Source organism: Somniosus microcephalus, chromosome 9, assembly GCF_052327205.1.
Source record: "Somniosus microcephalus isolate GS21.2 chromosome 9, FLI_Smic_1.0, whole genome shotgun sequence".
NCBI classification, from domain to species: domain Eukaryota; kingdom Metazoa; phylum Chordata; class Chondrichthyes; order Squaliformes; family Somniosidae; genus Somniosus; species Somniosus microcephalus.
The window spans coordinates 93,168,221-93,240,309 of NC_140995.1; the positions used below are offsets into that span (position 1 = coordinate 93,168,221).

The following is a 72,089-nucleotide window of genomic DNA, read 5'->3' on the forward strand; positions in this document are numbered from 1 at the left end:
CTACCCACCGCCCAGGGAGGCTACATATATTGCCTAGTCCTGGTGGATGTGTTCTCAAAGTGGGTAGAAGCTTTTCCCTGCCGTACAGCTACCGCGTTGGGTACAGCCAAGACCCTGGTCAAGGAAGTGTTGTCATGATGGGGACTCCCACAGTATGTGGAGTCTGACCAAGGGAGTCACTTCACCGGACAGGTCATGCAGGAGACCCTCATGGTACTCGGCATTAAAGGAAAATGGCACGTCGCCTACAACCCGCAGTCATCGGGTCCTGTAGAGCGTTTAAACCGTACCATCAAGGAAAAGCCGAGGAAGGAAATGGGAGACTCACCCAAGAAGTGGGTGTAGGTCTTACCGTCAGTCTTGATGGGGATCCGAGCCAGCCAGTCAAAGAGCGCGGGGTATTCCCCACACGAGTTGATGACTGGCAGGGTTATGCGGACCCCCACCCATGTGCTAGCACCGGTGCTGACAGAAGAGGTGAACTGGGACAGTTTTGTCAGAAATCTGTTTCAACACCTCAAACAGATTCACTGGCAGGCTGCTAGTAACATGGGAAGGCAGCATCGGAGTAACCGATTGCCGCCGGAACCCAACAGGCACCACGAGTGGGAGATAGGGGATCAGGTCATGGTAAGGAACTTTGCCCGGTTGGGAAGTTTCGAACCATTGTATATGGGTCCATACAGCATTGTGGACAAGGCAAGTCCCATGGTGTATGCCATTAAGATGCCCCGCCGCACAAAGTGGTTCCATATTAATCAGTGCAAGCTGTTTAAGGTGGAGAGTGGAGAACGGTCAGCAAGGGTTAACCGCACTAAGGCTAGAGAGCAGCCAGCTGCAGCTGATTCACAGACCGCAAAGGTGGGGGCAGTGAGTTGTGTGACTGGAGAGGCCTTCCCACCAAACAAGTGGGATTCAGGTACACTCCCAGTAGTCGGAGCCTTAAGAAGGTCTCCTCGCTCACCACAGCCTAAGCTACCTTGGTCACCTGAGTGTCATTTTAGAGTACGGTCCAGCCCCAGGAGAACGCTTAGCAGGAAGGGAAAACCAAAGGTTAAGGACAAGCCTAGGGATACGGATCCCCAGCCTACAGCCTCCAAAGGTGAGGGACTCACAGGAGAGGTAGTGTTGGGGATAGAGAGAGAGAAGGGTCCCCAGCCTGCGGCATCAGGCTGCGGGGAACCCACAGGAGAGGATAGGGACTCGGCAGCCACACTGAAGGCGGTAGTGTGTTGCAGCTCAGGAGGACACACTCCCCTGGTTAACTGGGAGTCAGGAAAGCTCCCAGTTGTTTTAAGAAGCACTCTCCGAGTCCGGTAGCACAGGTCACCTTACGCCCAGGCGTACAAGCTGCCCAGATTCCACAAAAGGTACAGGCCTATCAGGAATTAGCCTGGCCATCCGGAGACGGGCGGCGGATGTATATAGCTCTCTGAAGTATTTTAAGTGTATTTTTACAATTTGGAAGTTTGGGATTTTAGTGGTTTAATTTTAGTGGTGTTAAGTTGAAGTTTGAATTTCGATAACTGTGTCAGGCCAGAGAACCTTCTCGGGACATGGCTATTTTGTTTGTGTGTCCCTACAGAGAGGAAGTCGGGATGAGGAAGGTTCTGCTCCTGCTCGCCCTGGTAGGGGTGAGCATCAGTGATCGAGGAGATGTGGAGAACTCCCATATCTATGGGTGTTCAGGAGAGAGAGCACCGATCGTTACCACAGGGGGTGGCGAACAGGGTGTGGAGGAGCTCGCCATTTACTTCGACGAGGGAAGGTGGCCAGGGTGGTTGGGTTCCAACTCGACCCAGTACTCCAGCCAGACTGGGTTCATGTACGGCGAGGCCTCCATTCCATGCCCCAGGGTACAGGTCTTTGCTACAAGGGTCAGTGTCACCGTGGGAAAACGTGTATGTTTGACATGCAAGGGACAGATTCCTTTGGATAGGTGGTGGTGCCTCAGAAAGCTGAGCAAGGATATAGGAGACCCCGCAGTCGATTGGGAACGATTGGGGAACAATAGCCATTGGATGATTACAGGGACCCAAGGGGGATTGAGTGTGTGCTGGGACAAGTGGTGGGAACTGGATATGGGGATTTATGTCTGTATGTGGGGGTCAGAGAAGGTCTGCCCCACAGGCGTATCCATCATTTTCCACTGGCAATGGCAAGATGCCGGGGAGGGGATGGAGTGGGATTCTAGCCTGCATGCGTGCGCGGTCCCACACTCCCCGATCCCAGTGAATGCCACTGAACTTGTAACCCGCACCTGAAAGCCCCTGCCCACAACCACAACATCACGGACTACAGTCCAGTGGTGTCCTACCACCACCAAGGGACCAGGGAATGGTTTAGTCCTAGTACCAACAGATAAGCTGCTGTACCAGGGGTTACACTATGCAGTGGCCTCAGTGATCCTGAACCTGACCGAGGTGCACTTACCTGAGTGGTGCCCTGAAGAGACAGAACAGTTGTACCAAGCCCTGTTGAAGGAAATGTTTAGAAAGTTTTATGAGTTTGACTTTGCCAATATGGACAAAGCGAAGCTGTACAGTTTACATCCTGAACATAATATGGGCGCAGGAAGACAAAGAAGGGGGACCTGGAATGATATTTTTACAGCTTATAGTACAGGGTCCCCAGTGATAAACAGCCGAGATTGTAATGATCAGTAACCTGTCATTCTGGAATGGTACACTAGGTGGTGCTGTATGTATATAAGAGTGGACTACCCACGATGCACTAGGCTACCCACAAGGCAGCAGTCAAGATGGAGGCCTCTACAGGTACAGTACCTAGTCCACATGTGCTCAATAAAGTGTCTAGCAAAAGCTAGCTGTTCTTAATAAAAATGACTAGTTATTAATGAACATAACATGGTACCAGGATTGGTAAGATCTGCTGAATATTGTGCAACGCGACATGGAGAATTTGAAGCCACCAGAGCGTTTGAACCTCACAGGAAATGTCAACTACAATTGGCAGACTTTTAAACAACAATTCGAACTCTACGTTGCTGCCATCGGGTACGGTACAAAGCCAGACGCAAGGAAAATAGTGTTGCTGCTCACGGTTGCAGGCCCACAGGCGATTGAGGTATTTAATACATTTGTATTTAATCCAGAGGAGAACAGAGAAAAATTAGACGATGTGATAAAGAAGTTTGATACACATTGTTCTCCCAAAAAGAATGAAACCTATGAGAGGTACATCTTCCGTTCTCAGACACAGCAGCAAAATGAGACTTTTGATAGCTTTTTGACTGATCTGAAACTGAAAGCACAGACATGTAATTTCTCTGAGCTGAAAGCATCCATGATTCGTGACCAGATTGTGTTTGGTATTCATGATAAAAAAAGTCAGGGAACGTCTGTTGAGAGAAACCGAACTAACATTGGAAATTGCTGTGAAAATATGCCAAGCCAGCGAGCTAGCTCGAAAGCACGCGAAGACTTTCAGTGAAATCAATAACGATGCGATTGTAATGAGTGATAATGCTGCTGTCGGTGCTGTGTCCTACAAGGGGAAGAAACGTGGGCAGAACAGAAATGAAAAGCAATCGGAGGATGACATTTTTAATTGTAAACGCTGTGGTTACAAACACCAGTTAAGACAATGCCCAGCATTTGGAAAAATGTGCACAAAGTGTAATGGAAAGAATCACTTTGCCAAACAATGCTTTTCAAAAGTAAAAACAAAGAAAGGGCAACGAGTTAATGTGATTGAGGACACTGATTTAAGTGAGACATTTTTTGTAGGAATGGTGTCATGTGACAAAATCAAAAAGGATACAGAAAATGTGCAGCCCTCAGGAATTAACAATGCTGAACATAAAGTTAATGCAGTAAAAGAGGACAAATGGATGATCCCACTGCAGGTAAATGGAGCATTAGTTACATTGAAACTAGACACTGGGGCAAAAGCAAACTTAATCAGTATGAGTGACATTAACAATATGAAAGAAAAGCCCAAAATACAGAAAAAGTCAGTACTACTGAAGGACTATAATGGACAGAAAATAGATAGCTTAGGTGTATGCAGACTTAAAGTGACAGTCAAAGACAAAGTGCATCATCTCATGTTTTCTGTTGTGGCTGAAGGACTTGATTCACTACTGGGTGACAAATCTTGTGAGGACTTAGAACTGGTCAAGAGAGTCTACCGTATAAACTGTGCCATAAGCAGACCAGATGACTCAGTGGATTCTGTAGTGAATAATTTCCAGGATGTGTTCAAAGGATTTGGAGTTCTACCATTCACTTACAAGATCCAGCTAAAGGAGATGCTCAGCCAGTGGTACATGCTCCACGAAGAGTTCCAGCACCCCTGCGTGACCGGCTCAAGAATGAACTGGACAGAATGACCACTCTAGGAGTTATCAGGAAAGCCGAAGAGCCAACAGACTGGGTTAACTCCATGGTATGTGTAAAGAAACAGAACAATGATCTAAGAATATGCATGGATCCAAAGGACTTAAATGCAAACATAAAACGTGAACACTACCAGATTCCCAAGCGAGAAGAAATCACCAGTGAAATGTCAGGTGCCAGATACTTTACAAAGCTCGATGCCTCACAAGGATTTTGGCAACTAAAACTGGATGAAGAGAGCACCAAATACTGTACCTTCAACACACCATTTGGCAGGTATTGTTTCCTCAGAATGCCTTTCGGGCTAATATCTGCATCTGAAATCTTTCATAGAGCGATGGAACACATAATTGAAGGTCTGGAAGGAGTTCGGGTCTATGTTGATGACATCATCATCTGGGGCGCCACACTGAAAGAACACAATGAGAGACTGACTAAAGTGCTACAGAGTATACGCCGGAATGGACTGAATCTCAACAAAGCCAAGTGTCAGTTTGGCGTCCAGGAAGTCACTTTCCTAGGAGATAATCTATCTGGTAAAGGAATAGAGCCAGATACGGAAAAAGTAAACGCCATACTCAAAATGCCCCGACCCACTGACAAAAAAGGAGTGCTACGCATCATGGGGATGATAACCTTCATTGGAAAGTTCATTCCTAACTTGTCAGCCAAGAGAGCCTGTCTGCGAGACCTGCTATGTAAAACAAATGAGTTCGCATGGACAGAAAGACATGAACAAGAGTGGATAAACCTCAAAACAGTGCTGACAACCACACCTGTACTCACCTTCTTTGACCCAACAAAAAGAATCAAAGTGTCAACGGATGCATCAAAAGATGGCCTAGGTGAGGTCTTGCTACAAGCAGAGGGTGAAAATTGGAAGCCTGTTGCCTATGCCTCCAGGTCTATGACTGATACTGAGTGTCGATACGCCCAGATTGAAAAGGAATGTTTAGGCTTGGTAGTTCGACTAGAAAAGTTTCATGGCTACATATATGGACTTCCCACCTTCACAGTTGAGACAGACCACAGCCCACTGGTTGCCATCATAAAAAAGAACCTGAATGAGATGTCTCCAAGGATTCAATGACTCATGATGAAGCTGCAAAGATATGACTTTGAACTGATCTACACACCAGGCAAATACATAGTGTTAGCAGATGCACTATCCCGAGCACCCACAATGAGTCATGTGAGCTCTACTGAAGAAGACGTGGATGTTCATGTGAGTATGGTCACTGCTGCGCTGCCCGTGTCAGACACAAAATCAAAGCAAATAGCAGAAGAAACAGTAAAAGATACAGTATTACAAACAGTAATAGAGAACATTCATCATGGTTGGCCAAAAGGTTCCTGTCCAAAATATTTTCACATAAGGTCAGAATTGAGTGTCGCAAGTGGACTATTACTAAAACAGAACAGAATAGTCATTCCACAGGCTGTACGTCAAGACATGCTCAAAAGGATTCATGAGGGATGCCTCGGAATTGAAAAATGCAAAAGGAGAGCAAGAGACACTGTTTATTGGCCTGGCATAAATAAGGACATTGAGAACATGATAGGCAAATGTGAGACATGTCAGAAACACCAAAACAAAGAAGCAAAGGAACCAATGATAGTAGCTGACATACCAACAGCACCATGGCAAAAGGTTGGTATGGACCTTTTTCATTTAACTGGTAAAGACTATCTAATAGTGATTGACTACTATTCTAACTATCCTGAGATGGCGCTGCTCTCAAGCACCACAGCAAGCAGTGTCATAATGCATGTGAAATCCATCTTCGCCAGACATGGAATTCCCAGGATTGCCGTTAGCGACAATGGTCCGTGCTTCAACTGTAAGGAGTGGCAACAGTTTGCAGCACATTGTGACTTTCAACACATCACATCCAGTCCTTTGTATGTTCAGTCGAATGGTAAGGCAGAGAAAGGTGTTCAAGTTCTCAAGCAGCTACTGAAGAAAGCGACAGAAAGCAAGTCTGATCCTTATCTCGCCCTGCTGAGCTACCGAGCCTCACCTTTAGACTCTGGTTCTTCACCTACTGAACTCCTAATGGGTCGCAAGTTGCGTACCACGCTACCCTGCTGTGCAAAAGAAAAGCAGAGTAAGGAACTGAGACAGAGACTTCAACTGTTAAAGCTGAAACAGAAATCATACTATGACAAGTCATCCAAAACTCTGAAACCATTGACAAGGGATGATGTCAGGATTGAGGATCCAGATGCATGGAACAGGAAAGCTACAGTTCTTGAGGAAGTAGGACCAAGGTCATACACTGTTAGAACTGAGGAAGGACAGATTCTCAGGAGGAACCACCGTTCCCTCCTAAAAACACAAGAGACTATCGAAGAGCAAATCGATGACAATGCCGCAACTGAATCTTGTCACTCACCACCAGAACAATCTAACACAAATACACATACAGGCTCTCATGAAAACACATCACACTTACCTGTGCTGAGAAGATCCACACGTGAAGTAAAAAAGCCTGATAGACTTAATCTTTCAGTACAAAGAAAACTACATTGAAAATGTATTGACTGTTGAAGATGTTTATGTTGTTATTGATTGATTGATATTGATTGATACTGATTTTGTTTAACCTCAAAGAAAGGGGGATGTAATGATCAGTAACCTGTCATTCTGGAATGGTACACTAGGTGGTGCTGTATGTATATAAGAGTGGGCTACCCACGATGCACCAGGCTACCCACAAGGCAGCAGTCAAAATGGATGCCTCTACAGATACTGTACCTAGTCCACATGTGCTCAATAAAGTGTCTAGCAAAAGCTAGCTGTTCTTAATAAAAACGACTAGTTATTAATGAACATAACACTATGTTGCTGCTTCTTTTGGCTGAGACTGTTAGTATCTCTGTAAAGATCAGTGTTAGCTTCTGTAACGTAGGACTGATCCTGCCAGTCCTTTGAGGAGAATGCACAGTCTACCACCTAGTGGCTAGACAGAAGTCTGTTATCATTCATTCAGTTAGGGCAGGTACAGTTTGAATGTCAATGAGTCCTGAGATGTGTACTGTAGTTGGGAGTTCACTATCATTAAAGCCATCATGCTATATCCTCAGTAACTTTTTTCAGATATTTATTTGGTTGAAAAATATTTTGATTGAGATGAAAAAGTCGTTTGTTTGATAGGAATTATTTTGCATTTTCACTGCAATAAAAAAACAAAATTTAAGTCACTGTCACTGCTTTATAATATTATTGGTATAATTTGTATTTGCAACAACTTTCTGCTGTATCTGACTAACTTCATTTATAGATAACACCTCCAAGTTCCTCTCCAGGTCACACACATAGAAACATAGAATATAGGAGCAGGAGTAGGCCATTCGGCCCATCGAGCCCGCTCCGCCATTTAATGAGGTCATGGCTGATCATCCAAATTCAGTACTCTGTCCCTGCTTTCTCCCCATATACATTGATCCCTTTAGCCTCAAGAAATATATCCAATTCCTTCTTGAATATATTTAATGAATTGTCCTCAACTGCCCTATGTGGCAGAGAATTCCACAGGTTCACCACTCTCTGGGTGAAGAAATTCCTCCTCATCTCAGTCCTAAATGACTTGGCCTGATCCTTAGACTGTGACCCCTGGTTCTGGACTCCCCCACCATCGGGAACATCCTTCCTGCATCTAGTCTGTCTAGTCCTGTTAGAATTTTATAAGTTTCAATGAGATCCCCTCTTATTCTTCTAAACTCTAGCGAATATAAGCCTAATCGACCTAATCTCTCCTCATACATCATTCCTGCCATCTCAGGTATCAGTCTGGTGAATCTTCGCTGCCCTCTCTCCATGGCAAGAACATCCTTCCTCAGATAAGGTGGCCAAAACTGCACACAATACTCAAGATGTGGTCTCACCAAGGCCCTGTACAACTAACTGCAGCAAGACTTCCTTGCTCCTGTACTCAAATCCTCTCGCTATTTGCCTTCTTAACCGCCTGCTGCACCTGCATGCTTACCTTCAGCGACTGGTGCACAAGGACACCCAGGTCTCGTTGCACTTCCCCTTTTCCCAACCTATTGCCATTCAGATAATAACCTGTCTTCCTGTTTTTGCCACCGAAGTGGATAACCTCGCATTTATCCACATTATACTGCATCTGCCATGCATCTGCCCAATCACCCAACCTGTCCAAATCGTACTGGAGTTTCTCTGCATCCTCCTCACAGCACACACGCCCACCCAGCTTTGTGTCATCTGCAAACTTGGAGATATTACATTTAGTTCCCTCGTCTAGATCATTAATATATATTGTGAATAGCTGGGGTCCTAGCACCAATCCCTGCAGTACCCCACTAGTCACTGCCTGCCACTCGGAAAAAGACCCGTTTATTCCAACTCTTTGCTTCCTGTCTGCCAACCAGTTCTCTATCCAAGTCAGTACCTTGCCCCCAATCCCACGTGCTTTAACTTTACACGCTAATCTCTTATGCGAGACCTTATCGAAAGCCTTCTGAAAGTCCTTGCTTGGTCATATATTGTTCTTTCATTGCTACTGGAACAATATCCTGGAATTCCCTACCTCACACGATTGTGGGAATACCACCACCATAAGGTCTGCAGCAGTTCAAGGAGAAGGCCCAATGCCAGCTTCTCAGGACAACTAGGCATAGGCTATAAATGTTGCCTTGCTGTGTCACTCACATCCCGAGAACAAATTCAAAAGAAAATTAGAGATAATTTCTCACATCACATTATTATTTTGTTATTTGTGACTGAACGCTGTAAGGGATTTTTAATCAATTGTCCTTTTTAAACACAAGGGCCTAGAAATTCGGTTGTTTGCGCCAGCGGTTAGCGCCTAAAGAGACCGAGAATTGGGGCGTTACCTAATGTTGGGGCGGGCGCAATGAAGATAGCGACAACTCCCATATTGACTATACATTTAACGCCTGCGCTAAGTGTTTGCGCGCGCCCGCGAGCGCAAGCAGATCATGACATTCCATTGTGCAACGCCTTTTAGGGGCGCCTGAGCGGATATTGGGTGGCGCCCGGAGCCTTTACGCCTAGCGCTATTAGTGACAGTTCGAAGGAGCGTTAGCAGGCCCTTCTCGGAGTCGGGGGGCGCTATTTAAAGGGGACAGCTCTAGTATAGAAGCTTCAGCCACTTGGCCTGTTCATTGCGATCGTTGGTGGAGAGAGTTGGTGAGCTACTGTGGAGCAGAGTTTTTGGAATTTAGCATTAGAGCACTTGGGACCCTCAAACCTGTCCGGAGCAGTTGGAGCACTAGACCTAACAGCCTTTTGACCAACTGGCATCGGAATGGGAGATGCTTTGTAGGGCGACGGCCTCATGGCCGAACACTATGAAGGGGCAGAGAGACGGCGGGAGAGAGGGCCGGGATTGGCCAGAAGGAGGAGGGGCAATGGAGGTCGGCCAATCCGAGGGTATGCTGCGAGGGTCTTTAGGCAGCAGGTGTCATACCTTGACATGTCGGAGGAGCAGTGTGTGCGAAGGCTCCGAATCGGGAGGGACGTTGTTACTGAGCTGTGCCACCTGCTTGCTGAGGATCTGCAGCCGCGTCTACGGTGCATGACCTCTCTGTCGGTGGCCGCTAAACTGACTGTTGCCCTCAATTTTTATGGCAACGGATCCTTTCAGTGAGCTATTGGGGACATTGCGAATATCTCTCAGGTTGCAGTCCACTGCTGCATCCGGCAAGTTACAGCTGCCCTATATAGGTGAAGGCGTCAATTCATCACCTTCCCTCTGACCCTGGAGAAGCAGGCGGAGGAGGAGGAGCATGCGGACGAGGAGGAGGAGGAGGAAGATGGAAGGGCTCCTGAAAGTGGAAGGGGCATCCGTCACAGGCTCATGAGGACTCTTATCGAGGCCCCTCTGGTGGAATGATGAGTGTCTTAACTGCTGCGCACTTTGGATGTTTGAAAGCCTCTGAAGGCCAGCATCACTGTAATTAGTCACGTACACCATAGCACATTTAAACTTCTCTTTATTGTCACAAAAGTCTTTCATTACAGGAAAACAACGTCATGTCAACAGAAACCATAACTAACAAAATAACAGTTAACTCTTCGGCAAAGCCGCAAAACTAAACAAACTATTTCCAACAATTCCAACAGGTGAGGGTCTGCTTGATTTTGGCCAAAGAAATGTCTCAGCACCTCCCTCTACTGCGGGCCCCTTGATGGAGAACGACTTCTCTTTCGCGGTCGGCCCCTTCCCTCCCTGCTGCTCCGACGTAATTGAACCCCAGTGGCGGGGTGAAGGCTGGGGGACGCCTGCTGACTGTGTGGAAGCGCAGAAGCCCCTGAGGGATGGCCTGGCCGACCTCTGGGCTTGGAGGGTACGGACGCAGGATGCTTGAGCTGAGCATGGCTGGAAGCAGTGTGCCCTGCAGGTGGTGGCAGCTGCACTGCAGACGTGCCAGCGCTGGCATGTGGAATGATCACCTGCCGAGAGAGGACACCTGCACCATTGTCGGACGACACACTGGCTCTCTGAGGGCACCGGCTCGGCTCATCTGCCACAATCGCATGCTCCACTGATTCCTGGCCTTGTATGGGACTGGAAGGGCCCGGGGTGATCCTAGCTGATTCAGAGAGGGTGGCTGCAGTGAGAGTTCGCGTTGCCTCAATCTGGGTGTGGACGAGGCCGGCAAGTGACTGCGTGGAAGCAGTGAGGACCTGTGAGCCAGGTGCCAGTGCTTTGGAGAAGCCCTGGACAGTTCTTTCCATTGCTTCGTACAAGGCCGGTGCCGACCGCTCCACTGCCTCGGACAAGCCCTGGACAGACCTTTCCAGGGATTGTCCGAAGCCCTGAACAGTCCTTTCCATAGTGGCCTCGAAGCCCTGGACAGTCCTCTCCATTGTTGGCCCAAAGCCCTCGACAGACCTCTCCATTGTTGCCCCGAAGCCCTGGAGAGTCCTGTCCATTGTTGCCCCGAAGCCCTGGAGAGTCCTGTCCATTGTTGCCCCGAAGTCCAACACACTCTTTGCCAGTGTATCTATTGACTGAGGCATCCTCCCCACTGCAGCCATCAGCTCAGTGTGCCTGAGCTGGGCCTGGGTGCTCATTTCAGCCAGGCGACGCACCTCCTCTGCACTCTGTGCAGCAGTCATCACTACCTGCCTTGCCCTCCGGGGAGACGGTGGCCGAACTTGCCTACCCCCCTTGCGTTGCTGCATGCCGCTTGTTCCGGCAACTGCCTGATCCTCAGAGCACCCCCCCCTCCCCTCCAGGGAACTACTATCCCCAGTCTGTAGATGTGTATGCTCCCCTGAGATTGGAACGGATGGTCCGGCTTCCTCCTGATCCTCGCCTCCGGAGGCACTGGCACTGGCAGCTTCAGGGCGGTGAGCCCCAGTTGGTGATGCATCATCTGAAAGCAGGGAGGTGGAAGAGTGGCTTTAGCAAAAGGACAGGTTGGCGGAAAGGCATGCCAGATTGCGGCACACTGAGGAAGCATGCTGGCGGGGGGACCAAGTGGAAGGAGACAGCTGCAAAAGGTGAGAGCCTTACCCTCGCTGTCGAGAATGGGGCCGGCAGCTGCAGTGGTAACAGGACCAGACAGACGTCCTCCAAGAATCTGGTGCACTATCTCCTCGAGATCCGTGAGAGTGACCACTTGTGGAGGTCCGCCACCGGTTCGACGCTGCTCCTTTCGCATCGTCGCCTGCTTGGACTGCAGGGGAAAGAAGGGGAAGTTCTGTAACATGATGCTTTGAGAGATCATCTCATGCCCCCCATGGTGCAAGAGCCCTTACATGAGGCCTTGAGAGATCATCTCATGCCCCTCATGGTGCAAGAGCCCTTACATGAGGCCTTGAGAGATCATCTCATGCCCCCCATGGTGCAAGGGCCCTTACATGTGGCCTTGAGTGAAATGTCCATGTGTGTGCCCAGAAAGGGCCATGGGTGTTTGCTGACAGATGGCCATTGGGGCATCATGGCAACAGGGTCCTCGAAGTTAGGTGCAGATGGAGGGAATCAGAAGTTTGCATAACCAACACTCACCCTAACGACCCGAGTGAGGTCGTTGAATTTCTTCCTGCACTTAACAGGGGTCCTGGTCGCCATGCTGTTGGAGTTGACCCTCTGAGAAACCTCCCTCCAAGATCGCCGGTAAGCCTTTTGATTCGGCCTCTTGCCATTGTCAGGATACAGAACATCTCGACGGCGCTCAACTGCAGACACCAACTGGTCCAGAGCCTCAGTGCTGAAGCACTCTGCTCTCTGTCTCACCTTCTCCATCCTCACCAAGTTTCTTGCGCCAGAGAAAGGCAAGCGCCGATTCTGAGGCCTACAGGGCGTTGAGTGTTGCAGCTCAGGCTGACTGACCCACCCCTTTAAGAGCCGGCCGGCGCCTGGAAGTCTCGTGGTTTCCGGTAATTGAGATCACCTGCGCTGCGCCCGTCCGCACCGATATTGGGTAGCGCCTGAACTTTTGCGCCTTGGGAGTCCCGTGCAACGTCTGAGTTTGCGCCTCAATCCCCTTTGGGGGCGATGCAACCCAATATCTCGCCAGGCAGCGATAAGTTTCGTCTGGCTATAAACTTTGCGCAGCGCCAGTTCTAACGCCTCAAGCGGGGCTATACCCAATTTCTAGGCCTTGGTGTTTTCACATTTTCTTGTGAAAAATGGCCGCTTTGAGGTCCACAGTAGTTTATCAGTTCTGAAAAAACAGCACATTACTACATAATAGAAAAAACAAAATTACTTGCAATTTTTTCCTTTACAGGATTTTTTGACCAGGCTTTGGAAGACTTCAAGAAAGCATTGGCCTTGAATCCAGATTTTAAAGATGCCAGATTGAGTCTTGAACGGACACTAATAGATAAAAAGGAGAAAGAGAGGATACTAGAGATGCGGCAGCTGGACTACAAACATTGGTTTAGTGTGTGTGTGTACGATTTTTGAAGTAAGCAATGTCAAAAATGTACATTAGTGTAAGTTTAATGTTAGTGAAGGCATGGCTCAGAGATTGCACAGATTTATATCTGTGTTATGAAATCTTATATTGTAAACTTTTACTAAATGTGGCCTACAACTGGTCATTTTTATTTTTTATTTTATGCTGCTGCTTGTGGATTGATGCAAAACAGTTTCTACTTCAAATCAGGGAAAAAGGTGAAGTATAACTTTGGAGTCAGATCAGCATCCCACCTCTGCATCCAGGCTGGAATATGAATTCAACCTACTTAACAAGGGTGAAGACCAGGACACCAGATAGTCATGCTGCAAAATGACATTATGCTGTCAGGTGCACCCTGACTGTTGTCACGTTGGGCGTGCTCAAAGCAGTGGTCGGCACATGACAGTTGTTTTCTCACACATAAGCCAGGGCAGAGTTTTTCGCTTTTCTCTTTCACTGCATAACATATTGGTAAATGTATTTCTTTATATACTTATAACTTTATTTTCCACCTTGATCAATTTATTTTTAATAAAAGTAATGTTTGTAAAGTTTGCTAGAAATTTGAATGTGCATTGTGTACTTACTTCCTTAAGTTTATACTTTAACTTTGTAAACCAGGTGCTAGTGTGCTATGCGCTGGCACGCATGACCGTTCGGGTGTTTGTGTCATCACACCAACATCCCTGGCCTGCACCCTGCACATGTCTGTTAAGTGAACCACTGCTTTCAGAGCTCAAAGGTCATCACCATGGAGGGACAGTATGCTTGCTATCCAGCTGCTGCACTCTAGCCCTTAATTGGACCTAACATTCTGGCAAAAAAGTATGTTTGAGTAAAAAATGGTGCAATGTCAGCAGGAAGTGCTAGAAAACTAATCACCCATGTTTAACATTGGTTTGAGGATTGCTACATCCAAAAAAGGAATAAAGTAGGCCAGCAAGAAGGGAGAAGAAAGCCGATCTTTGCTAGTTTGATCATTAATTATGAGCCCATACAGCATTTTGCAGTTTTTTTTTACTTAATTTTAAATAAGACTCATACCCATTTCTCTTTAGCTTGCCATCCTCTTGTTTTCCATTAAGCCTCAAATCCCTGTAACTTTAATACATTATGGTCTAAAACCAACCCCAAAGATTGTTTTTTTTAGTTCAGTCTGTTAGTTTAGACAGAACTCTAGTTTGTCCTGGCTATGTCATTGGAGTAAACTATATCAGGTTGACGTTCAGCTGCCAGAATTGGTCCGTGGATCTGACAGGATAACTCATCATTGGGGCAGGCAGATGAGACTTGCATTGTTGTCAGCATTCAAGGAGTTTTCCCTTTCCCTTTGTTATTTTTGTACCCAAAGAGAGAGTCTGAGTTAAAAATTCAGTAAAAACATTACTGGCTGCTGTATTATCTGCTTACCTGCTATTTTTAATAAACCCGTTAATAGTTTGCAAGCTAAACCATGGCCTGATGCTGTTCATTCTTTGAGTGTCTGATGTCTAAGATCACGAGGGCTTGCATCATATCCAGTAAACTAAATACAATAACAAGTGTTTCTGCTTTACCCCTAAGCAATGCTAATTAGCAGGTATTGGGCTTGTTCGTTACACTTCCCCATAGACTTTCTATGGAATTTTGCACTGGAAGTTCCCGTCAGACAACTATTGAAACAGCGCAGCTACAGAGCATTTGGGACTTGTGTGAACAGGGCAAACAACTGTGTATCTCCTTAACCCCTCAGATTGAAGAATCGTTAATGAGCAGCACAGAGTCTGAACCAGGAAATGTCAGTCAGGTACAGAAAGCGAAAGAAAGAGGAAAGAATGACTGGATTAAGAGAGAGATAAAAGGGACAAAGGGGGAAAAATTGGGTTGCTTTGCGCCTCCTGTTAGCGCCTGCCAGCACCTGTCCCCTTTCGCTTCTTCATGCAGGGTGCCCGGCACTCCACTTGAGTGCCGGGTTGTTATCCCGGCACCCCGCTCCCCGGTGGTCCAGCAAGGCCCCGGTGCACGCAGCGCTAAGCCCCTCCCCTTTAATCAGCGGATGTAGGCCTGTAATACCGCGGCACTACGTGCCAACGCACGTTGTGCTGTTGCCCGTAGCACCACGATATTGAATGGTAGCACCCCAGGAAGGAGGGGGAGCACTTCCAGTAGTGCCCTGCCTCCTGCTTGGGGCACTACCATGCAATTAGTGCCCCAGTGAAGTTAGCGCCCCAAAGGGGATGCCACCGAATTTTTCCCCCCAAAGAAAAGGTTTTTAAAAATTTAATTAAATCTCCAACAATAATTAAAATCTGAAGGAATGAGACTCAACACTTGTAAAAGTTCATTTTCAGTGCCAGAGATATTGTTTGGCAGTAATTAAGACTTAACACGCCGTTAAAAAGGGTACTTACACTGGAATGGACAAGCCCTAACATTTTTTGGCAAGTTTAGTTCTTATCTATGAGATAAGTACAGCAATTTCACGCCATTCAAAAGAAAGACTTGCATTTATATAGCGCTTTTCACGACCACCGAATGTTCCAAAGCGCTTTACAGGCAATGAAGTACTTTTGAAGTGTAGTCACTGTTGTAATGTGGGAAATATTATTTAAAAGTGCGAATCGTGGTGTTACTGTAAATTGAATTAATCGATCTGAATTGTTTTTGTATTGGTATTTGAGCTCCTAATTAGTAATGATACTAGTCAACCTTTAAAGGCTGACGGGCAGTTATTGGTGTAATGATCAATAACATGTCATTCTATAGTGGACACTAGGTGGAGCTGTAGAGCTGTGTAGAGCTGTATATAGCTGTATGTATAAGACTACACTACCCAGCTGTATGTATATTAAGACTACAATACCCATGAGACACTAGGCTACCCACGAGGCAGCAGTCAAGATGGAAGCCTCTACAGATACTGTACCTAGTCCACATGTGCTCAATAAAAGTGTCTAGCAAAAGCTAGCTGTGTTCATAATAAGAATGTCTATTTATTAATGAACATAAGATGGTACCAGGAGGGTGAAGATCTGCTGAAAATTGTGAAAAGCGACATGGAGAATTTGAAGCCACCAGAGCGTTTGAAACTCACAGGAAAAATCGACTACAATTGGCAGACTTTTAAACAACAATTTGAACTCTACATTGCAGCCATCAGATTTGGTATGAAGCCAGATGCAAGGAAGATAGCATTGCTGCTTACGGTTGCAGGCTCACAGGCGATAGAGGTATTTAATACATTTGTATTTAATCCAGAGGAGAACAGAGAAAAATTAGAAGATGTGCTTAAAAAATTTGATGCACATTGTTCTCCCAAAAAGAATGAGACCTATGAAAGATACATGTTCTGTTCTCAGACACAGCAGCAAAATGAGACTTTTGATAGCTTTATAACTGATCTGAAACTGAAAGCACAGACATGTAATTTCTCTGAGCTCAAATTATCCATGATTCGTGACCAGATTGTGTTTGGTATTCATGATAAAAAAGTCAGGGAACGTCTGTTGAGAGAAACCGAACTAAATTTGGAAAATGCGGTGAAAATATGCCAAGCCAGCGAGCTAGCTCGAAAGCACGCGAAGACTTTCAGTGAAATCAATAATGATGCGATTGTAATGAGTGATAATGCTGCTGTCGGTGGTGTGTCCTACAAGGTGAAGAAACGTGGGCAGAACAGAAATGAAAAGCAATCGGAGGATGACATTTTTAATTGTAAACGCTGTGGTTACAAACACCAGTTAAGACAATGCCCGGCGTTTGGAAAAATGTGCACAAAGTGTAATGGAAAGAATCACTTTGCCAAACAATGCTTTTCAAAAGTACAAACTAAGAAAGGGCAACGAGTTAATGTCATTGAGGACACGGATTTAAGTGAGACATTTTTTGTAGGAATGGTGTCATGTGACGATATCAAAAAAGATACAGAAAATGTGCAGCCCTCAGAAATGGACAATGCTGAACATAAAGTCAATGCAGTAAAAGTGGACAAATGGATGATCCCACTGCAGGTAAATGGAGCATTAGTTACATTGAAACTGGACACTGGGGCAAAAGCAAACTTAATCAGTATGAGTGACATAAAAAATATGAAAGAAAAGCCCAAAATACAGAAAAAGTCAGTACTACTGAAGAGCTATAATGGACAGAAAATAGATAGCTTAGGTGTATGCAGACTTAAAGTGACAGTCAAAGACAAAGTGCATCATCTCATGTTTTCTGTTGTGGCTGAAAGACTTGATTCGATACTAGGTGACAAAGCTTTTGAAGACTTAGAACTGGTCAAGAGAGTCTACCGTATAAACTGTGCCATAAGCAGACCAGATGACTCAGGTGATGAAGCAGAGAGCCCATCAAGGATGAAAAGGCCAAAGGGTATCCATGTCTTCAAAAAGCCTAGTTTCTCCAAGAAGAAAGAATAAGACTTTAAGGTCAAAGAGAAGCCAAAGGAAGAAAAGCACAAAGAGGAAAAACACAAGGAGAAAAGTCCAAAGATATAACCGCAGCAGATGTTGTTAAGCAGTGGAAAGAGAAAAAGAAAAAGAAGAAGCCTGCACCAGAGCAGGAAGCAGTTCCGGTGGATACTCCTTCTTCCCTCAGGCCAATCTTTGGTGTTCCATTAGCCGAGGCTGCTGAGAGGACTATGCTATATGATGGGATCCAGCTGCCAGCAGTTTTTCGAGAGTGCATTGACTACATTGAGAGTTATGGCATGAAGAGTGAAGGAAACACTGAAACCCTCTCCAAGCAAAGATCGCAAGGAGACCTCGATCTATACAAGAGCAGATTGATGACAATGCCGCAACTGCATCTTGTCATTCACCGCCAGAACAATCTCATGAAGACACATCAGACTTACTCGTGTTGAAAAGATCCACACGTGAAGTAAAAAAGCCTGATAGACTTAATCTTTGAGTACAATGCAAAGCTTTGAAAATGTGTTGACTGTTTTGAAAATGATTATGTTTATAGAGCACTAACAAAAGTGTTACTGATATTATCTTTATTGTTTTCTTGAAAGTTGATTGATATTGATTTTGTTAAACCTCAAAGAAAGGAGGATGTAATGATCAATAACATGTCATTCTATAGTGGACACTAGGTGGAGCCGTAGAGCTGTGTAGAGCTGTATATAGCTGTATGTATTAGACTACACTACCCAGCTGTATGCATATTAAGACTACATTACCCATGAGGCACTAGGCTACCCACGAGGCAGCAGTCAAGATGGACACCTCTACAGACACTGTACCTAGTCCACATGTGCTCAATAAAAGTGTCTAGCAAAAGCTAGCTGTGTTCATAATAAGAACGTCTATTTATTAATGAACATAAGAATTGGGACAGAGCATTAAGAAGGCTGTGGAAAACGAGCAGTGAAAATGTGTGGATCTACTCATCCGTATATGAAAAATGATATAAATCGGTGCTTTTTTAAAACCAACACATCCACAGTCTGCATCCTACTAAAGTTTTGCTAATGAAATAATTTGCACGGATCCCCTTACCGGGGCTGCTAACGAGTAAATCTCATCATATACAGTACTGCATTGTCAGAGTGGACTGAACTGATTAACCACACAATCAGGTCAAACTTGAAAGATATTTTCCGAATTGGCTGAAAAAGCGGTCCATGCAGTTTTATTGCAACCAGAAGTTACTGCGAGACACACCACTGAATTGCCTCAATACTTGAAGTTCTGGTTTGAGGAAACATGCATTGGTTTTTAAATAGTTTAGCACGAAGTTAGACACCTATGGCTTTCTTAACCATCTCCGTGCGTTACTAGTGTAAACTTAGGTGATTTTTAAGCTTCATGGTGTGTTAGCGGAAATCTTAAAAATAAAAGAATGCTTGGGGCAGGGCGGTGATCGGCAATAAAATAACTACAGTTCAAAGGTCATGAACGTTATAACTTTCATCTGTAGTTCTTACTGCTATCGAAAAGTCAGCATTCTCAATATACAGGTAAGAGGACAAACCTGTTGCTTAGTGAAAGTTGCTGTTGGATTTATTTTTATTTCAATGGAAAATATAAAGTGGGAGTATTCTGTGTGTTGATTGGTGTGATGGACGGATCAGAGAGCATGGTGATGGTGTGTTGTTGGAAACGAGTTCAGGTGGAGAGTTGGTGCCGACAGCAGCCTGGGAGAGGGAGCAGGAATAGACCGTGAGATCATCAGTTTCACTTGGAGCTGCGATCTGTACTTTGTTATCCTGGCTGGGAACTGTTTTCAGTTCTTGTTTTCGAGATCCTGGTTTATTGTCGGAATTATACTACCTTCCGCTTGTTCTTGATTTGAAGACACTACCTTAGATATTATTTGAGAGCCAACAGGTCATCCTTCTTGCTGTAACGTATTTTAAAGGGAATAACCAATCTGTATATTTCATTTACATACAGTTTCAGTTCATTTTGGATAGATAATTTTATATATAATCGGCGTATCTCTAAATAAGTGTTGAGAAGGTGCAGTATGTCGCTACGTTTAATGTATTAAGTTGTTCAGAAAGAGTAATCAGTGTTTTAGGAATTATTAAGGGGGGGAGAGAGTATGATATGCATGGTAATGTATAAGCACCTCGAAATAATAGCCGAAAATTTTATACAAATCGATCCAATCAAATATATTAGAAAGAAAGGCTTGCATTTATATAGCACCTTTCACGATCTCAGGATGTCCCAAAGCGCTTTACAGCCAATGGAGCACTTTTGAAGTGTAGTCACTGTTGTAATGTGGGAAATATTATTTAAAAGTGCGAATTGTGGTGTTACTGTAAATTGAATTAATCGATCTGATTTGTTTTTGTATTGGTATTTGAACTCCTAATTAGTAATGATGCTAGTCAACCTTCCTTGGCATTGTGCGTCAGAGAATATGGTCTCACTCTTATCGCTCTTGTGTTTCTGTTGCTGTTTCTCTGGTCGCTTTGATTTTTGCCTCTTTCCCTTTACCGCTTCTCTTTCCCTAACTCCTTTTTTTGCTTTTCTCTATCGCCTCCAACATCTCCCACCCAAAATGGGAAAAAAGAGGTGTGTAATATGGTTTGCTGTGATGTTGTGCAGAAAGGAGCCACCAATGGCTGTAGGCCACATTTGGAAGGGGGTTCTGGAGAAAATGTGACCCTCAGTGGTTCTCTTTCCATTCCCTCTTCCAACTATCAAGTTTCTTCCAGCCCCGCCTCCCATCACATCCCACACTCTTTCAACTCCCTACTATCCCCTCCTCTTCTCCTTTTGAACTACAACCCTGTATGCTCCCTCCCCTTCCTCTACTGTTATTCACCTCATCATTAGTTCTTCATCCAGTCCCCTTCCCATTTTCATTCACTTTCTCAAAAGGGTGGGTAGTGAGAGCCTAGAGGCCCCTCACCCTCAACTTGTTTCCTCCTATACTTCCTCTCCTTCCAATCTGTTTGGCTCAAATATGCTATGCTGCTTTCAAAATTCAACTTTAGTAAAAAAAAAATCAAATTAGAATGAAAAATCAAATTAGAATGAGGAAAGATACCATCAATCTGCTTTTCTCTATCTTTTGCCTGTCTCTCTCTTGGGTGTTAGTAATTGCTATCTCTGTTTCACAGGAGTAAGGAGTTATCTTTTCTGCTAACAAAACACAGGTGGGTAATTGGCGTCAAAATTCATTTTTGGGGGGGGGAAATTGAACATGAACATAGAAGTCTCTCTATTTCTCTCTCAGCTTAATATACTTAAAGGTTTATAAAACACAAAGCAAAAACTACAAAAGGTGTCACGCTGTGCGACACAGAATAGCCACAATATTGTAGTGAAATGATATCATCCTGCGATTGCAGAGTCTGGCCAATGAGTTTCCACAAATCACTCAAAATTCAAAATGCTTCCTTAAAAGAAACACAATTTTTTACTCAGTGAGTGAAATCTCTAATGTCCAAAATAAAGGTTTAAATAAAATTTAAACATTTAAACATACTGGCCCAGAAATTAGTGTCCCAACACGCGAGTAAGCACCGTGTACTCACGCGTGGGACCGATGGAATTGCCGGTTTTCTGCATGCACAGCGCATGCACGGGAAACCGGCATTTCCGATCCTCTGAACCAAGGGGTTCAGAGGTCGAACGCGTGCGCGCAGGAGTCTGCGCCTGCGCGTTGAACTTCCTTTTTTTTTTCCAGGTTTGCCCGTGCATGAAGGCCTCCACTTTTTACACTTTAAAAAAGCAGATGTAAGGACTTGATTTTAAAAGGTAAGTGGTCTATTAATTAAAATTAGAATTTTTTTTCCACAGGTTTATTATTTTTAAAGACTTTACAGTAAGGCAAGTGTATTTTTAGCCCCGATTTTTTATAAAATTATTTTTTCAAAAATTTAAATTATTGTTTAAAATAGTTATTTAAATTATTTATAGTTCATTTAAATAGTGTGACTTTAAAATTTTTTTATTTCAAGATTAAGTACCGGTTTGGGCGCCCGGAGTTTTCATGTGTTTGACAGTTCTTATTGTCAAACTCATGAATGAACTTTTGCATCCTCCGATTGGTTGCCCAGTGCTCACATGATCCCAGCCAACACATCGCACTAACTACGCCGCTGGATCACGCAAGCACAGCGCGCCGGGAGCTGAGCCGGGCCACAGACAGGAAATCCACGCAGGCCCAGGCTTCAACTGCCGGCGCGCTAGGTAAGTGTAGGTCGGGGGCTTGCACCCGCGGGAAGCCCCCGACACGAGTATCTGGGCCTATATATTTCACCACCACAATACTGAATTATTCTCTGAGCCACAGCTGACATGAGACATATAACCTGAGCACTTGTCTGATGGCGAGGTTGTGTAATCACATGGTGAGAATAGCCACTATATCAGAGTAAACATTTGTGTGTCACACAGTGAGATACTTTAAACATCGTGCTACCCAACAACAACAACAACAACGTGTACTTATATAGCACCTTTAGTAAAACATCCCAAGGCACTTCACAGGAGTATTATAAGACAAAAAAAATTGACACTGAGCCACATAAGGAGAAATTAGGGCAAGTGTCCAAAAGCTTGGTCAAAGAGGTAGGTTTTAAGGAGGAAAGTGAGGTGGAGAGCCGGAGAGGTTCATAAAACATGCACCCCATGTCCCAAAATAAACATTGTATATAATTGATAAAACTATTGTACACATACGCAAAGGAATTACAATAGCCCGTAATTTGCGGTCAGCAATGAAGCAAAGACGCTCACTGCTGGCCTTGAAGAAAGCTGCCCACAGTGATCTCGTGCTCTCTGTGGTGAGAAATTTACCTTTCTCGACGTGCAATTGATTGTAGCGCAGTGTAATGGGAAACTCCAGCAAAGAGCTGCAGTGACGCCAACAGGCTATCTAAGCAGCCAATCACTTTGAAGAATTCTCACAGACAGCAAACCAGGAAATGGAAAGCTGCATTTTATCATCACTTTTTAAAATTTTAGACAGCAAAATAAAGATTGGGACTTCCATATGGGGATAAGGTAGAAGCTAAAATATCATGACCAAATTTAAAAAAATGTAAGTTTAGAATTTTTTTTAATTGTTATCATAATGGAGAAATTTGATACTCCACAAATATAAAAATGAGTCTATCAGGGCCAGAACATTTGTTTAGCAGTCAATACGCAGTTAACACCCCACTTACACCTATTCCAACAGGGAGTAACATTTAATGGAGTATTTAACAGTGATATTAGCGCAGAAAAGTTTTCGTCAGTTCCACTGATTTCATGGATTGCCAGCTATTTGGGGCGGGGTGGTCCACAGCACAGCCAGTGTGGGAGCATTGAATGACTGATCGCAACTTCAGGATTTCTGCGATTAGATGCGCATGCATTAAATCCTGAAGTTACGGTCAGTTTCTGAGGGGTAATGACAGCGGACGCTGACAGGTCGCCGTAATTACCCATCGCAAAATCTGGGCCAATATTTCAGAACCTGAACTGGCTCCTTCTGGACTTTATAATCCCCTTGTACCTCTAACTTTTGCCTTATTAGTCATAAGTTTACTCAGCTTTGTTTCAGCTAGCAGTCCAGTGCCACTTTGTGCTAGCTCTGATCATGGGATCAGAGTGCCTTTTGCTGAATTTACTGGTCTGGTGAAGTTCTTATGATTTTGTTGCTCTTATCCTTCTTGAGGGTAGAGGTCGCACAGCTAGGAGGTGTAGTTGAATAAGTTTTCTGAGTTGCTGATATGAGAGAGAGAGAGAGAGAGAACTTGTATTTATATAGTGTCTGGAAAAAAGTTCCTCTTTCAGCGTAAAATAGTTGTACAGTAATTATTAAGCTAAATGCTGTTTGTGCTAACTCTCACAGGCTTGTGAGCAGCATGGAAGATTGGTGCAGATGTCATTATCTGAATGAAGACACAATTAATCTGTTAAAGCGCCATGGTCTTTCCACACTTGAAAGCATAAAGGGCATGACGAAAAATGACATTGACAACCTTAACATAGCTATGGGTCAGAAAATAGTACTGCGACATGTACTGCGCTCAGAAAATGCTCAGACATGGATACAGCAAATCAAGTAGGTTCTGTGTTATTAGTGCTTATGTTGGGGTGAAAATAGTTTCACCTCTAATCCCCTTAAGAATTGGGATTTTCTATTTTCAGCTTTGACTTTGAGAATAAAAAAAACAGGAGAAAGTTTTGCCATTCAATTTACAGTGATAAGACTAGAAAAAATGAAATAAATCTATGTCTAGCTGGCTGAAACAAAATAGTCAAGCACACAGTAGGGATCAAACCTGAGGCATTTGTGGTTGCATTACAGTAAGTTTGATCCTTATTGAGTCACCAGGAAAAAGCTGTTGTTTTCATTTGGATTGATTTCCTTGGCATGAAAGCAGTGAGGTAATAAGAACATAAGAAGTAGGAGCAGGAGTAGGCCATACGGCCCCTCGGGCCTGCTCCGCCATTCAATAGGATCATGGCTGATCCGAACCTAGACTCACGTCCACTTCTCTGCCCGCTCCCCGTAACCCCTAATTCCCTTATCAGCTAGGAAACTGTCTATCTCCGTTTTAAATTTATTTAATGTCGCAGCTTCCACAGCTCTCTGAGGTAGCAAATTCCATAGATTTACTACCCTCTGAGTGAAATAATTCTAGGAAATAAAATAAACTCAGAAAAATTTAGAAGTGAAATTACACAAATGTAAGTAGCCAAGGCCAGGCGGAGATAGATTTTCTCTGGCTGAACCTCAAAGCAAGAAATGAAATAAACCTTTCTGCAAAATTAAGAGCCTGATTAAATCAATTACAGAAATAATGTAGGAGTTCTCAAAGACTTTGGGCTAGAAATCGGGCACCTTTGCGCCTCCCGTTAGCGTCTCTGGGGGACGCTATTTAAAGGCGTCCACACCCGGTTTCGTTTTCGTCGGCCAACAATGCTGCTTTGTTAGTTTCGCATCGGCAAAGAAGCCTTTTGACCGATTTGAGCGTTTTGCATTTTAACGAGTGTTCTGGCACAAAGATTCTTCAGTTTCATTGAGGGAAGATTTGAAAGTGCAATATTTGGATCCTTTCATGGGGGCAGTACTGGCACTGGACCTTGCCCTCCAGCGTCAACGTCGGATGCAACTGAAGCACAGAGAAAGAGTGCAAAATGGGGCCAGAGGTGGGAGGGCCAACAGGGCTCTCAACAGAAGGCCTTATCCGGCAGCAGTTCTCCTACATTAATTTCACTAAGGAGCAGTGTCTTAGAAGGCTCCGCTTCAGCAAGGATGTGGTCACAGAGCTCTGCCACCTCCTGCAGCCAGACCTCGAGCCTCAGGTCAGGACCACCACCGCTCTCTCAGTGGCAGTCAAGGTTGCTGTTGCCCTCAATTTCTATGCCAGTGGATCATTCCAGTGTGCGACAGGCGACATCTCCAACATCTCCCAGTTTGCCGTCCATTGCTCCATCCGCCAGGTCACAGATGCTCTGTACAGAAGAAGGGACTACATTTCCTTCCCCATGACCAGAGAAGCAGTGTGAGCCTGCATGTGGCTTTACCAGGATAGCGGGCTTCCCCATGGTGCAGGGGGCCACTGACTACACCCATATTGCTTTACGGGCACCTCATAACAATCTTGAGGTATTCCATAACCACAAAGGCTACCACTCATTTAAAGTGCATTTGGTGTGCGACCACACATGGCGAATCCTGACCATCAATGCCAGCTATCCTGGCAGCAGCCACGATGCCTTCATCCTGCACCAGACCAGTGTGCCAACTCTATTCCAGCCACCACATCAAGCTTGCGGCTGGCTGCTGGGAGACAAGGGCTATCTGCTCTCCACCTGGCTCATGACTGCCCTCTGCAACCCCAACACTCCTGGCCAGCACTCATATAATGAGAGCCATGCTGCCACCAGGAACATCATTGAGCAGACCATCGGGGTGCTCAAGCAACGGTTCCACTGCCTTGACCACTCGGGAGGAGCCCTCCTGTACTCAGCTGAGCGGGTGTCACTTTTTGTCATCGTCTGCTGCATGCTGCACAACTTGGCCATTATGAGGGTGCAGCCATTGCCACCAGGCATAGTCGCACCACCTCAGTAGGACAAAGACGAGGACAAGGAGGAAGAGGAGCAGGAGGACGAACAGAAGTGACGGAGGAGGCAGCCACTCAATCGGCGTTCTGCAAGGTCAGTCAGTAACCACCTCATCAGACGTCGTTTCCAGTAATTTCGAGTCCTCTTTCTGGTTGCTGAGCACGTCGCCATCATTCCATCACTTTGTGATTCCATACCACACCTCAGAACTGAAGTGTGGCACAGCACCAAATCTGCAACATTCCAGTAATAAATTTATCAAAAACCATTAACCACATATCTACAACAATATTGACTAATCACCCTTGTGTAAACCCTTGCCTCCCCTCTTTACAGTCCCCTTTCCTAATCTAGTGCTCCTACGTAGTGTCTTCCGAGTGGCTGCAGCAGGGCTGGTGGAAGGCTGCGGAGTGTCGGTGTCAGAGATTTTAGATGGCCTTGCAGGATATCCTCGACCAGCTCTGGGCCTGGAAGGCCCGGCTGTAGACTGCACCACCTCAGCATGGGCAGCAGCAGCCTGGGCTGACTGGATGACAGGCAGCGACATGTGCAATAGCGGAGTGGCAGTGGTAGGAGCAGGAATGCTGTCATCCTGAGAGTGGACTGCAGGTTCCTGCTCCACTGACCCACTCCCACTCCCCTGGGGCAGCACCTGAGTATCCCTACCAATCTGCTGGAGCACCAATTGCTGGCCTGCTGTGACACCGTGAGATCCCCGGTGGACTGTGGCAGACTCAGCGATGATGGCAGCATTCAGAGCTTTTGTGGCATCAAGCTGAGACTGCAGGAGAACAGTCTGAGACTTGATGGCAGCAACCATTGACTGCATTACAGCACTAAGACGTTGCGTCGCTTCCGCCTGCGCTGCAATGGAAGCTGCCACATCACCCATCACACGCGGCATGAGGTCTGGAATCGCATGGTCTCTCTGGGAGTCCACCATCCTCTGCATAGTGGAAGTAATGGGCTCCATGGTGTGCGCAGAGCTCTGTGCAATGTTGGAGGTGGACTCCTCCATGCTCCCTACCATTGTTGAGAGGCTCTCGAGCACCCTTGCCATTGCACCTATCATCTTGGTGTGCATGGCCATCAGCCTTCTAGTGAACGCCTTCCCATTGAGGTCCTCATCTGAGTCCTGTGCAGCAGAACTCACGCGCAAAGTCGCCCTCCGGGGAGCTGACTCCTGAACTACCCTTTCCCCCTGTCCTTGCTGTAGCCCGCTCGTCCCCGGTGCATCACCAGTGCAGGCCCCTCTATTAAACTTGCCTCTAAATATCGCAAAGTGCCAGTATCTAAGGTGGTGCCTGCGGGTGAGAGATGCAGTGACGCGATGCTTTGCTCCTCCTGCTCTTCACCTCCCTCACTCTGTGGGGATAAGCTCACGCTCAGGGATAGGCTGGTCATCTGGTTGCTGATTATCTGAAAGCAAAAAGGTACAACTCTCACGTTAAGGTGAAGGCAGGGGGGCAGGAATGGAGCAAGGAATGCAGACATTCTCAGGAGGTGTAAAGTGAGAAAGGTTTGCGGTATGAGGGGGAAATGGGATGAGAGGAGAGGGGATGAACGTATCATTGTTGCCCCCAAGGGGGTCGAAGTTGCCTATGGCCACGGCGTCCACCACCTGCTGCCAAATGAGTCGCAGCACTCGCTCCTCCAGGTCTGAAAGCTGCTGGAGCTGCGCATCACCCCCGCCTGTTCTCTGCTGCGCCCTCCTATTGTGGGCCATCTTGGCCTGCAAGAGAAACAAATGTGTTTGAGTCAGAGTCCAGCTGTGTGTCTGGGAGATATGTCTGCCGTCGTTGAATAGCTGTGATTGTAGGTAAGGAGTGAGATGTGGATGTAAGTTTGAGTAGGTGAGTGGTTGTTTGTGCAGTGTGCACATACTGAGGTGCAGATGCTGGTATGTAGGAGCTGTTGAAGCATGTACTCACCTTGAAGTTGTTGAATTTCTTGCAGCACTGTGTCAGGCTATGTTCCACCACACTACTGGCTGAGATCTCCTGGGCCACTTCCCTCCCCATTGCCCTGAACACCAGGGACAATGGCCTCCTTCCAGTGGCCGGGAACAGCATTGCCCTCCTTCGCTCCACTCCAGCCACCAATGCCACGTCTGTGAACCGACAAGCTCTCTCCCTGGGAGTGGGAACAGCCACAGTCATCAGGGGATTCACTTGCTCGCAGGTCGCCTCAAAGCCAGCAATGCTGAAAATGAGAATCTGCACAATGCTGCAATCTCCCCTTTAAGAGCTGGAAGGAACCACTGTGAAGGATCATTGCTGAGTGCATTGCACCTGAAATTCATTAGCGCTCTGCTGGTAACGGCCCTGTACCACCCCACTGAGGTCATGAGCGCTTGATTTAGCACCCTACTTCCTTCCTGAGGCGCTAACTCCCAATTTAGTAGAAGTTCAGAATCCTTAGTGCCTGGTGCTAAATTTTCAAAATTTCAAAAGATAGCACCCTTTTAATTCTTAAGTCTTAACAATAGAAAAATGAAAATTCACCAGAAATGAAGAAAAATTCCAAAAAACTTTTGAATTAAGAACTCAAACAAATTTTGTTATACCTAATTCACAAATCTCTGATTAATTTTATTTGTGAGAATCAAAATGAAAAAGATGTCCCAGAGCTCGAAAGTATATTTTTTAAAAGTGCTAAACAAAGATAAATAGGAAAAGCCAAGTACACACAGGAATACAGAATTTTTAAAATATTTACATGAAAATATATTTGTATTGAATTGTACTTGGATTTACCATGCTTAGGTGAAAGCTGCTAAAAGTCAAGAGAATTAAGAAACCCATAATCAGTCCTAGAATGCAAAGGTAAAATATAAAAAACTGCAGAAAATTCAGCCTCTGCCGCAGTAAGTTCAATTTCAGGCAACGAGAGACACGGGCCCGGATTTAGCTCTCAACGGCGAATGAATGGCCTTTGCTGTTTACCTTAGTGACAACTGCCCATTTTGCGGGTTTGTCAGCGGAGATTTTCACTAGCCCTCTACAGGGGATCTGTGGCGTCTGTGCAACAGTGAGGCTCTTCAACCAATCAGATTGAAGTATCCTTACTGTGCCACGCAGAGTCCAAAGCTGGAAGTATGAAGCAGGAAATATAAATTATATTTAAATTATGTAGAGAAAGCAAAATAAAGATTGGGAAATAGAGATAGGAATTAGGGAGAGATAAAAGAGACAAACAGAAAAAGTAAAAAAAAAAATTTTTAAATCTGCAACATTAATTTTCTTCTGAGGGAATGAGACTCCACACTTATAACATTAACTTTTATGGGCCAGAGAGGTTGTTCAGCAGTAATTATCACTTACTATGCCGTTAAAAACTTCCATACTCCTAAATGTACTAGCCCTAACTTTTTCAGCCGTCTTTAGTGCAGAACTAGTGGGTAAATACCCAAGTTCACGCCTTTACAGTGATTCAATGCCGAGTCTAATCGGTGAGGACTGCAACAGCGCATCCTGTGGAGGAGCAGGGTATCTCTGACAGCAACTTCTGGATTTCCGCATTTAACTATGCATAATAATAATAATAAATCAACTTTATTGTCATTGTTAGTGCACAAGTGCAGTACAACGAAATGTAGGCTTGCGGCTCCCGAGAGTGCACATTTAGATTAAGACATTTAAACATTCAACATTCATTTGACTTGTAATACATTAACATAAACATAATAAAGTGCATTGGCAGATGTGCAGGCTTTAGAGTTTATTTGTGGAGTTCAGTAGGATGACAGCCCTGGGAAAGAAGCTGTTCCTAAATCTGGTCGTTCGGGTGCGAATGCATCTGTAGCGTCTCCCAGATGGCAGGAGGGCGAACAGACTGTGGCTGGGGTGGGTAGGGTCTTTGATGCTGGTCCGTGACCTCCGTAAACAGCGTTTCTGGTATATGTGCTCTATGGTCGGTAGCCGGGTGCCGGTAATGCGTTGGGCAGTTTTGACTACCCGCTGCAGGGCTTTCCGGTCATAGTAGCTACAGCTGCCATACCATACTGTGATACAGTTCGTCAGGATACTCTCTATTGTGCAGCGGTAAAAGTTAGAGAGGATCAGGGGTGACAGGTTACATCCCTTCAGCCTCCTTAGGAAATATAGGCACTACTGGGCCTTCTTTGCCAGAGAGGAGGTATTGAGGGACCAGGAGAGGTCTTCCGTGATGTGGACTCCAAGGAACTTAAAGCTGTCCACCCTTTCCACCACAGCCCCATGGATGTGGATGGGGGTGTGACTTCTGCCTTTAGACTTCCTGAGGTCCACAATGATGTCTTTGGTTTTCTTGATGTTGAGGGCCAGGTTGTTATCGGCGCACCACTTCACGAGATGCTGGACCTCCTCCCTGTAAGCTGACTCATCGTTGTTGGTGATCTGGCCTACCACCGTGGTATCATCCGCAAACTTGATGGCGTTGGAACCATGAACAGCCACACAGTCGTGCGAACGGCAGAAGTTGCTGTCAGATTTACCCTGTAATAATAGCCTCACCATTATTATAGCAAAATCCAGGCTATGGTGTCTGCCTCTCAGTTTTTCTTTTATGAGGCAAAAGATAGGTTTTGTTGGTAATCGTAAAGTATCCATGGATTTCAATACAGATCTTGAAATAGTAAACATTTTCTAGTAATTGCTTATTGGGGAACCAAATCTGTTCATGGTGCTTTTATAAGATTAAATATTGCTATTTCAAAGTAAAAAAAATGAAACCTTTGGAACATCAAAAGGTAAAACATGCTGGGACCATTCTAGTGTTGGACTGAATTGTGTTGTATTTTTTTTTAAAATATTCCCAGTTTAAACATCACAAATAAAATTGAAAAAAGTATGTTTTAGGGAACTTATGCTGACTATCTGTAAATATGTGAAAAAGATTTGCTTTGATTCCTCCTCTAACTATAGTATCTTGTTTAAATTTGTAACTATTGAGCAAGAAGCCCTATTGTACTAAAAATGTTTTATTCAAATTGGAATATTGCACCTCACACTTACCATTTTTTAAATATTTCAGGATTCCACAAACAGATGATATTGATTTTGGATGGATACACTACATTACAGAACTCTTTATTTTGTAAGTGTCGTTAGTGATAGTTTATTATTTTTCTAGATTATCCACAATCTTTCAAGCTGAAATGTAATACTCAAATATGGGATCATTAATGCAGGTTGATTTGCAATTATCTTTATTACCATTCATAGAAGGACAAATAGATACAGTTAAGGCTAAAGGGATCAAGGGATATGGGGAGAAGGCAGGGACAGGGTACTGAATTTGGATGATCAGCCATGATCTCATTGAATGGCAGAGCAGGCTCGAGGGGCCGAATGGCCTACTCCTTTCTTCTATGTTTCTATGTGTATGTTACAAGTTTAAGGTCTTCCTTAGGTATTGTCTTGAGTATAGTGAGACTCATCACTCCCGCAAGTGGTCTCAGCACCCATACTGCCCAATACGTGACTAGTTGGACCCCTTGTGAGCTGAACTGGATATCGTTTTTGGAAGTGGTGGAAGCAGGATCAAGAATAGATTTAAAAAAGGAACTGGATAAATATTTGAAAAAGTATGTTTTTAAAGCTGCTGGTAGTCATAGTGGAATGTGGAACTGATGTCTTGTGTCTCTGTAGATGAGTAGGTCGGCCTACTTTTAATAAGCTACCTAATCGGAACAGAACATTGTAGGGGAGATGTTTGCCAACGTACAATGGTAAAGGACTGGCATCTTTATTATTCCATGAATGGGCTTGCAAAGGACGAGCCTAGGTCACTAGCTTAATGGGTTTGTTTTGTCTAGTAGCAGTAACAGTTTGGGCATGCAAAGCTGCCTCTGGCTTTAGGAGCTTATATCCAGACTCTCATCCTCCAACTCTCTCTTCGACATGATCAAACATTTCTTACTGTAGACAAGTAAAGCTTTTGCACAGGCTAGCACCAAATGCTCGTTAAGAAATGAAGAAGTTTTTGCCCTTTACACTGGTAGCAACATTCTTGTTACTTAGAATAATTTCATCCAGTCAGTTCAGTTGGCCATAAGGATACTTTGGCTTAAGAGGCACAGGGCACTTAGTAAAATAACTTGTTGATAATTGTTCAAGAGGGGTAAAAAAAGCAAAATTAAAGTATAATTAGTACACAATTACTGGCTGTAATTTCTTATAACAGCAAAGCCTTATTATATTGTATTAATAGTGAGCCATGTTAAATAATTTATAGAAACAGCACTAGTTACCACATGTAAAATCTAACAGTACTTTCTCTTCTGTGATCAAAAAAGGTGTGATGGTTGCGGAAGAGACCCAATTGTGGGCACCAGATTTGTTTGTACTCAGTGTGATAATTTTGACTACTGTACCACGTGCTTCCACACAAGAAGTCATAAAGACCACTTATTTAGCAGAATTGACTGTCCAGGTATGGCCGCTAGCATTCTGGGTATGTGCCCAATATTTATATATATATTAAGCTTTGATGCTGTACTGTCCTCAAACTTCAAGCACTTGGAAGAGGAACACTGGCATGGAAGGTATTTCAAATCATGAAAACATTCAAAATATTGAACCGATAAAGAATAGGATATTTACTTTCAGACTTAGTGGGGAGAAGAAACAATTGATCCAAGGTGAAATATGCAATACATCCTCTAAAATCAAAAAATCGATCAAATGGTAGGGCGATCATCATTGAACAATCCAAGCCCACTTTCAACCCCCAAAAGCTTGACTTTTATTTAACCTTCCCTTCTGAAAAAGAATTATTGATTTTCGTTTCTTTCCTTTTACATTGGTCTAGTGGATTGCATATACAATTAGAAGACCATAAACTACAGAATAAAAGGAAAGTGTGTGAAATTACATACTAAAGTTTACATTGTTGTCATGGAATGATGTTAAAATACATCTAGGCCTGGATTCTCCTCTGACTTACTATCCATTTTAGGGGCAGTAAAATGCATTCTTAAAGGCCAATACCTTAAATCTGCCACAAGATAAAAAAAAATACATTTTCACTGCTGCCACAAAAAACTGCCAGGTTCCTTTAAGGTCCACCACAAGCCTGCTCTGCCACCTTTAAATGGGGCCTATGGGGCAAAGTTAAACCCTCTACCTCATTTCTGCCCAAATGATTATTGCTACTATATCAACAGCAACTTGCATTTAATGTAGTAAAGCATCCCAAGATCCTTTACAGGAGCAATTATCAGACTAAAAGAGACCCCCCCCCCCCACTTTGGATCTTTCACAAGTCTTGAAGCTACAATAATATCCCAGGCTGTTAGACTCCAGGGTGTTCTATGAGAACCCTCCTGCAATGTGTTGCAGATGCAGGTCGTGGACTTCTTCCATTCATTTCAACTTTTTATATTATTCGTTCATGGGAATGTGGACGTCGCTGGCTAGGGCAGCATTTATTACCCATCCCTAATTGCCCTCGAGAAGGTGGTGGCGAGCCGCCTTCTTGAACCGTTGCAGTCCGTGAGGTGAAGGTACTCCCACAGTGCTGTTAGGGAGGGAGTTCCAGGATTTTGACCCAGCGACAATGAGGGAACAGCGATATACTTCTAAGTCAGGATGGTATAAATTATCCACATTGTCGGATAGATGCCAATGTTGTAGCTGTAATGGAACAGCTTGACTAGAGGCGTGGCTAGTTCTGGAGCACAAGGCTTCAGCATGACAGCCGGGATATTGTCGGGACCCATAACCTTTGCTGTATCCAGTGCGCTCAGCCATTTCTTGATATCATGTGGAGTGAATCAAATTGACTGAAGACTAGCTTCTGTGATGGTGGGGACCTCAGGAGGAGGCCGATATGGATCATCCAGTTGGCCCTTCTGGCTGAAGATGGTTGCAAAATCTTCAGCCTTGTCTTTTGCACTCATATGCTGGGCTCCACCCTCATTGGAGGATGAGGATATTCATGGAACCTCCTCCTCCAGTTAGTTAGTCGTTTAATGGTCCACCACCATTCACGATTGGTGGAAGGACCGTAGAGCTTTGATCTGATCTGTTGATTTTGGGATCGCTTAGCGCAGTCTATAGCATACTGCTTCCATTTTTTAGCATGTATGTAGTCCTATGTTGCAGCTCATTTTTAAGATATGCCTGGTACTGCTTCTGGCATGCAGTTCTACACTCATTACCATCAAGCCAGGGGCCCAATCCTGGTTAATGGTAGTGTGAGGGATATGCCAGGCAATGAGGTTACTGATTGTGGTGGAATGCAATTCTGCTGCTGATGGCCTACAGCACCTCATGGATGCCCAGTTCTGAGCTGCTAGACTGGTTCTGAATCTATCCCATTTAGCACAGTGGTAGTACCACACAACACAATGGAGGGTATCCTCAGTGTAAAGACAGGACTTTGTCTCCACAATGACAGTGGTGGTCACTGCTACCAATGCCGTCACGAACAGATGCAGCTGTGACAGGTAGATTGGTAGGACGAGGTCAGTTAAGTTTTTCCCTTGTGTTGGTTCTCACCACCTGTCAGGCCCAGACTGGCACTTATGTCCTTCCGGACTTGGCCAGCTCAGTCAGTAGTGGTACGATTGAGTCATTCTTGGTCATTACAGTCCCCCACCTAGAGTACATTCTGTGCCCTTGCTACCCTCAGAGCTTCTTCCAAGTGGCGTTCAATATGGAGTACTGATTCATCAGCTGAGGGAGGGTGGTAGGTGGTGAATCAGCAGGTGGTTTCCTTGTCTATGCTTGACCTGAAGCCATGAGGGCCACTCCTTTGCAACTGTACCACTGTGTTAGTAGGACAGACCATACCCTGGGATGCTGATGGAGGAGTTTGGTTGAAAGGTATGATGAAGAGATAACTCATAATACTCAGGTTAGGCAGCATCTGTGGAGAGAGAAACCAAGTTAATGTTTCAGGTCTGGGACCGTTCTGAGTATGGCTATGCTGTTGCTCTCCCAATTTTGGCACAATACCCTAGATGTTGAGGATTTTGCAGGGTCAACTGGGCTGAGTGTGCTGTTGTCATATCCATAGCTGGTTTTATTCTTTGTCTTTCATAGTGACTTGCTAGGCCATTTAAGAGTCAACCACATGCTGTGGGTCTGGAGTTATATATAGAACAGATCAGGTAAGGACAGCAGATTTCCTTCCCTAAAAGAAAATTAGTGAACCAGATGGGTTTTTTGTAAAGTCTGTGGGTTGTATAGCGAAGTAATACACAGACTACAAGAGTAACTTGAACAGGACTTTACTATTCGAAGGTCAGGGCGAATCTGCCCAATAAATCCTGACACCGCACTTATATACCGGTGTGGTCACCGTTGGTGTTACAGTATACAGTAGCCAAGGCAAAGTAGTGCCACACATAAAATAGTTTGCTTAAAGGTGGACGGTTACATACAGTAGTTCTCTTAAAGGTAGAATAGTTACATACACTACAATCCTCCCTTTTTAGCTTACAACATACTTATTCTCCATTAACATAACATATATACAACTTTATGCAAAACAGTTCACAGATTCAGTCTCTCTGGAGGTTTCCTGACTCTATCCGGATAACGCCTCAGTGGTGTAGTAGTTTTCGGCGGGGTAGTAGGCTCTTCTGGTAAGGTCGAGTCGGCTTGAAGGACAGTGTCAGGTTCATCTGATTCCAGTACCACCAGATCGGAGGTAGGTGTTCTGGGTATCTCTGCTTCAACATTAGCAGTGTAAGGTTGTGGAGTAGGTTGGCTCTTTGTGGATGACCCTATGATCTGGTCAACATGGCGCCTTATTATGCGGTCACCAATGTCCACAGTATACAGCAGCGGCCCTAGCCTTTTTACAATAGTTCCAGGCTGCCATTTCTCGGTACGGTAGTCCCGGGCCAAAACTTGTTGACCTATCTGAAAAGATCTAGTTGGCCTTTCATTCATGCCCTGGAATTGCCGGTTCTCTACGTCCCTTCTGACGTTTGGCTTAATCAAATCCAGCCGGCATCTCAGTCTTCTATTGAAAAACATCATGGCAGGAGTTTGATTTGTGACCACATGCGTTGCATTCCTGTACGCCAACAAGTAGTTATCTACTTTATGTTGTAAGTTGATGTTTTCATTACCCATGGCCTTTATGGCCTTCTTGAAGGTCTGGACAAACTTTTCAGCTAATCCATTGGTGGCGGGATGGTATGGGGCTGACGTGTAGTGCTTGACCCCATTGCTTTAAGAATTTCCTGAATTCTTCGGACACAAATTGCGGTCCATTATCAGAACAGACCTGTTCCAGCAGCCCATTCCTGGCAAACATGGTCCTTAATACTGTGATGGTTTTTTCCGTGGTGGTGGTGGAGGACATCTTTATTACCTCCGGCCACTTGGAGTGTGCATCCACCGCTATTAGAAACTGAGTCCATAAATGGGCCAGCAAAGTCGATGTGTACCCTTTGCCAAGGAGATGAGGGCCACTCCCATGGATGCAGAGCTTGTGGTGGCACGTTTTGGACCTTCTGGCATCCTAGACAGCTCTTGGTTATTTCTTCGATGTCTCCATCAATACCTGGCCACCACAAACGCTCTTGCTAGGTTCTTCATTTTCACTCCACCCAGATGCCCCTCGTGTAGCTCCTTTAGCACCTTATGCTGAAGTTTGGGTGGAATCACCATTCTCGATCCACACATCAAGGTTCCTCGGCACACCGACAGCTGTTTTCTTTGCGAAAATGCTGGCAGCGTTGGTTCACCATGTGTTGGCCATCCCTCCACTGTTAAATCGTAGACTCGAGAGTCGGGTCATTCCTTGTTTCATTCTTGATCATCAAATTTGTCACTGGTAGACATTCTACTATGGACGAGTGGAACATCTCTACCGGGTCCACTGCAGCCGCCTCTTCAACTACCGGCAACGGTAGGCGCGATAACCCATCAGCATTTCCATGCTGTTTGGAGCTTTTGTATTCGATGTCATATTGGTGTGCCCCAAGTAACACCTCTAACCTTTGCGCGGTCATAGTGGAAACGGCCTTGTTAGGGTTGAATATGGACACCAACGGCTGGTGGTCTGTCAGTAATGTGAACTTCTTGCCCTGCAGGTAATGATTGAATTTCTTTACTCCCCACACAAGGCTGAGGGCCTCCCTATCTATCTGGGCGTAATTGCGCTCAGCGGAGGTCAATGATCGGGACGCAAATGCGACTGGCCTTTCCGAGCCATTTGGGAACCTGTGTGAAAGTACTGCTCCAATTCCATAAGGGGGAAGCATCACAAGCTAGCCGAAGAGGTAACGTTGGGTTGAAATGAGCCAACACTTCCTCAGAGGTAATCAACGCCTTGCTTCTGCGAAAGGCCTTTTTACAGTCCTCGCTCCACTTCCATGGCACTTCTTTCCGCAGAGTATTCAGCGGATGCAACACCGTGGATAAATTTGGCAGAAACTTGATAATAATCAACCCCAGAAACAATCTCAACTGTGATACGTTTTCCGGAGCGGGGGCCTTCACGACAGCTTCTATTTTGTCAGGCGACTTGTGTAGCGCCTCTTGGTCAATGACATAACCGCAGTACGAGATCTGTTTCTGGAAGAACTCACATTTCTGGCGATTAATTCGAAGGCCATATTCCTTCAACCTGGTGAGCACCCGTTTCAAATTTGAGGTGTTCCTCTGTCTTCTCCCGTAATCAGGATATCGTCCAAGTAACACTGCGTGCTTGGAATACCCTGCAAGACCTGCTCCATGGCCTTCTGCCAAATTGCTGGAGCCAAAGCTACTCCAAAAACCAGTCTATTAGAACGATACAAGCCTCTGTGCGTGTTGATTGAGATACTGGCACGACTCTTCCTCGACTTCCATTTGTAAGTATGCTTGTGCCAGGTCTATCTTGGTGAAGTGTTTCCCGCCAGACAATGAAGCAAAGATATCCTCAATCCGCGGAAGCGGGTATTGTACCGTGTGAAGCACCGGATTAACTGATCTTGAAGTCTCCGCAGATGCGGACCTTTCCCGGTCCCCCTGGCTTGTTACTTGAAGACTTCATGACGGGAACAATGGGCGTGGCCCACTCACTCCAGTCCACCTTCGACAGTACCCCTGAACGTTCAAGCTCTTCCAGTTCTGCCTCCACAGCAGGTCGTATCGCGCAAGGTACCGATCTGGCTTTTAAAAATTTTGGGCTTGCATGTTCTGCAATCTTGATTTTTGCTTTAATTCCTCAGTGTTCCCATTCCTTGCTGGAATACCTCTTTAGCTTCGTCCAATATTCTGGACAACCGTTCAGGTTTGACATCTTCCTTTCCGGAATCTACCGTCATTGTGTTTAGTGAATGCCAGTCTATTTTCCTGATCCACTCCCGTCCCAGAAGTGGTGGACCTCCCTTGGGCAGCACATACATGTCCATCCCTTGGTGATTTGTCCTTGTATCTCACCTTGACCTTTAATCTTTCCGATGGGGTATACTTTGCGCCCCGTGTATGTCTGCAATACTATCTCCATATCCCGTAGGGGAATATGTTTGAATAACTTTGTAATCTTGCTTATTCATGACCGTCAACGCCAATCCGGTGTCCACTTCCATCTTCACTTGGACTTTTGCAATCTGTAGTGACCCAGATAGTTTGTCGGTCAGCTTCTTTACTCACATTGTGAATCCTCAGACTACCCAGTTCCTTGCTGTTGGAGTCTGAATCCAAATTCTGTTTATCTGGACTCTTCCCAGTCACCTCACATACCTTTCTGTACTTCTGCGGTGACTTATTATTGCTGGTCATCTTTCCTGCCCGGCATACTTTAGCTATGTGGCCAAGCTTGCTACATTTCCTACATTCCTGGTTTTTAACCCAGCATTGGTTCTGGTCATGTGTTGTCTTCCCACAATGATAACATTTCATTGTACTCCAAGTCATTTGATCCACTGAGTACCGCTGTCTTCCGCTGCATTTCCGCCGTGCCTCTCGCTGCGGCTTCGTGCGATGCTGCAATAAGGACAGCCTTATCAAGTGTAAGATCGTTCTCTTCGGGCAGTCGTTTGTGTTCCTTCCTTCGACATTCCGCACATGAACTTCAGTGCCTCTGGCAGATTTACCCCAAACTGGTAGTATCTTGGTAGCCTCCGCAGTTCAACCAGGTACTCCGCGTTGCTTTCCTCTTTTTGTTGCCTCTTTTCATTGCATTCTCACGTAAAATTGAGATCGTTCCGCTAACATCAACGGTGTGGGGTTCAAATGATCCTTCAGGACAGCAACAATATTAGCAAAAGTCTGATCCGCCGGTTTAGCTGGTGATAGAAGATGCTTCAATAGGCCGTATGTCTTCACCCCCAATCGCGTTTAGCAAGGTTATAGCTTTATCATCTATTTTATTGGCCTCAATATATCTCGATACGTTCTACGTACGTGGCCCAATCTTCCACCTCGGCATCGAAGTTGTTGATGTTACTATGCTTAGGCATCTTCACTATCTTTCTGCGAACAGAATTTCTCTAACTTTCTCTTTTTTTTCCCCCAAAAATGGCGGTTTCCCGCACTGGTCTTCTTCCCCGCCTACTGGCAAAATGGCGGTTTCCCGCGCTGGTCTTCTTCCCCGCCTCTGAAAATGGCGGTTTCCCACGCTTGTCTTCTGGTGGGAGGGTAAGCTTTGCCCTCGGGTGCCGACCGCTGGTTTACGGGGTTTGCGGTCTGTGCGCCGGCTTCAGTTTATTCTGAAGCGCGCGCTAGAAAAGCCGATCGCGTTCCTTGTTCCCCTTCCCCCCCTTCTTTTCGGCAGGGGCAACCGGTGCTGGGGACAACCAGTTTGCGTCGGACAGATCCAGCTCCTGGTCCTTCACGGCAGCTGCTGTAAGCCGCTGGCTGGAACCTCGCTCGGTCGCTCTCGCTCGCTCTCTGGCTCCCAATCGCGCCTCCCAGCCCTCAGTCCGTGTTTTCCCTCCCCGGCTGCGGCTGAGTTCTCCGCGATTTATTTATTTTTATCTTCCCGCGCCTTACGATCCCAGTTGCAGCGCCTCGTGGTCGCGGTAGTTGTCCCGGCCTTTTTTGCCGTCGTGGTCTAGCCGTCTCAACGCTCCCCAGCCCGCTTGTACCGCGGCTTCTGTGCTCCACGCTGCCCCGTCTCAGTGCCTCTGGGCACCGACTTCTGTCCAGCTCCTTCCCCTCGACCGTGGTAGAGTTCACTGCCCTTCGGTGATTTTATTTATTTTCCCTTACTCAGTCACCGTAGCCGACTTGCTCGCGTGCTGCTCGGCTCAAGCACCACTGTGGCAGAAGGGACAATCCGTGCCTGTTGCTGATGGAGGCTTCGTGTCTGAAGTCTTCCTTCTTTCTGTGCAGACTCGAGTTCTCAGCAGAACGACGAGGGCGGTTGCCTCCGACGCTTTGTTAACTGCTTTGGAAGTATTGCTGCATGCAGGGTAAGATCGAACTCGTCGCCACTGTAAAGTCTGTGGGTTGTATAGTGAAGTAATACACAGACTACAAGAGTAACTTTAACAGGACTTGACTATTTGAAGGTCAGGGCGAATCTGCCCAATAAATCCTGACACTGCACTTTTATACCGGTGTGGTCACTGTTGGTATTACAGTATACAGCAGCCAAGGCAAAGTAGTGCCACACAAAATAGTTCTCTTAAAGGTGGATGGTTACATACAGTAGTTCTCTCAAGGTAGAATAGTTACATACACTACATTTTGTGGAGTTTGCACATTCTCCCTGTGTCTGCGTGGGTTTCCTCCGGGTGCTCCAGTTTCCTCCCACAGTCCAAAGATGTGCGGGTTAGGTTGATTTGGCTATGATAAATTGACCTAGTGTTAGGGGATTAAATACGTGGGGTTACAGGGATAGGGTGGGATATGTGTCGGTGCAGGCTCGATGGGCCGAAATGGCCTTTATCTGCACTGTGGGGATTCTGTGATGTGATGTGATTTTTAACTACAATCTGATAGTCATGGTAACCATGGACTGATACTAGCTTTTTATTCCAGAATTAATGGAATGTAAACTCACCAGCTGCCCTGGTGGGATTTGAACTCACATCTCAGGGATCATGAGTCTAGGCCTCTGGATTACTAGCTCAGTAACATTACTATACCATTTCCCCACCCCCCTGCATGAAATCCATCTCCCCAAGTGAGAATGACAATCCCAAACCATGTTAAGACTGGGCCCTTTCTGGACACATTCCAGATAAACTGCCAGGTATCTTGTCTGGCAAGGGGACCACTCAGAAATCAGGACTTGCAATCTAAGGTGACTAATCAGACCTTGTTGCAAATAGCCACCTCCTTAAAACAATGGGTGTTAAATAACCTACATGTCCAATAGAAACATATCAGCCAGTTCAATGAGAAGGTTTAAAGCCTGTCATTTTCCTCTCTCCAGGTACAACACCAAGTTACGCAGGAAGATCAGGAAAAGGAGGATTACTTGAAGGCAGAGGATTACTTCAAGGCAAAGGTTTTACTAACACTCCAAGAATTTAAACACTTACGAATGGAGGACCAAGTCATCACATTCCTCAGTTTATCAAGAGGAACTTTTTTTTTAAAGTTCACAGTACCAGTTTCATAAACCATGCATGTTAGGGAACTTGCAACAGATATGATACTAGCTCAGGTTTACTAGTGAAGGTTGGGGTGCTTTTTGTAATGACAAACCACCACTGAGGGATGGATCTGTCAAAGAAAACTGTGAAAGTGGGTAGAGGTATTGGAGATGGATTAATTTTTTTTTTTTTTTTAAATAAATCAAAAGCTTTATAATTACATTAGAGAAGTTGTGCTAAACCTTTATAAAGTGCTGGTTAGGCCACAACTGGAGTACTGCACCAGTTCTGGTCACACTTTAGGAAGGATGTGAAGGCCAGAGGGGGAGCAGAGGAGATTTGCCAGAATTGGGGGAATCTTAGCTGCAAGGACAGGTTGGAGAAACTGGATTTGTTTTCATTAAGGCAAAAGGAGGTAGAGGGGCGATTTGATAGAGGTGTACAAAATTGACAGGTTTGGCTACGGTAGATGGGGAAAGGCTGTTCACTAGTTGATGGGACAGGGATTAGGGGGACACTGATTTAAGTGTTTTGGGCAAGAGATGGGGGGGGGGGGGGGGGGGGGCAGGGTGTAAGGAAAAACCATATGTAGCAAGCGGTGAGGACCTGGAATTTGCTGCTGACTGAAGTGGTGGAAGTAGAGACAGGGGAGACTGGATAGGCACTTGAGGGAAATAAACTTAGGGCTAGCAGTGGAAATAGGACTGACTGGATTGCTCTACAGAGCCAGCACAGACTACAGGCCAAATGGCCTCCTTCAGTTAGTGTCAGAGTCATAACTGCACAGAATAGGAGCAGGCCCTGTAAGCTTGCTCTGCCATTCAGCAAGATCATAGCTGCTCTACTTCAACTCTACCTTCCTACGCTAACCTCAATTTCCAAAAACCTATCAATCTAGAAAATACTCAATGACTGAGCATCTAGAGGATTCCAAAGATTCACAACCCAGAGTGAAGAAATTTCTCCTATTTCAGTCCAAAATGGCCAACCCCTTATTCTGGAGACTGAGTGCTGGACTCCCCAGCCAGGGGAATCATCCTCCCCCACCATCTACCCAGTCAAGGCCTGCAAGAATGGTGTTTCAATGAGATAACCTAATTCCAAGGACTATAGGCCTAATCTCCATAAGACAATCCTTTTCTCCCCCCCCCCCCCCCACCCACACACAAAACCAAATCCCAGGAATCAGTCTGGTGAACTTTCATTGCACTCCCTCCAAGGCAAGTATATCCTTCTTTAGGCAAGGAGACCAAGACTGTCTACAGCACTAGATGTGGTCTCAAGGCCCTATATAATTGCAGTTGACTTTTTACTCATTACAAAATGATTGGAGTACAAGGTTAACATAGCTTTCCCAATTGCTTGCATGTTCTGGCTGAATACAAACATTTCAAAATATTCTGCTTTTCTATTTTTCCTACCAAAGTAGATCACCCACAGTTCCCTCACTTAACCAGTCTATATCCCTTTGCATCCTCAACTTTTCCCCCTAGCATTGTATTGTCAGCAAACTTGGACACATTACATTGTCTTACACCCCCAATTAAATAACTTGATAGATTGTAAATAGTGGAGGGCCAATCCTTGAAGTACCCTACTAGTTACAGCCTGCCAACCCAAAAGACAGTTATTCCTACTCATGTCAGTTGACTGATCTATGCTACTATTACCCCCAATTTTGTGTAATAAGCTGGTATGGCACCTTAACAAATGCTTTCTGAAAATCTAAATACATCATATCCACTGGTTCCCCTTAACTACCCTGCTGGTTACAACTTCAAAACTTGGAACACAATTTCCCTTTCATGAATCCATATTGACCCTTTCCAATCATGATTTAAGTGCCCTGTCACCACATCCAAGAATCTAGTATTTCTTACTACTGATGTCAGGCTAACTGGTCTGTAGGTCAGTTCCCCATCTTTTGAAATATACATCAAGGGAAAATGTGATTAAGAAATTTGGGAATACAAATAGAAATACACTGCATTCCATTAGCATTGAGCAACAGGCCACTCAGAAGTGGAAGATATAAAATGGGTGGGAGGGAGGGGAAAAGGAAGAGAAGGATAACCATCAAGTAGCACTAGACATGCCAGCTCCCACCACAAAACAATCACTGCAAGATGTGAAAGTGAATATGCAATGTAGGTTAGAAAATAAACACATTAGTCATAAGAAAGATGACAAAGTACATCCTAATTGAAAGGAAGACAGGAAAATGGGAAAGACAATCAAGGTCTGTTTCTGTAGGATTATAGGAATGCCAAGAAAGGCATTGGAGGAGGGGCAGAGGAGGTTCAATGAACCACTTGCAGACAGAACAGAGAAGGCTTTGTAAAGGGATCACTCAATCCACTTAAAAATCACCCAAAATGTGGTCAAGACTGCTGTGAGTAGCCAATACTCAGGATCCAGGCAGAACACTTGACATTGTTAGTTTGTTGGAAGGAGGAGAGTCCTTCATTTCAAGATATGCTGGGAGAAAGTTCACACCAAGTGAGAATAGGTCACTTGTTGATCTTGGGTGTTGCATAGATTTAAGGGCAGTATTCAGGTCAAGGAAAGAAAAACCTGCAATGGAATGGTAAAGGCTGAAAGACAAAATATGGAAGTTTGTGCTGCAGTGGTATGCTATTACATGAACCACTAGTAGACTAGGTGCTACATTAGAATTGCACGATCCTTGTAAAATGGATGTTTAAAGTCAAATCATGGCCTTCACTGTGGCAGATTCAGAGCTTATACAATCTGCTGAAACATGCAGCATAATGGTCAACTCCAGCCTCTACCTCAACTATTACAATGGCAATAGTGTGGCAGACAGAACTCTCCTTTGATTATCCTAGCCATCATTTGCATACCAGGCTGTCCATTACCTTTCATTCTCTCTGTAGGAGGAGAACTAAAAACCTAAAGCCATAAATCAACAGATGAGATTTGACAAGAGTGCTCTACAACAGTGGCCGAGTCTGGAGTTAGTCAGTAGCAGCCAGCCATCTGTTAAGAGCGATCAACAGTGACGTGTAGCACCACCTACAGGCATTTCAAATAAATGTGGAAACTTCTACATGAGGTGATGTGACCCACATACCAAATAGATATGGAAATCTGTACATGGGGGAGGGTTTAACAAATATTTGAAAAGACCATTAATTGGATTTATATTGTAGCACCATACAATGATTGATAGTAATGAGAAAAAAGTATTTCTCATTCCAGGAAAAATTAACCCTTGCTTTAAAAAAGTTTACACCAAGCCAGTTCAAATTCAACAGGTTTTATTTGTTCAAGGGTACATGTGCATTTTTACAAGAATTAGTATAAGAATTAAGAAGATTGCTGAACAGCTTCCCAGCACCCACAGCCAGTAAGGGTGTATTACACCTGAAAAACAAAACAGATTGAATGTCTTCCTGCCTTCACATTTCCCTACATGATACTAAACACATTACCAAACAGTCCCAGCTGAGACCCTGGAGAACTGCCAAGGTACACTAGGTGCTGCAGCAATTCTGGGCTGGAAGGAAAAAACCTGCACTCTGCACCTAACTACATTGTGGCTCTTGTGGAAATCCTGCAGCCAGTGCAACCTCACATCCAGAGAGGAATCAGCTGAAAGATCACCTGGGGAATAGCCTGCCAACACTAGTCATCAAGTGGGGATTTGATAAAGGTACATTCAACATCTTCAGGAGACATCAAGCTTATGGGGGCTGGTTGAAAGATGGCTATTTCAGACTAGTCATTAGTTTAACAGGAGTCCTGTTGAGCAGGACATGGAGGATTCCTCTCCAACAACCTGTGAGCAGGATAATCAAGCACCCCAGGTTACCACAAGCAAGCACTTAAGGATACAAAAGAAACTGTTGAGCATGACCAGTAGTTCAAGTCAAATTGGTTTAGGCATCCAGTATCAGAACTAAACTTCCAAATGGGCAGTGATTGGACCAATTAGGCAAGAGTTACATTGCTTTTTAAAGGCATCCCTTCATTTTGAATCTGTATTAAACTCACTTGGTTCATTCTTTGCTTGTTCCAACAATGTTCCAGCAAAAAGCCACACTTCTCCAAGTGATACATAATCTTTGCGCATATCCAGGTGGGTGCTTGGACCTACAAGAATTTAAGCATCAGTGCATAGAACATTCAAGCTCAAATTAGTTGCACATGTGCCATTTCTTACCTTGTTTTCCAGGTGTGCATTGCCCATTGCAAGAAGAGTTGGTAGCTAATTGCTTATTATCACAAACCCAAACACTGCAGTGAAAGTATACCTGTAAATACAGTTGCATTGTTAATAACCTGATCATTTAGTGAATTAAGTGCATCTGAGGAAATTGCCAATGTGAAATGCTAAATTAAGCAAGTAGATGTCCTTTGTAAGCTAGGTGAAATGGTTTGATCAATTCCCACAATGCCTTGTGAAATTGATGTGCAACCCCCAGACTTACTTTCTTTGGCAAGACAGCTTGTTCTGCAGGAGACAGTTTCAATGTTTTTACTTCAAATCTTTTCAACTGGTGGGAATACTGGATACTGTTGGTTACTGGGTGGAAGGCAGCCATGAACATTTCTTCTTTATTCTCACAACTGTTCAGACAGACAGACATTTAGTTTAGACAGACAATGGGAGGAGAAGTAATACCTAGACATGTACACTATTACCCACCCAGCCTGAATAATGCACCACTCTGGTGGGCTATTATGATCAGGAGTTGTAGTCATCCAGCACTGATCCAACAATAAGTTAGTTTGGGGATCTTGGTGGTTTAGCAGCTCAACTTCAAAATAGAGGGATTCTGTCCAATTCACCACCACTGGGTATTCATCATCTTTGTAGAAATCCAAGTAATCAGCACCTATGGAGGCAGAATTTATTAGTTTTTTGTACAGGGAATGAAGAGATCAAAAATGTAGTGTTTGTCCAGCTTACTTTTGTAAATCCTTGACTGTAGGTCCAAAGTATGCCTTGGATTCTTGCGCCCTAAAATTAAAAAAAAAAAGCTTCTGCACAATATTCAGATGAGGACTAACCAATCTTCTGCCCAGTTTGTATTAGCCTGAACATTGAATGTGAACGTGTATTTTCAAAGGATACATTTCACAATACAATAGCAAGCCAAGTGAGGAACCTAAGCCTCTGAACAGGTGAGTTAGTGGGTAATGGCTTTCAGGTCATTTTACAGTAGATTAGCAAGGTCAAGAGTAAATATATTGAAGCACTGGAGTCCATTTTTTGCCCAATACACCAGTCTACAGTTAGGAGTTACATGCTCTACAGCAAAGTTCAGTTTATCCAAATGCCATAGGAAAGGTAGTTGTGGGCATGCATTTTAAAAAGGTTATGGACTATGGGAAGTTACTTTCAAAGCAAAGTTGGAGTATGCTCCATATTTCTGTAACAGAATTCAGACCAACAGGCATGCTTACCCCTCACTATTTGCCATCCATAGGCTGTAGAATTGTGACCAGTGTCTTTCTGATGTCCCTTCACAAACCCAAGGGCTACAGTATTGTTTATTTGGTACCGACAAGAGACAGTTAACCTATTGGGAAAAACCAAGCAAGCTTTTACCACCACCAGTCAAAGTCTACAGATATATATCTTGCATAGTTGTACCTACCGATAATCTGGGTCTCTAGTGATAACTGGGAAGTCAACAGGAATCAGCTCTCTTGGGTATGAAACTTCATTCTCATAGATCAAGTAGTTCCCTTTAATCTAAACAGTTACACAGTACAAGATTAGCCACAAAAGCCATATACTCTAGGATACAAATGGGGAGGAGTTTGTAGTTGCAATTTAAAGTGCAGCAGAGACACCACACTTCCAACTTACTGTTCTGGTGGTGCCACAGCTATTAACATGAAACTGGAAGAAGGCTTTATCATGATCAAATGCCATTGGTTGACATTTTCCATCCCTCAGTAACATCTTACTAGGATCTAGGTCAGGTAGTGTATCTACAACTGCAGTGACCACCATGGTTCCATTTGGAAAGCACACTACCAATAAAATGAAAAAAAGTGTTTACTTCATAATTATAGGTTAATCTTTTGAATCCAGATTCTGCCTACATTGTAGAACTTGCCTGCAAGATCTACAGGAGGAAAACTGCAGGATACAGAGAAAGGGATCGCAATCCTCAATGTATTTTTGTCCTTCAGGGTCAGGTTAAGCCTAACTACAGTCCCATGAAGACTCAGTTCCTAAAATAAAAAAAAGTTGGGCTGGAGTTAGCTTCTATATTTTTTCGTATGAAGTAACAAAAAGTGATGTGCAACACATACCTCATAAATTACACCCATTGCAGAGAGTGGGACACCAAATAAAGTATGGGTGGTATTCTCCACAAGCAGGTACCCATAATCATGTGCAGATTGTGCTGTTACTAGCATTTTACCAATGAATGGAAGCCAGTAATGCACCAAGTTCCCAATAGTTACTAGCAGGTACAGGTTCTTTTCATCACAGAATCCAGTGGCCTTGGGCAATACTAGAGGGGGAAAAATTAGTTAGTTTTCTGGACTGTCCAGTTCATACAAAAACAGTGTTAAATACTCACCAATATCTGGCACTTCCTGTATTATTTCAACATGCTGGATAAATAATTCATTTTCTGGAATTATGTTGAATGTGTAGATGATATTCAATATATAGCATCTGATGTCAGAATGTAGATGCTGCAAGGAAAAAGTGTTTCTGCAATTCAGATTGGAGAAAAAAGCTTGTAGGTTCTACAGTAGTTGGGCACATATGACAACTGACTCCCAGTGTTAATACTTGTGCTATTGTATTAGAACCTGATTACTGGTGCTTGCCCACCCCACCCACACTAAATTACACTGCCTCCTGACAAAACAAACGCCACCAAGTCCCATATTACTAGGCACAATCAAGTCATCCTTGGACTAACCACACTAGTATGAATGCTATTGACTTGCACTTTGTATTTCTACAGTTTCCACTTTTATCTAAATTGTTTGAAAGATTTTAGAATAATCTAGGGGTTGGGGCAGGGTTTGCAAAAAAGCCTCCATTTAACTCCTTGAGAAGTGTACTACACAGCTGCAATCTTGAACCCCCCAGGTTCAGGAAGTTGGCAATCTCAGCACAAAAACCATTCAAAACTCCAGAACAGCTAGCAAGAAAAAAAAAAAGACATTGGGAGCATTTGAGTTAGTTCAGAATCCAGTATTCTGCTGAATCTGTTATGATCAACCCCACCCCCAAAACTGTAAAAGGCAGCCACTGAAGGAAACAACAAGACTTCAGGTGAGAGTAGGATTAGAATTAATAGACTGTTCCAAGACTACAGAACAGCTCAGGCTATTGTTCAATCAAATCTGGCTGTCTGACCAGCTATGCCCCTGGAGGTAGCCCATAAGGTTCCACTTGACAAGCATTTAAGAACAGCTTGGCAGGTTATTGTTTAAATACTGTTTATTCAGTGTTCAAAAAGTTAAATTTGGATTTTGCAGTTTGTGGGCTACATAAGGTTTACACATTTATCCACAATGAATATTGACAATGGATAATTTAGTGTAAAAGCTTGCTAGTTCAACCAATGCTTTGGTCAAGTTCTGATTACTTCAATTGAGCAATGACCAAATAAAAATTTGTGATTTTAATAACTAGCAATTGTGAAGTCAAGTAATGACCTTCGTTTCTACAACATAGGAAAGGCATGAAGATATAATCAGTTAAACTAATGGGATACCATCTGTACATCAGGACAAAGATTAGACTAGCCACTTTACCTCTTGCCTCACATTTACATTCTCAAATGGAACTTCCAATATGTAGGCTTTAGTGTCGTTAGGCAATGTAGTTGCATAGATTTTGAATCCCATCTCATCTGCCTGATCCACTGTGACTATCTGTTTGCCAATAGTTAGAGTTACAAGCTCTACATCAGGAAGGAAGTTTCCTAAAGTAACATTGAACACTCGCTTTGCTGGAATTGTATCTGGGAGAGAGAAAAGAGAAAACAATTATCCAAAGTATTACTCCATTTAAAAGGAAGGTCATCTCCGATTACTTACTATTGGTCACAATTGGTGGTTGAGGCATGAAGGGAGTGGCAACTGGATGGATCACTGTGTACTTGGTTAGCTTCCATTGATGTTCTACAAATAATTCTATGTAGTACAAAATGCCATATTGTCCATGAGCGATGTGGCTCTGAAATACAAGTTAGTAGCTGGTTATTAAGTAGTCCTCACCACTATTGCAACAGATAAAGTTGTGCAATTCATATATTGACCTTGGCAATACCACTTACAAACCTTGTAATAACCACCTTCTGCTCCAGTGGGAATGACAACAACAATGTTTGTATCATTGTATGTCAATGTATAATTCATTTCAGCTATTGTATCTGGGTTCAGTACAACATGGTTGACTCCCATAACAATAGAGTCATCATAGAACTGTTCTTCTGGGAAACTAAGTGAAGGGATTCTTCTTGGAATTTGCCAGGTGATCTTATTCTCAGCAAAAGTAGTGCCATCTGTGAATATAGGAGGAGATTAGATAAATATTTGTCTATTTCTCAACTTTGTCAAACAGCCAATGGTATTCACTAACTGCAAATTCATAAACATCCATTGAGCCTCAAGTGCATTTTGCAATAAATATTGAACCTCAATGTATGATCATAAGTCAAGATCTTAATGTCTTGGGTTTTTTAGTTGAAGAATGCTAAAAATAGCTTGAGAAAATCAAAGCAAGCTTCTTCAAATCATTAAGGCATGGCTCTCGAAACAGATCTTAACACTAAGATTGCAGACAGTTAAGATACAAGTAGTATATCCCAATTCATCACATTAATACTTGTGACATACAAAAAAGTGTCTAAGAACATAAGAAATAGGAGCAGGAGTAGGCCAATCGGCCCCTCGAGCCTGCTCCGCCATTCAATAAGATCATGGCTGATCTGAGCCTAACCGCCAATCCACTATCACAGAACCATCTCCTGAATCCAACAGAATTAGACACGAAATAGGATCAGGCTACACGGCCCTTGGGCCCGCTCTGCTACCCACAGGGCCATGACCAATCCAAACCTAGACTCATGTCCAAATTCCTGCCCACTCCCCATAACCCTTAATTCCCTTTACTTCTAGGAAATTGTCTATTTCTGTTTTAAATTTATGTAATGTAGCTTCTACAGCTTTTTGGGGCAGCATATTCCATGGACCTACCACCCTGAGTGAAGTAGTTCCTCCTCATCTCAGTTTTGAAAGAGCAGCCCCTTATTCTAAGACTATGCCCCCTAGTTCTAGTTTCACCCATCAGGAACATCCTCCCCGCAGCCACCCGATCCAACCCCGTCAGAATCTTATATGTTTCAATAAGATCGCCTCGCATTCTTCTGAACTCCAATGAGTAGCGTCCCAATCTACTCAACCTCTCCTCATATGTCCATCCCCTCATCCCTGGGATTAACCAAGTATCTAAACAATACACATGCAAGAGAGTCAAGTGTAAAGTAGATTTGAGAATATATAGGGAGGTTTCTTGTGACAAGGGATGAAACATTTAGCGTGCACATGTTGGGTAAATGCAAACTACTTGTGGATTTTGTAATAGCTTGGTTTAGAAACACAAGACACCCAGTAAAAAAAGCTCACCAGTAGGACAGGCCACTGCTGTGTCAATCAAGATGATCATCCATTCTTGTTTGTAGAAGGTGGTTGATCGGATGCTAGATATTGGCACATTTTCTACCTAGAAAGAATGAACTAGCATTTAGTGCTTTTCACAACCACTGGATGTCCAAGTGCTTTACAGCCAATGAAGTATTTTTGAAGTGTAGTCACTGTTGTAATGTAGGAAACATGGCAGCCAATTTGCACACAACTAACTCCCACAATCCATGTTTTTATGATGTTGATTTAGGGATAAATATTGGCCAGGACATCAGGGCTAGTGGTATCGTATCTTTTACATCCACCCAAGGGGCAGACAGGGCCTCAGTTTGTCTCATCTGAAAGAGCACCTCCACCCTCAGCACTGCAGTGTCACCTAGATTTTGTGCTCAAGTCTCTGCAGTGGAACTTGAACCCACAACCTTCTGAGAGGCAAGGGTGCCACCAACCGAGCTACAGCTGACTAAGAATAAGCCATTTGCTAGAACATGACCAAATGTAATATCCCAGCATGCTTTGGGAGGCAGAGATTGGTTCCTGTGGGAACTTGGTACGAAAGCTGTTAATCAGATATGGAAGCAACAGACCCCAAGCAGGAATAAACTGTTGGGCGTTACAGGAACATCTTCAGGCAAGTGGTGTGAAGGGCTTTGGGGGCCACCAATAAGAGGAAATCAACTGCCGATCATTTCGTCTCAGTTTGGGACATACACAGGAGCCTGCCCAGGTTTTTAAGGGTATAAGAGATGCTGTTTTAAGACACTCGGGGCTGGGTCAATTGCCAGTGAAAGTCATACATCTAACCATTGCCAAACTGACCACTCGCTGGTGTTAGTAAGCCAACACTACATGCTTACTATTGCTTGATCTTAAAGTAAGGGAATAAACCGGTGTATGCTTAGAGTATTATATGCATCAGTTTTGAGCACGCTTACTTGTAACCTCTTGCTGATGCAAGCAAAAATAAAAAAATAAAAAGTTACTCAAATCCTCGTGTTGTCTGTTCCACAGATCTGAAATTTTGAAACGGTTGGATGGGTTAAAAGGACAAGGGTAAATTTAAACATCTTACCCTAGAACATTATAATGCAAAAGTAATATTTGCTTGCGCCATCTCAGTACTCACCATTAACTGCTCAGCTTCGGTTGCATTATAGGGAGCTCGTAATAATAGCCGAGAAACAGTCGTGTCAATTCTGTAATGAGCCCCCAAAGTTTCATTCACAGTCATGGTTTTAGTTCCTTCAGGAAGATGAAATACAACTTGCCAAACTGAGTTTTCAGCTTCATGTGCCTAAAACAACCATATTTAACATGTTACTTAACTAATGCAATCAGATTCCAGAAGTGAACAAAAGCTGGACAAACAACTTACTGATGGAATAGCTGCCATCCAGTCTTCATTATAGTCATTTTCAATTCCTGGTATGATTCTTTGTACTGAAACCTGCCCAATGCCAAACACAGGTCATTCAAGTCAATAAATAAGCTAGAAGAAAATTACTTGCCTTACTTCTCCATTCATTTTACTGGTAATGATACTTCAAATTATACATTTCATCTCCAAAGTAATTTAATTTGCACAACTAAGTTAATTCCTCCCTCAAGAATTCAGTTAGTATTTCCTAACTACTATAGTTTCATCCCAAATCCATAGATAAACACTAGCTGTAGTTAGACATGGCCACAAGATTTAAATTCATCAGATGTACAGCTTAAGTTACACTAATAACTAGCCAACAGCTGAATCATCTGGTCTTCCTCCCTAATTTCTACAGAATTAGAGCACAATTTAAAGCTGTAGAAAGAATCCTTGCCAACCCAACACTGCAACCATCAGGATCCAGGCTGAGCAACCACTTTACTTAGTGGCATGGATTCTTCCAACAAATGCAAAGATCTCAGCTAGATGACCAGTCAGCCATGAATCCTTGACTTAATCACAAGTGCCAACCTGCAGCTGCTGGGAACCTTGCACCAATTTCCTCTCCCTTAACCCTGGAAGTCCAGCAGGGAGTCCCTAAATACATTTTCTGGCTGTCAGCTGTACCATTATGGGTCTAGTCACTGGCCATACCCCTTGTAACACAAGGGGCTGCTTGGGGGGGGACAAGCAGGTTGGGACCCACCCAAGGACCTGCTACATCAGGGAACAAACAAATTGCCACACTCCCTCTAGATGTACAATAGGAATGTACCAGAGAAGGACCATGAAAATTAAAAAGAACTATTGAATTGTCAATGTGTAGAAGTGCTCAAACAGAATGGACAATTAAAGAAATAAAATTGCAGTGAATAAGTGCTTTAGGTTTATTTAGTTTAGTGGGTGCAATTTCAGCTGTCAGGAATCAAATATTATACTCATTAATCAATGGTTCACTTTGCTGGATGATGCTACAGCTTTTACATGGAAAGTGCTCAAGGACCACAACAGTAAGCAAGGCCTAGAAGATTCACTGTCCAAATTACAAATCCATACATGTAAAAAAGGGAGAATCTACTTTAGCAACACTTGTCACAATTAAAACAGTCAAGAAAAAAAACCACAACCAATAGTCCAGGAAAAAAGTGTGAAGAACTGAATTAAATCTGCAAGTCTGAATATGGAATGAAACCATATTAGCCCTAGTGTCTTTGCCAGAGCTAGAATGCATACCTCCATATAATTCTGTTCACATAGGATTTCTCTCGCCAGCCATGGGAAATATGAACAAGTCATGGTATGTAGGTAAGTTGATGCCCTTTCCATATGACCAATTGCAGCAATCCAAATTTGTACAGTTAGCCTAAACAGGTCATCACCCTGGAATTGACAAAGTTGGAGCTTAACAAAGTTCTAGTGGAAAATTAGTCATTCCAGCACTGAGAAATCTATCCAGAATCAGAAAGAAAGTCATTTCTGCCATTACGTCACAATCCACCAGTAAAAACTGATTAGGAGCAGACCAGGAGAATTAAATCCTGATTCCACTAGAGAATAGCATAAACAAAGCATTTAAGAACATAAGAAATAGGAGTAGGCCAATCGACCCCTCGAGCCCGCTCCGCCATTCAATAAGATCATGGCTGATGTGATCCTAACCGCCAATCTACTATCACTGAACCATCTCATGAATCTAACAGAATTAGACACACGAAATAGGAGCAGGATCAGGCTACATGGCCCCTGGGCCCGCTCCGCTACCCACAGGGCCATGACCGATCCGAACCTAGACATGCCCAAATTCCTGCCCGTTCCCCATAACCCTTTACTTCTAGGAAACTGTCTATTTCGGTTTTAAATAGATGTAATGATGTAGCTTCTACAGCTTTTTTGGGGCAGCATATTCCATGGACCTACCACCCTGAGTGAAGTAGTTCCTCCTCATCAGTTTTGAAAGAGCAGCCTCTTATTCTAAGACTATGCCCCCTAGTTCTAGTTTCACCCATTGGGAACATCCTCCCCGCATCCACCCCCTTCACAATCTTATGTTTCAATAAGATCGCCTCTCATTCTTCTGAACTCCAATGAGTAGAGTCCCAATCTACTCAACCTCTCATATGTCCATCCCCTCAGCCCCAGGATTAACCGAGTGAACCTTCTTTGCACTGACTCGAGTGTAAGTATGTCTTTTCTTAAGTATGGACACCAAAACGGTGCAGTATTCCAGGTGCGGTCTCACCAATACCTTGTACAACTGAAGCAATACCTCCCTATTTTTATATTCTATCCCCCTAGCAATGAAAGCCAACATTCCATTGGCCTTCTTAATCACTTGCATACTAACCTTTTGAGTTTCGTGCACCAGGACCCCCAGATCCTTTTGTACTTTCCAGTTTCTTGCCATTAAGATAATAACTTGCTCTACAATTTTTCCTGCCAAAGTGCATAACCACACACTTTCTAGTATTGTATTCCATCTGCCAAATCTCTGCCCACTTAGCCTGTCTATGTCCCCTTGCAGGTTTTTTGTCCTCCTCACTCACTACTTTCCCTCCCATCTTAGTATCATCTGCAAACTTTGATATGTTACTCGGTCCTCCTCCAAATCATTAATATAGATTGTAAAGAGTTGGGGGCCCAGCACTGACCCCTGCGGAACACCACTAGTTACTGATTGCCAGTCTGAGAATGAACCATTTATTCCAACTCTGCCTTCTGTTAGATAGTCAATCCTCTATCCATGCCAGAATATTACCCCAATCCTGTGATTTTTTATCATAAGCAATAATCTTGTGTGGCACCTGGTCAAATGCCTTTTGGAAGTCTAAATACACTACGTCCACTGGTTCCCCTTTATCCACCCTATATGTTACTTCCTCAAAGAACTCCAGCAAATTTGTCAAACAGGACTTCCCCTTCATAAAACCATGCTGACTTTGTCCTATTAAATTATCCAAATGTCCTGTTACTGTCTCCTTAATAAGGGACTCCAATATTTTACCTACCACAGATGTTAGGCTAACCAGTCTATAGTTTCCAGCCTTCTGTCTACTGCCCTTTTTAAATAAGGGTGTTACATTAGCAGTTTTCCAGTCTGCCAGGACCTTTGCTGAGTCCAGGGAGTTTTGGAAAATTACTACCAATGCATCCACAATCCCTACCGCCACTTCCCTCAAGACCCTAGGATGTAAGCCATCAGGTCCAGGTGATTTATCTGCCTGGAGTCCCATTATTTTACCAAGTACCACTTCCTTAGTGATTTTGATAGTGTTTAGCTCCTCCCCCCCTATAGCCCCATTTGTCCAGTGTTGGGATATTCAGTGTCTTCTACTGTAAAGACTGATACAAAATATTCAGTGTTTTTGCCATCTCCATATTTCCCACCATAATTTCCCAGTCTCATCCTCTAAGGGACAAACATTTACTTTAGCCACCCTTTTTCTTTTTATATAACTAAAAACTCAGTTTTTATATTTTTTGCTAATTTACTTTCATAATCTATCTTCCCTTTCTTAATCAATCTTTGTTACTTTTTGCTGTCTTGCAGTCTTGCAAAGTTTTCCCAATCCTCCCACTAGATTTGGCTACCTTATATGCCCTTGTTTTTAGTCAAATACTATCCTTAATTTCTTTACTTAGCCACAGATGGCTGTCTTGTTTTACACCCTTTTCTTCAGTGGAATATATATTTTTTGGAAGTTGTAAAATAACTCCTTAAATGTACACCACTGATAGTGTATCGTCTTACCCTTTAATCTATTTTCCCAATCCACTCTACTCAATTCCGTTCTCATACCTTCATAGTCTCCTTTATTCAAGCTTAGCACACTTGTTTGAGATCCAACCATCTCACCCTCTAATTGAATATGGAATTCAACCATGTTATGGTCACTCATTCCAAGGGGATCCTTTACTAGGACATTTTTAATTAACCCTGGTCTGAAATCAGCACTCACTACCCCATGTCACTAGAATACACTGACATTGTGTGTTTAAGCATGAAGGTCAGGGACTTGAACCATGTGTGGAGATGCAGAAGCACACATCAGATATTGGCAATGGATTAGAGAAGGGCAGCAGAGCCCATGAGAAGTCAAACAGCTCATTTTATAAATGAAACGATGATTTACTGGATATGCCTAGAGCGCTTTAGGACACCCAGCCAGCAGAACCACTGCGGTCACATCAGCAAGATTCAGTGGTCACAGAAAAGGGGATTGTATTATTAATGAGGCCCAGAACAGCCACAAACCCCATGCAATAGTATTACATAGAATTCACAGCACAGAAACAGGCCATTCGGCCAAACAGGTTTATGCTCCACACACATTCCATCTTGCTTATTTCACCTTAGCATAACGAACTAAATCGGAAACAGAAATTGCTGGAAAAACCTCAGGTCAGGCAACATCTGTTGAGAGAAATTAGAGTTGACGTTTCCGGCCGAAACCCTTCAAAACTGGAAAGAAAATAAACTCAAATGTCTCGCCACGGATGTTGCCTGACCGAGTTTTTCCAGCAATTTCGGTTTCAGATTTCCAGCATCTGCAATATTTTGCTCATCGTACTAGCTAAATCTGCTCAGGCATGGCTAAGCAGTTGCCTTGGTCAGAGGCCTCTTCAATCCTAAATAACAACAGAAAATGCTGGAAAAACTCAGCAAGTCAGGCAACATCCGTGGAGAGAAATTTGAGTTGACGTTTCGGGTTTGACCCTTCTTCAAAACTGGAGAGAAAAGGAACTAGATCGAAGGCAGGGCTGCGATCGGACAAAAGAATTAAAGAACCAAAAGTAGTAAAAGAGATTAGAAGCTAGACGAGATGGTAATAGGCTGTGATTAGGTGTAAAGTGTACTGGCAGGGCAAAAGATAGCTGCCAGGTGTGAGAGAGAAACAAAAGGAAAGGGGGGGGGGGGAAAGGAAAGGAGTGGAAAAATATAAGTGAAAATGAAATAGGGGCCGAGGTTATGATCTGAAATTGTTGAACTCGATATTGAGACCGGAAGGCTGCAGACTGCCTAATCGGAAGATGAGGTGCTGTTCCTCGAGTTTACGTTGAGCTCTTCAATCCTGTTCACAACTAGATGGGAAAGATGCAAAATTGCAAATCCCACAATTACTGACCAAGTGCCCTCTTTTACAAGGAGGGCCCCTCAAACAACTGGCTCACAGCAACGTGCGTGCGATTTTAAAACGCAAAACCACATGTCAGTATTACCCGATAGCAAAATACTGCAGATGTTGGAAATCCAAAACAACAAAATGCTGGAAAAACTCAGGTCAGGCAACATCCGTGGAGAGAAATTTGAGTTGACGTTTCGGGTCAAACCCTTCAAAACTGGAAAGACTGTCCTTTCCAGTTTTGAAGGGTTCGACCCGAAACGTCAACTCAAATTTCTCTCCACGGATGTTGCCTGACCTGAGTTTTTCCAGCATTTTCTGTTAGTCAGTATTACCCACCGGTTTCCGAACGCCAATAGCGAAATATAATTTTAGTAACATCTAGTGTACGCACAGTCTTACCTCGTTTACTACCAGGCATGCCAACACCGAGGCACGCAACACAACATTGCCAAACGGATCCTCAGATACACTGTACCCACATTCGGTTGCGAACAGTGGAGTGAGCAGATAGACTTTGCCGCTTGTATCTAGCAATCGAAAGATGCAATGAGATTGGGACAGAACAGGAAAACAGCATCCAATATTGTGCGCGCGCGAGAGAGAGAGAGAGAGAGAGAGAGAGAGTTACCCGTGACCCCAAGAGTCCACGATTTATCCTGCAGAAAGGAAGCATCCAGCCGGATCCAGAAGAGACGCCCCTGACAACCACTCTGTAAGAGACCTACATAAAAAAGGGAGAGAAGGGAAGTAGCTCAGAAGTCCTTATACCGAGACAAAAAGGTAATTAAAAATCCCATTCTGACCTGGAGGCGGCGAGCGTTGCGTCCATGTGTTAGTAATGAACGCCGTCAGAACTAACGTTATCCTAGAAAGGAAAAGAAAGGCAATACACTCAATGTGGAACGTACATGAAACATCACTACTTAGAGAACATGTAACCGGCTTACCCCAACAGCACACCCATCCTATAATGCAGTGTACAATCTACACTACAAACTGAAGGAACTATTAGTATATACACCTATGATCGCCTTTTAACCCTTTTCACCCACTTCCCTCACAATTGGCGGTAGTTGTCCATAAAATGAAACACTTACTAAGTTGTTGCTGACCAATCGGAAGTCACTGATCTCGGGGGACAGAGGATTTCCACGAGCGATCCCAATGAGCTGTTGGAGAAAATTAACCAAATGAAATGAACGATGGAAACTCAAATGCCGTCACTCCTCCATACACCCCTTCCCAGGTTCCAGTTCATTTCTGATAGCATTCGTCCTCACTGTCTTGTCAATTTTCAGAGATTTCACACAGTCCGCAATGATAATGTGTAGGAGAGCCTCCCCAAGCCATTTTCTGTTACGAGGGCACCACAACATATATAATGCATACAAATTAAGATATTTAATGCTTTATAGACAGGAAAAAAACTTTCTCATCTTCAATTGTATAAATACATGAAGGGGTGAAATTGCAGGGATATAGTGAAAGAGCAGGGGTGTGGGACTAATTGGATAGCTCTTTCAAAGAGCCTCCTTCTGTTCGATATGATTCTCTGATTCTATGAATTCACTGTCCCTTACCATTTGATAGAGGCACACCGAAACATTTGTCATAGATTTCTGTGTATTTTCTCCCATTTTTGTTCCTTATTGACTTCTTTCTTGACTCATGCTCTTGAAGTTGGATTTCTGGGATTATGGAGTGTTCTCCTCAAATTCGGCTGCCCTCAAAAGTTTGTCACCATCCTCTGCCTGCTTCACGACGACATGCAAGCTGTGGTCCTGACCAATGGATCCAACACAGACCCAATTCACGTATGGACCGGGGTCAAGCAAGGTTGTGTCATCGCACCAACGCTCTTCTCAATCTTCCTGGCTGCAATGCTTCATCTCACCCTCAGTAAGCTCCCCGCTGGAGTGGAGCTAATCTACAGAACAATCGGGAAACTGCTCAACCTCCGTCGTCTCCAGTCCAGATCCAAGGTTGTCCCATCCTCTGTCATCGAATTACAGTATGGAGACGACGCTTGCGTTTGCACACTCTGAGGTCGAACTCCAAACCATCGTCAACACCTTCACCGAAGCGCACGAGAGCATAGGCCTTACACTAAACATCCGTAAGACAATGGTCCTCTACCAACCTGCCCCCGCCACACAGTACTGCCCCCCGATTATCAAAATTCATGATGAGGCCTTGGACAACGTGGACCACTTTCCATACCTCGGGAGCCTACTGTCAACAAGGGCAGACGTCGATGACGAAGTCCAACCCGCCTTCAGTGTGCCAGTGCAGCCTTCGGTTGCCTGTGGAAGAGAGTGTTTGAAGACCAGGACTTCAAACCCAGCACCAAGCTCATGGTCTACAGAGCAGTAGTGATACCCTCCCTCCTGTATGCTTCAGAGACATGGACCATGTACAGCAGGCACCTCAAAGCACTGGAGAGGCACCACCAATGCTGCCTCCACAAGATCCTGCAAATCCATTGGCAGGATAGGCACACCAGCGTCAGTGTGCTCGCTCAGGCCAACATCCTCAGCATCGAAGCTTTGACCACGCTCGATCAGCTCCGATGGATGGGCCACATCGTCCGCATGCCCGACACGAGACTCCCAAAACAAACGCTCTACTCGGAGCTCCGACACGGCAAGAGAGCCCCAGGTGGGCAGAGGAAACACTTCAAGGACACCCTCAAAGCCTCCTTGAAAAAGTGCAACATCCCCACCGACACCTGGGAATCCCTGGCCCAAGACCACACAAAGTGGAGGAGAAACATTCGGGAAGGCGCCGAACACCTTGAGTCTCTTCGCCAGGAGCAATTGGAAGCCAAGCGCAAACAACAGAAGGAGCGCACGTCAACCCAAGCACCCCACCCACCCGCCCCTTCAACCACCGTCTGCCCCACCTGTGACAGAGACTGTAGGTCCTGCATTGGACTGATCAGTCACCTGAGAACTAATTTTTAGTGTGGAAGCAAGTCATCCTCAGTTCTGAGGGACTGCCTAAGAAGAAGATAAGAGTTTGGACCATGAGAATGTCTATTTTGGAGGAGGAAGATCTGAGAGGCAGGTTTGTCCAGACCAGAGAAGGACTACCCTAACCCATTCTACCAAAGGAACTTGGTCACAGACCCACGCACAGCTATTGGGGTGTGTCTGAAGAGATCTGCCTTCACAGCTGCACTTCAACAGGGAGGCAGTTATTCAGTATCATTCAGCTTGACTTTCAGATAAGATCAGAGACTCAGTCAATGGCCTAAATGTTTATAACTTCATATCATTCCAAGGCACCTCTGCAATATGTGCCAAACATTGGCATCAACGTTGCTACAACATTGGCATCTTTCCGACAATGTGGAAAACTGCCCATGTATGTCCTGTCCACAAAAAGCAGGACAAATCCAACCAGGCCAATTAGCGTCCCATCAGTCTACTCTCAATCATCAGCAAAGTGATGGAAGGTGTCATCGACAGTGCTATCAAGCGGCACTTATTCACCAATAACCTGCTCATTGATGCCCAGTTTGGGTTCCACCAAGACCACTCGGCTCCTGACCTCATTACAGTCTTGGTCCAAACATGGACAAAGGAGCTGAATTCCAGAGGTGAGGTGAGAGTGACTGCTCTTGACATCAAGGCCGTATTTGCCTGAGTATGGCATCAAGGGGCCCTAGTAAAACTAAAGTCAATGGGAATCAGAGGGAAAACGCTCCACTGGCTGGAGTCATACCTAGCACAAAGGAAGATGGTTGTGGTTCTTGAAGGTCAATCATCACAGCCCCAGGACATCGCTGCAGGAGTTCCTCACGGCAGTGTTCCAGGCCTAACCATCTTCAGCTGCTTCATCAATGACCTTCCCTCCAACATAAGGTCAGAAATGGGGATGTTCGCTGATGACTGCACAGTGTTCAGCGCCATTCACAACTACTCAGATAATGAAGCAGTCCATGCCCGCAGGCAACAAGACGTGGATGACGTTCAGGCTTGGGCTGATAAGTGGCAGCTAACATTCATGCCACAGAAGTGCCAGGCAATGACTATCTCCAACAAGCGAGAGTCTAACCACCTCCCCCTGACATTCAATGGCACTACCATCGCCGAATCCCCACCATCAACATCCTGGGGGTCACCATTGACCAGAAACTTAACTGGACCAGCCACATACTGTAGTAACAAGAGCAGGTCAGAGGCTAGGTATTCTGCGGCAAGTGTCGCACCTCCTGACTCCCCAAAGCCTTTCCACCATCTACAAGGCACAAGTCAGGAGTGTGATGGAATACTCTCCACTTGCCTGGATGAGTGCAGCTCCAACAACATTCAAGAAGCTCGACTGCATCCAGGACAAAGCAACCTTCTTGACTGGCACCCAATCCACCACCTTAAACATTTGCTCCCTCCACCACCGGCGTACAGTGGCTGCAGTGTGTACCATCTACAAGATGCACTGCAACAACTTGCCAAGGCATCTTCGCCAGTACCTCCCAAACCCGCGACCTCTTCCACCTAGAAAGACAAGGGCAGCAGGCGCATGGGAACACCACCACCTCCAAGTTCCCCTCCAAATCACACACCATCCTGACTTAGAAGTATATCGCCGATCCTTCATCGTCGCTGGGTCAAAGTCCTGGAACTCCCTCCCTAACAGCACTGTGCGAGTACCTTCGCCACACGGGCTGCAGCATGTAGGGGGTGGTGTTGTGTGTGTGGTCAGCTTCACCTCTGACTCCTTTGAGCGGTTCAAATCACTCCCACTCCCTTTTGTTCCAGACTTTGGACTTATTTAGGGGTCGTAATAAAACTTGCAACAGACACCTGGGTTAGTCAAAAGAATTCAGATCTTTATTTTGAGACAGGAAAATATACAATATGATAAAACTTACACTTTAAAAGGGTGGGGAACCCACGGAATAAGCAAGGGAGAATTACAATGTACAAAATCCCTCTCCCTCCCAACCCCACTACACTAGCTAGGCTGGAATCCAGAGGACCAGGAAATGCTCACCAAAAATGACTTTCTTGACAGTTGTAGAGGTTCACGATTTCGGGGTTCTCTTTAGTTGTGGCGGTTGGGGCCTGCCGTACCTCGGACGTGGTAGAAGACTGCACCTGCGTTGGGTCTTCAGTTGGGTTGAGTCCGCTGATGCGGTTAGTCGCTCTGTTGGATCTATCGGGTAAGTACCCAATTTTCTTTGGTTAGGGTTAGTGTTAGAGTCTTTTTGTGTCCAAATCTTACCCAGGGATAAGTTAGACTAGCCTGTAGAGTGGAAACAAGCCTTTGGTTCGTGAGTTTTTCAGCGGTCGGTTCCTTGTTGGTCGCGGTGGCCCAATATTACCTGGTTGGTGGTAATATTGGCTGGTGTTGGTTTCTGTAGGCCTTTGGTTGCCGCAATATCTGTTTCTTCTTTCTTCCTTCGAGTCTCCGATGATGATCTTTCTTTTGAGCTGTACTGCACTCGACCTTGAACTCGAACTGGTAATGAACTGACTGTACTGCACTGCTCTTGTCCTTGACTGTTGAACTGAAAAGGCAGGCCTCAATTATACTCATTTGGGGCCTGGCTTATCTGACCGCCAAATCTCGGTTTCCTTTGTTCAATTTGGCGGGCTCATTATTCTTAATGTCTTTTAAAACTCTAACGAGCTTCGGGGATGGCCCATCCAAAACTTAACGAGTTTAGGGGATGGCTCACCCAAACTTAATCGGCTTTTAACTGGTTTCGGGATTGCCTTGAAACCAATTTAAAATGCAAAACTTTTGTCAATCTCTTTTAAATTGACTTTGGACTGTGGTTTGTTTATGGTAACTGTAGGGCTGTTGTTCTTTTTTTTGTATGGCTGGGGACATGTCCTGTTTACCTGATACCTGGCTCTGCGACTTTTGGGCAGGAAAACAGGCTTCATTGTCCTCATGTGAAACTGGGGCGTCCCTGGACATCCCTCAGACAGTCCAATATCCAAACTTCAGGGGCCCACCCTGCCTCCCTGCTGTTCCAGCCTTTTGCAAGCCTGAACATGTCTTTTAAACCAGTCAAAACTTCCTGGGATTTTAATTTTAAATCCCTTTTGCCCAATAACTCTTTAAAACAGTCCAAAGTCTCTTCCTTAAATTAACTCCTTGAAATCCTTCTGTTCTGGCCCAACCACACTTTTACCCCTTTTCCATATTTCTTCTGTGATGTTCCAAAAATCACTTTAAAATGACTTTCCTTCTGTTCTGGGGTTGTGCAGAAATTTTCGAACCTTACACACCCCCCTGTGACACTTTATAGCACTACAGCATCATGCAGGTCTGAGCAAAATTTCTGATCGTGGTGAGCCAGCCTTCCCCTGTATTACCTAAACTAATACACCCACAAAACAAAACACTCTCCCATCCTTTTGGGTGTAGTGTTTCTCAAAATACAAAAAGTAAAACCTTTTATTACATTGACATCCACGCACGGAGGGGTCCAACACCCCTGCACCACTTGGAAACACACACAGGAACAATAAATTGACACACACACTTGTTCAACTTTATTTTTAATCATGTTCACGGTTGGTTTTATACCTGGGCATAGCCTTTATTTTTGTTTTTGTCCCATGCTCCCTCATGCTGAGAGCGGAGGAATTGGTCCCTTGCTTTGCACTTTGCACACACCATATAGAAAACTATTCCCAGCTGGCAAACCACTAAAATGTGGGAAGCCAGCCTAATCCAAGAGGGGACTTCTATATTTTCAAAATTGTCCCACCAGGGTGGAACCACAATATCCAATATTTTGGCCCCTATCTCTACTGTCTTCTGCTCCAATGTATAGAAATGTTTCTGTGAGATGACCACCGCTTTTAATAGGGCGGTAAGATGTTCTGGTATAGGGGGAATCTCATAGCCAAAATGTGTGACGTAACTTTGCAGGTTGGTGATGTTTTCCCTGACAATGAGGTGAACAGTCGAGGGTTCAGGGATGGGTACAATCCGTTCCTGGGCCACTTGAACTTCTGCCTTGGGTTTAAAACAAAAATTGCTGTCACTCACCGGACACCAGATGTACTGTCCATGCCGGTAGTGGGGCGCACTTGTGGTGACACAATATGTCCCACCCCTATGAATGCTACCTGAGGGGAAACATGGTCCTTTGCCATTACCTCCATGTTCACAGGTCGTGCACCAGCAGCTTTAAACCCGCACTGTGGTCTCGAATAGGCATTCAAGTGCTGGGGACACAGGATTATGTGTGCTCCCCGGCTCCGACACCCGGAGAGGTCTGTACCTGTCATAGCATGCTCCCACTTTATGACATAAGGTGGGACCTCTGCAAAATGAACGTGTGCACCCCCTTGAATGATCCCAATGTTCTCCACCCTGTATACCGGTGCGGGTCGGGCTGTCCCACCCATGACCGTCATCCTCACTACTATCCCCATGATAGTGTGATTGGAACGTCCACAATCCACTGGGACAGGGTAGGCTTCAGAGGCTAGACGGAGCTGACACGGGCTCAGAGAATTACTAAACGGGTGGAGGGCTGCGAGGTGTTTGTTGCTAATCCAGGAGGGGACTAAACCTTGTTTTAAATCCTCCAGGTTTCTGCGGCCCTCGCCCAGCAACCATGCCCCATATAATAATAATAATAATAATCAACTTTATTGTCATTGTTAGTGCACAAGTGCAGTACAACGAAACGTAGGCTTGCGGCTCCCGAGAGTGTACATTTGGAGACATTTAAACATACAACATTCATTTGGCTTGTAACACATTAACATAAACATAATAAAGTGCATTGGCAGATGTGCAGGCTTTAGAGTTTGTTTGTGGAGTTCAGAAGGATGACAGCCCTGGGAAAGAAGCTGTTCCTAAATCTGGTCGTTCGGGTGCGAATGCATCTGTAGCATCTCCCAGATGACAGGAGGGCGAACAGACTGTGGCTGGGGTGGGTAGGGTCTTTGATGATGGTCCGTGACCTCCGTAAACAGCGTTTCTGGTATATGTGCTCTATGGTCGGTAGCCGGGTGCCGGTAATGCGTTGGGCAGTTTTGACTACCCGCTGCAGGGCTTTCCGGTCATAGTAGCTACAGCTGCCATACCATACTGTGATACAGTTCGTCAGGATGCTCTCTATTGTGCAGCGGTAAAAGTTAGAGAGGATCAGGGGTGACAGGTTACATCCCTTCAGCCTCCTTAGGAAATATAGGCGCTGCCGGGCCTTCTTCACCAGAGAGTACAACGCACACCTCATTCTGTGCAGCTTGATCCGAAGCATTCCTGTCCTCCCATATAAGTGCATTTACTGTTTTGGCATGTCTCTCCAGCTCAGCTATTATCTCCTTTAAATGGACCGTCATAGCCTGGTCCACATGCAGCTCTGAGCCCACCACTGTGTTCTCCTCTGTTAGGAGTTTTCTTAACTGGGTCTTTAAACCATTTATCTGTGTCTGCAGCTCTATATCATCTATGTTATGTTCATTAATAACTAGTCGTTTTTATTAAGGACAGCTAGCTTTTGCTAGACACTTTATTGAGCACATGTGGACTAGGTACAGTATCTGTAGAGGCCTCCATCTTGACTGCTGCCTTGTGGGTAGCCTAGTGCATTGTGGGTAGCCCACTCTTATATACATACAGCACCACCTACTGTACCATTCCAGAATGACAGGTTACTGATCATTACATCTCCCTTTCTTTGAGGTTAAACAAAATCAGTATCAATCAATATCAATCAATAACAACATAAACATCTTCAACAGTCAATACATTTTCAATGTAGTTTTCTTTGTACTCAAAGATTAAGTCTATCAGGCATTTTTACTTCACGTGTGGATCTTCTCAGCACAGGTAAGTCTGATGTGTTTTCATGAGAGCCTGTATGTGTATTTGTGTTAGATTGTTCTGGTGGTGAGTGACAAGATTCAGTTGCGGCATTGTCATCAATTTGCTCTTCGATAGTCTCTTGTGTTTTTAGGAGGGAACGGTGGTTCCTCCTGAGAATCTGTCCTTCCTCAGTTCTAACAGTGCATGACCTTGGTCCTACTTCCTCAAGAACTGTAGCTTTCCTGGTCCATGCATCTGGATCCTCAATCCTGACAACATCATCCCTTGTCAATGGTTTCAGAGTTTTGGATGACTTGTCATAGTATGATTTCTGTTTCAGCTTTAACAGTTGAAGTCTCTGTCTCAGTTCCTTACTCTGCTTTTCTTTTGCACAGCAGGGTAGCGTGGTACGCAACTTGCGACCCATTAGGAGTTCAGCAGGTGAAGAACCAGAGTCTAAAGGTGAGGCTCGGTAGCTCAGCAGGGCGAGATAAGGATCAGACTTGCTTTCTGTCGCTTTCTTCAGTAGCTGCTTGAGAACTTGAACACCTTTCTCTGCCTTACCATTCGACTGAGCATACAAAGGACTGGATGTGATGTGTTGAAAGTCATAATGTGCTGCAAACTGTTGCCACTCCTTACAGTTGAAGCACGGAGCATTGTCGCTAACGGCAATCCTGGGAATTCCATGTCTGGCGAAGATGGATTTCACATGCATTATGACACTGCTTGCTGTGGTGCTTGAGAGCAGCGCCATCTCAGGATAGTTAGAATAGTAGTCAATCACTATTAGATAGTCTTTACCATTTAAATGAAAAAGGTCCATACCAACCTTTTGCCATGGTGCTGTTGGTATGTCAGCTACTATCATTGGTTCCTTTGCATGTTTGTTTTGGTGTTTCTGACATGTCTCACATTTGCCTATCATGTTCTCAATGTCCTTATTTATGCCAGGCCAATAAACAGTGTCTCTTGCTCTCCTTTTGCATTTTTCAATTCCGAGGCATCCCTCATGAATCCTTTTGAGCATGTCTTGACGTAGAGCCTGTGGAATGACTATTCTGTTCTGTTTTAGTAATAGTCCACTTGCGACACTCAATTCTGACCTTATGTGAAAATATTTTGGACAGGAACCTTTTGGCCAACCATGATGAATGTTCTCTATTACTGTTTGTAATACTGTATCTTTTACTGTTTCTTCTGCTATTTGCTTTGATTTTGTGTCTGACACGGGCAGCGCAGCAGTGACCATACTCACATGAACATCCACGTCTTCTTCAGTAGAGCTCACATGACTCATTGTGGGTGCTCGGGATAGTGCATCTGCTAACACTATGTATTTGCCTGGTGTGTAGATCAGTTCAAAGTCATATCTTTGCAGCTTCATCATGAGTCGTTGAATCCTTGGAGACATCTCATTCAGGTTCTTTTTTATGATGGCAACCAGTGGGCTGTGGTCTGTCTCAACTGTGAAGGTGGGAAGTCCATATATGTAGCCATGAAACTTTTCTAGTCGAACTACCAAGCCTAAACATTCCTTTTCAATCTGGGCGTATCGACACTCAGTATCAGTCATAGACCTGGAGGCATAGGCAACAGGCTTCCAATTTTCACCCTCTGCTTGTAGCAAGACCTCACCTAGGCCATCTTTTGATGCATCCGTTGACACTTTGATTCTTTTTGTTGGGTCAAAGAAGGTGAGTACAGGTGTGGTTGTCAGCACTGTTTTGAGGTTTATCCACTCTTGTTCATGTCTTTCTGTCCATGCGAACTCATTTGTTTTACGTAGCAGGTCTCGCAGACAGGCTGTCTTGGCTGACAAGTTAGGAATGAACTTTCCAATGAAGGTTATCATCCCCATGATGCGTAGCACTCCTTTTTTGTCAGTGGGTCGGGGCATTTTGAGTATGGCGTTTACTTTTTCCGTATCTGGCTCTATTCCTTTACCAGATAGATTATCTCCTAGGAAAGTGACTTCCTGGACGCCAAACTGACACTTGGCTTTGTTGAGATTCAGTCCATTCCGGCGTATACTCTGTAGCACTTTAGTCAGTCTCTCATTGTGTTCTTTCAGTGTGGCGCCCCAGATGATGATGTCATCAACATAGACCCGAACTCCTTCCAGACCTTCAATTATGTGTTCCATCGCTCTATGAAAGATTTCAGATGCAGATATTAGCCCGAAAGGCATTCTGAGGAAACAATACCTGCCAAATGGTGTGTTGAAGGTACAGTATTTGGTGCTCTCTTCATCCAGTTTTAGTTGCCAAAATCCTTGTGAGGCATCGAGCTTTGTAAAGTATCTGGCACCTGACATTTCACTGGTGATTTCTTCTCGCTTGGGAATCTGGTAGTGTTCACGTTTTATGTTTGCATTTAAGTCCTTTGGATCCATGCATATTCTTAGATCATTGTTCTTTTTCTTTACACATACCATGGAGTTAACCCAGTCTGTTGGCTCTTCGACTTTCCTGATAACTCCTAGTGTGGTCATTCTGTCCAGTTCATTCTTGAGCCGGTCACGCAGGGATGCTGGAACTCTTCGTGGAGCATGTACCACTGGCTGAGCATCTCCTTTAGTTGGATCTTGTAAGTGAATGGTAGAACTCCAAATCCTTTGAACACATCCTGGAAATTATTCACTACAGAATCCACTGAGTCATCTGGTTTGCTTATGGCACAGTTTATACGGTAGACTCTCTTGACCAGTTCTAAGTCCTCACAAGTTTTGTCACCCAGTAGTGAATCATGTCCTTCAGCCACAACAGAAAACATGAGATGATGCACTTTGTCTTTGACTGTCACTTTAAGTCTGCATACAGCTAAGCTATCTATTTTCTGTCCATTATAGTCCTTCAGTAGTACTGACTTTTTCTGTATTTTGGGCTTTTCTTTCATATTGTTAATGTCACTCATACTGATTAAGTTTGCTTTTGCCCCAGTGTCTAGTTTCAATGTAACTAATGCTCCATTTACCTGCAGTGGGATCATCCATTTGTCCTCTTTTACTGCATTTACTTTATGTTCAGCATTGTTAATTCCTGAGGGCTGCACATTTTCTGTATCCTTTTTGATTTTGTCACATGACACCATTCCTACAAAAAATGTCTCACTTAAATCAGTGTCCTCAATCACATTAACTCGTTGCCCTTTCTTTGTTTTTACTTTTGAAAAGCATTGTTTGGCAAAGTGATTCTTTCCATTACACTTTGTGCACATTTTTCCAAATACTGGGCATTGTCTTAACTGGTGTTTGTAACCACAGCGTTTACAATTAAAAATGTCATCCTCCGATTGCTTTTCATTTCTGTTCTGCCCACGTTTCTTCCCCTTGTAGGACACAGCACTGACAGCAGCATTATCACTCATTACAATCGCATCGTTATTGATTTCACTGAAAGTCTTCGCGTGCTTTCGAGCTAGCTCGCTAGCTTGGCATATTTTCACAGCAATTTCCAATGTTAGTTCGGTTTCTCTCAACAGACGTTCCCTGACTTTTTTTATCATGAATACCAAACACAATCTGGTCACGAATCATGGATGCTTTCGGCTCAGAGAAATTACATGTCTGTGCTTTCAGTTTCAGATCAGTCAAAAAGCTATCAAAAGTCTCATTTTGCTGCTGTGTCTGAGAATGGAAGATGTACCTCTCATAGGTTTCATTCTTTTTGGGAGAACAATGTGTATCAAACTTCTTTATCACATCATCTAATTTTTCTCTGTTCTCCTCTGGATTAAATACAAATGTATTAAATACCTCAATCGCCTGTGGGCCTGCAACCGTGAGCAGCAACACTATTTTCCTTGCGTCTGGCTTTGTACCGTACCCGATGGCAGCAATGTAGAGTTCGAATTGTTGTTTAAAAGTCTGCCAATTGTAGTTGACATTTCCTGTGAGGTTCAAACGCTCTGGTGGCTTCAAATTCTCCATGTCGCGTTGCACAATATTCAGCAGATCTTACCAATCCTGGTACCATGTTATGTTCATTAATAACTAGTCATTTTTATTAAGAACAGCTAGCTTTTGCTGGACACTTTATTGAGCACATGTGGACTAGGTACTGTACCTGTAGAGGCCTCCATCTTGACTGCTGCCTTGTGGGTAGCCTAGTGCATTGTGGGTAGTCCACTCTTATATACATACAGCACCACCTAGTGTACCATTCCAGAATGACAGGTTACTGATCATTACAATCTCGGCTGTTTATCACTGGGGACCCTGTACTATAAGCAGTAAAAATATCATTCCAGGTCCCCCTTCTTTGTCTTCCTGCGCCCATATTATGTTCAGGATGTAAACTGTACAGCTTCGCTTTGTCCATATTGGCAAAGTCAAACTCATAAAACTTTCTAAACATTTCCTTCAACAGGGCTTGGTACAACTGTTCTGTCTCTTTAGGGCACCACTCAGGTAAGTGCACCCCGGTCAGGTTCAGGATCACTGAGGCCACTGCATAGTGTAACCCCTGGTACAGCAGCTTATCTGTTGGTACTAGGACTAAACCATTCCCTGGTCCCTTGGTGGTGGTAGGACACCACTGGACTGTAGTCCGTGATGTTGTGGGCAGGGGCTTTCAGGTGCGGGTTACAAGTTCAGTGGCATTCACTGGGATCAGGGAGTGTGGGACCGCGCACGCATGCAGGCTGGAATCCCACTCCATCCCCTCCCCGGCATCTTGCCATTGCCAGTGGAAAATGATGGGTACGCCTGTGGGGCAGACCTTCTCTGACCCTCACATACAGACATAAATCCCCATATCCAGTTCCCACCACTTGTCCCAGCACACACTCAATCCCCCTTGGGTCCCTGTAATCATCCAATGGCTATTGTTCCCCAATCGTTCCCAATCGACTGCGGGGTCTCCTATATCCTTGCTCAGCTTTCTGAGGCACCACCACCTATCCAAAGGAATCTGTCCCTTGCATTTCAAACATACACGTTTTCCCACGGTGACACTGACCCTTGTAGCAAAGACCTGTACCCTGGAGCATGGGATGGAGGCCTCCCCGTACATGAACCCAGTCTGGCTGGAGTACTGGGTCGAGTTGGAACCCAACCACCCTGGCCACCTTCCCTCGTGGAAGTAAATGGCGAGCTCCTCCACACCCTGTTCGCCACCCCCTGTGGTAACGATCGGTGCTCTCTCTCCTGAACACCCATAGATATGGGAGTTCTCCACGTCTCCTCGATCACTGATGCTCACCCCTACCAGGGCGAGCAGGAGCAGAACCTTCCTCATCCCGAATTCCTCTGTGTAGGGATACACAAACAAAATAGCCATGTCCCGAGAAGGTTCTCTGGCCTGACACAGTTATCGAAATTCAAACTTCAAGTTAACACCACTAAAATTAAACCACTAAAATCCCAAACTTCCAAACCGTAAAAATACACTTAAAATACTTCAGAGAGCTATATACATCTGCCACCCGTCTCCGGATGGCCAGGCTAGTTCCTGATAGGCCTGTACCTTTTGTGGAATCTGGGCAGCTTGTACGCCTGGGCGTAAGGTGACCTGTGCTACCGGACTCGGAGAGTGCTTCTTAAAACAACTGGGAGCTTTCCTGACTCCCAGTTAACCAGGGGAGTGTGTCCTCCTGAGCTGCAACACACTACCCCCTTCGGTGTGGCTGCCGAGTCCCTATCCTCTCCTGTGGGTTCCCCGCAGCCTGATGCCGCAGGCTGGGGACCCTTCTCTCTCTCTATCCCCAACACTACCTCTCCTGTGAGTCCCTCACCTTTGGAGGCTGTAGGCTGGGGATCCGTATCCCTAGACTTGTCCTTAACCTTTGGTTTTCCCTTCCTGCTAAGCGTTCTCCTGGGGCTGGACCGTACTCTAAAATGAC

At 44.5% G+C, this 72,089-nt stretch overlaps 2 protein-coding genes across 2 annotated transcripts; one reads left to right on the forward strand and one right to left on the reverse strand.

Moving 5' to 3' along the window:
- Positions 1-23,296: 23,296 nt before the first annotated feature.
- On the forward strand, positions 23,297-51,890 carry LOC147112538 (uncharacterized). Its single transcript, XM_085996871.1, has 5 exons — positions 23,297-23,768; positions 30,794-30,856; positions 32,058-32,194; positions 41,093-41,167; positions 51,163-51,890. The coding sequence occupies exons 1-5, from the start codon at positions 23,569-23,571 to the stop codon at positions 51,252-51,254; spliced, it is 567 nt and encodes a 188-aa protein (XP_085852997.1). The 5' UTR covers positions 23,297-23,568; the 3' UTR covers positions 51,255-51,890.
- Positions 44,520-58,502, reverse strand: LOC147112539 (uncharacterized). The gene is made up of 23 exons (XM_085996870.1): positions 58,406-58,502; positions 58,262-58,323; positions 58,087-58,179; positions 57,858-57,985; positions 53,569-53,715; positions 52,288-52,359; positions 52,039-52,206; positions 50,895-50,991; positions 49,548-49,771; positions 49,305-49,443; positions 49,020-49,228; positions 47,825-47,942; positions 47,550-47,755; positions 47,351-47,468; positions 47,098-47,264; positions 46,883-46,980; positions 46,689-46,804; positions 46,192-46,242; positions 45,928-46,117; positions 45,710-45,848; positions 45,442-45,532; positions 45,270-45,371; positions 44,520-44,642 (listed from the first exon to the last, which is right to left on the reverse strand). Exons 1-23 carry the CDS (start codon positions 58,420-58,422, stop codon positions 44,545-44,547), a joined length of 2,850 nt encoding a protein of 949 aa, XP_085852996.1. The 5' UTR covers positions 58,423-58,502; the 3' UTR covers positions 44,520-44,544.
- Between the last annotated feature and the right edge of the window lie 13,587 nt (positions 58,503-72,089).

Coding starts and splice junctions, on each gene's coding strand:
- LOC147112538 (XM_085996871.1), top strand. CDS start 23,569: ATGGAAGATTGGTGCAGATGTCATTATCTGAATGAAGACACAATTAAT. Junction 23,769..30,793: donor ACATGGATACAGCAAATCAA/GTAGGTTCTGTG, acceptor TAAATATTTCAG/GATTCCACAAACAGATGATA. Junction 41,168..51,162: donor AGGATTACTTCAAGGCAAAG/GTTTTACTAACA, acceptor ATGTTGATTTAG/GGATAAATATTGGCCAGGAC.
- LOC147112539 (XM_085996870.1), bottom strand. Junction 49,772..50,894: donor AGCAGTGGCCTGTCCTACTG/GTGAGCTTTTTT, acceptor CTATATTCACAG/ATGGCACTACTTTTGCTGAG. Junction 49,229..49,304: donor ACCACCAATTGTGACCAATA/GTAAGTAATCGG, acceptor TCTCTCTCCCAG/ATACAATTCCAGCAAAGCGA.